Source organism: Triticum aestivum, chromosome 1A, assembly GCF_018294505.1.
Source record: "Triticum aestivum cultivar Chinese Spring chromosome 1A, IWGSC CS RefSeq v2.1, whole genome shotgun sequence".
NCBI classification, from domain to species: Eukaryota; Viridiplantae; Streptophyta; class Magnoliopsida; order Poales; family Poaceae; genus Triticum; species Triticum aestivum.
Window position 1 is genome coordinate 183,872,817 of NC_057794.1, and position 72,089 is coordinate 183,944,905.

The 72,089-nt window shown below is 45.2% G+C and overlaps 1 protein-coding gene across 6 annotated transcripts; it reads left to right on the plus strand.

Moving 5' to 3' along the window:
- Nucleotides 1–5,262: 5,262 nt before the first annotated feature.
- On the plus strand, nt 5,263–30,037 carry LOC123042727 (phospholipid-transporting ATPase 3). 6 transcript variants are annotated; one of them, XM_044465118.1, is made up of 27 exons: nt 5,263–5,802; nt 7,079–7,144; nt 11,063–11,124; nt 11,289–11,370; nt 11,468–11,578; nt 11,732–11,809; nt 11,925–12,021; nt 12,176–12,282; nt 20,756–20,821; nt 20,910–21,031; nt 22,696–22,780; nt 22,858–22,935; nt 23,010–23,126; nt 23,563–23,718; nt 23,823–23,927; nt 24,150–24,295; nt 24,552–24,653; nt 24,801–24,864; nt 24,948–25,160; nt 26,465–26,630; nt 26,777–26,856; nt 27,586–27,825; nt 28,208–28,429; nt 28,511–28,678; nt 28,758–29,120; nt 29,225–29,331; nt 29,451–30,037. In XM_044465118.1, exons 1-27 carry the CDS (start codon nt 5,578–5,580, stop codon nt 29,761–29,763), a joined length of 3,741 nt encoding a protein of 1,246 aa, XP_044321053.1. In that variant the 5' UTR covers nt 5,263–5,577; the 3' UTR covers nt 29,764–30,037. The 6 variants fall into 6 exon arrangements, with proteins under 6 accessions (XP_044321053.1, XP_044321059.1, XP_044321066.1 ...); XM_044465124.1 differs by having other exon boundaries at nt 5,585–5,802; nt 11,068–11,124; XM_044465131.1 differs by lacking the exon at nt 5,263–5,802 and having other exon boundaries at nt 7,077–7,144; nt 11,727–11,809.
- Nucleotides 30,038–72,089: the final 42,052 nt, after the last annotated feature.

Genomic DNA, 72,089 nt, shown 5'->3' on the forward strand with positions numbered 1-72,089 from the left:
CTAAGTCAATGACAGGTGGAGCCCACCAGTCAGATTTGACTTTGGTCAGCATTGACGTCCCCCTGACTTAGTGCTGACGCTGTAAAGGTTTTTTGGAATTTAAAATAAATCAGAAATGATTTATGAATTTCAGAAAATAACCTAAACTTAAAAAAATCATAGAAATTAAACCGTAACTCCAAATGAAATAATTTACATATGAAAAATTATCAGCAAAATATGAAGAATCTGTGTATGGCACTTTCATGCATGTTTGAACAAGTTAACCTCACTGGATAGGATAAATCATGATTAGGGCAATTTATGAACTAGCATTTGGAGTTGGAGTTTAACCTTGTTTGAATTCCACTTCAATTAACTTGGCTAGATATTGCATTAGGTGAATTGAGTACCTTAACATGACATGTCATTCATGTGAATGTGCATTGCATTGATTGCGTTCTTTCTCTGTTTGTCGGTGTTGTCCCTTCTCAGTGGATGTTGTTCCGACGTTGAGTTCGATGACACCGATGAAGAGCTATACTATCTTCAGAAGTGCCAGGCAAGCAAAACCCCCTTGTTCATTCTGATACAATCCCACTCTCTCGCCCCTGCTCTCTTTTACTGCATTAGGACAACAACGATTCAACTGTTACATGCTGCGGTAGTTGAACCCCTTTCCTCTGCATGACCTGTCATTGCCACAGTAAATAGATGAAACCCACTAGCATGAGTAGGAGTTATTTGAGCCCTGATGTGCCTACTCATTCATGCTTGTTTGTCATGCCTGCTATTGCTTAGAGTTGTGTCAGGTCTGATTCATCGGGGATGAATTGGAAAGTTGTGAACATGTCCTACTATTGAGAGTTAAGGGTGTGAACACGATTTGGTAAAGGTAGCGGTGAGAGGCCATGTAGGAGTACATGGTGGGTTGTCTGATTGAAACTGTCCTCGGGAACTGAGTTCTGTGTTTGTGATCCATGAACAGTTATTACCACACATTGGGCTCCGGGCACTCCAAGCTCTCTCGACTTATTAATCAACCTGATATTTGTCCAGGAGTTGCAACTAGTTTCTGGTGTTTGTAGGTAGTGTTAGTAGTCTACCAAGTGGCGCCTGGTACAGGTGGGCTTGGGACAAACTAGGCACCTTGGTCGGGTATACCAAGCGTCGCCCATTTGGTGGGCTTGGAACCCTGTACACATCATTTGGGGCCGTGAGCGACACCCCGACCCGATCTCCTTGCAGATGGAACCCGAATAGGCGATAAACCTGGACTAGAGACTTGTGTGGTTAGTCAGGTCGTGGCCGACTCCCTCGCCAGGCTTCCGCTTGAAGGTTGCCGAGATACATGACGTGTACATGGTGATGTGTACATGGTGGTAAAAGGCGAGAGTGTGTGTGAAGAAGTACACCCCTGCAAGGTTAACATCATCTATTCGAATAGCCGTGTCCGCGATAAAGGACTTCTGGTTTGCCTCTATAGTTCATAGACAAGTGAAAGTGGATACTCTAAAATGTGCAAGATAAGCGTGAGTGCTATGAATGACGTTCTCGTAGGGAGACGGGAGTGGATCCATAGTGGTGTATTGATATAGTGAATATGTGGACTCGTGTGCGCCACCTCAAAAGAGTTACTTGCAGTCGTAGTTCAGGATAGCCACCGAGTCAAAGCTGGCTTGCTGCAGTTAAACTCCACCCCCCCCTTGTTGATACCGATGCATATGTAGCTAGTTCTGATGTAAGTCTTGCTGGGTACATTTGTACTCACGTTTGCTTAATTTATGTTTTTGTAGAGAGACTTCAATCTCGCTAGTAGTTCTGCGTGGACTTCGACGTTTAGCTTGTTACCTCAGCTACGATCTTGTGCCCTCGACAGGGTCTTGTAGATAGTTAGGCTTCTCAACTTTTTTTCTTTTATAGTTGTTTGTACTCGGACAAGTTAAGCTTTCGCTTGTGCTTGTTGCTTGTATGCTCTATATGTTGGCTCATGAGACACATGTTTGTAATACTTGCCCCCCGAAGCCTAATGATAAATACTTTGAGTTGTAGAGTTTTGTTGTGATGCCATGTTGTATTTACACATATCGGGCATATTGTGTGTATGATTGAAATGCTTGGTATGTGTGGGATCCGACAACCTAGTTGTTTATCCTTGGTAGCCTCTCTTATGGGGAAATGTAGTCTAGTGCTTCCACTGAGCCATGGTAGTCTGCTACATCCCAGTTTACCGGAGTCCTGCTAGCCTAGTTACTACTGCTCCGGAACACTTAGACTGGCCGACATGTGATCCACTTCGTTTCTGTGTCTGTCCCTTCGGGAAAATGTCACGCGGTGTCTTCCGGAGTCCTGCTAGCCTGCTACAGCCCGGGTTCCCGGAGTCCTGTTAGCCCAGTTGCTATAGCCCGGATTCACACGCTGATAACCGACACGTTCGATGCTGGTTCATGTATGCATGTCCCCGTAAGTTAGCGCCACTTTGGGTTCACGACTAGTCATGTCGGCCCAGGTTCTTTATCATATGGATACTAGCGACACTATCATATACGTGAGCCAAAAGGCACAAATAGTCCCGGGCCAGGTAAGGTGGCACCCGTGGGAATACCGTGCGTGAGGTCACAAAGTGATATGATGTGTTACATGCTAGATCAGTGTGACTTAGAATCGGGGTCCTGACATGCGAGTTCAAGAAAAGCGCTACTGCTATGGAGCATAGCAGTAGCACTGGATACCGATACGCGCTGCTGCTAAGTGGGGCTAGCCATGTGCGCCCAGTTCAAGTTTAGCAGCAACACGTTTCGCTAGTAAGCGCTACTGCTAAAGTGATACTAGTAGCACTGTTTACTTACACGCGCTACTCTAAGTAGCAGTAGCGCCTCATTTTGTCCAGCGCTACTGCTAAGATGCTGTGTATAAGGTTTTCCCTAGTAGTGATTGCTTGGATATCATCATGATTATTTGAAATTCTATCAATTGCCCAACAATAATTTATTTACCCATCGTATGCTATTTTTCTCGAGAGAAGCCACTAGTGAAATCTACGGCCCCCGGGTCTCTTCTTTATTATATTTGCCTTTGCGATCTATTTTTATTTGCTTTTATTTTCAGATCTATTAATCCAAAAATACAAAAATACCTTGCTGCAATTTATAGTTATTTATTTTATTTCGCATTCCCGCGAGATCTAGTTATCCAATCTACTATAATTTTACCTATCTTTTTACCCGTGAGGGATTGATAACCCCTCTCTTACGTCGGGTTGCAAGTATTTGTTTTTTGTGTGCAGGAGCTGTTTACGTGGTGTTGCGTGGTTCTCCTACTGGTTCGATAAGCTTGGTCTCATCACTGAGGGAAATACCTACCGTAGCTCTACTTCATCATCTCTTCCTCTTTGGGGAAATACTGACGTAGTTCTAGTCGCATCACAAGTCGGTGTTCCTCTTTTTCGTGGTGGTCCTGGGAAGGTCGAGCTTGACGTCCTACTTCGTAATCAATGACGACCACCTCACCTCGAACTTCTCCTCCCTCTTGGTGGCGTGGCTCTTGGCGTCGGTGATGCACTGCTTTATCGACGACTACAACCGTTCGACAGCGGGCGCCGAGTCCCTTGTTGCCTTGGCTTTCTTGTTGCCATCAGGACAACCTTCTGCCGCCGTCGAGGCAGGCGCGTTCGGGTTGCAGACACCGTCCTTGGTCTTGGCGAGAGCGAGCTGACACTCTGTCCATTTTTCGCATGACTCGATCCTGGTGAAGACGTGAAGGAACTTGAACTCCTGGTCGTTGTTGTCCTGGCGAAACATGTCGAACATTCGGACCATCCGCACAGATGACAAACAAGTGTCGGCGAAGTACACACCAAAGAGCTGGGCCGGCGAGCCATGGACATACCCGACACTCGATGTTGGCGCCACTTTCCGGGCGAGTAATGACCTCCTCCAGAATCCCATGCCACCTGTTGCAGGCCTGCTGGATGGTCGCCCAATGGTTGCCCATGGCCTTCTCGCCGCGATCCATGTGGATGTTGGCGAACTCGGGGTCGACCATCTTGCGCTCGTCGAACACCTTCTTGACCATTCTCCAGTAGGTGTCGACGTTCTGACTCGCACCGGTGACCGGGTCGATGCTGACAGTCTTTCATGCTTCGGCGAGGCACTCGTCTTCCATTGGCATCCACTTGACGCGAGGCTCGGCCGGCCTGGCGTTGGACGACCGCCTCTTCCTTCTCCCTTTGGCCGTTGGCTCCGCCGGTTCTTCCTCTTCCACCTCATCCTCGACATCGTCCTGCTCGACATCCTCCATGTCGACAACGGTGTCCAACGTTTCGTCTTGCGTGCGGAACCCGGGGCACGAAGCGATGGCGGCCAAGCCGTTCGTGATGAGCTCGTCCATCTCGGGGTCGGTGCTGCTGAACTGCGGCGCCAAGCTTGGTGCGAAGGGCAGGGGTCCACGGCGCAGAGTCGGCGCAGGCGAGCTTGAGTACGTCGGCGAGTAGCCGAACTAGGTGTTGAGGCCGGTGGTGAACGCGGGGGACGACGTGCGCGGGTCGGGATTGATGAAAACGGAGGGGGCGCGAGCGGCGTAGAGCAATGCAGGAAGGTGATGTTGGGGTTGAAGCCACCGAGCGCGTCACCGTCGGCGTAGTCAAGCGAGGGCGCGTACCCCTACACTGGCAGCGAGAAGTTGGCCGGCGATGCGACGCTCTGCTGGCTACCCCACACACCTTGTGGGTACTGGCCTGCCTGTTAAGGCGAAAGGAGCTGGCGCTCGTTTGCCATGCCCGCGCGAGACACCTCCTCCTGCTCCTCCGCCGCATCCCTGGCCTTCTTCATGTTGAGCCTGTTTCGCCGATCATTGGTGATTGCCGCCCGACGATCAACGTCGGCCTTCTACTGGGCGTCCGTCAAGCCTGGGGCCTTGGCATCGGAGCCCTCGGCTTCCTCGACTTTGGCTAGGCGAGGGGACACATACTTCTTCGGTGGCATGGCAAGCAGATCTGGTAAAGAATAGCGGGAGCTGCAGGGGAGATGGGGGATTGGGGGTGGTGGGAAGGAAAAGGAAGGAAAAAGCGGAAAACGGCAGAAAAATCGTCCGGTGTCGCTGACAGTGCGGGTTCACGCACATTTTTATTTTCACTGGTGCCTCAACGCGGCCCTTGATGTGTTGGGTTCCGCTTGGCTTTATCGGTTGTAATTTCGGCCCAAACTAATGAAAAAGATCTGAGAGCACTCGGGCGGCGATTTTTTCCGCGCCGGCTGGAGACGCTTTTATGCACAAGTCTCAGAAGCTCAAACGACCCTCCTTGCGACCTCGTCTCCTCCTCTCCCGTCGTCTCTTCTATCCGGAGGTCGGAGGGAGGGAGGGAGGAAGAGAACAAGGCCAAAAAAAAGGGAAGAGAGATACAGAGGAAAAAAGCGCGCACATACGGGAACGCGCGATCCAAATCGAATCCCCTCCTTACGGAGAAACCCAAAATCCAGAGAAAAGACCGCGCAAATCCGGCCAGATTTGGCCCTCGATCTCGCCCGTGGTCCACCGGGAGGTTTCCCGAGATCTCCCGCGGGTTCCTCCAGCTCCTGGTCTGGCGCCGCAGAGGGCAGGATGAGCTCGCGGATAAAGGAGATGGTGCGGGTGGCCACTGCACGGCTGGGCGGCGAGCCTTCGCCGCGGGCGGGGCCTTCTCAGCCCGGACGCGCGGAGTCGTCCAGGACGGCTCGGCTCGGCGGCGGAGGCGCCAGCCTCCGGCGGCAGCCCCAACCGCAGGCGCCCACCGTGCGCACCATCTACTGCAACGACCGCGAGGCCAACGCGCCCGTCGCATACAAGGTACATGCCCGACTTTCCCCCTCTAATTCGGTTGATTCGTCTCGAAGCGTAGGGCTCTATGTGCCTAGATCTCGTTACCACCTGTGTGTTCCGTGTTCGGTCGGTTGGGTTGGAGATATCCATTTGGTACAGTGAGCTAGTAGAGCAGTGCAGTTTGTTTCGGTTTACAGTCATTAATACTGATTATTCCATGAGAAAGTCACTTAGGGTCTGTTTGTCCTCGAGTGCTGCATTTCTAGTCAACTGTGAGGCAATTGGGTGGATCAGAGCCTGTCTGATTGTTTGAATTACTAGTCACTTAGATTGCTATGGCAGCAATACAAACGTACTAGATGCTACTGGCGTTTAGGCTTGAAGAGCTCAGATGAATAGGCTGGACTATTCTATACATCCATCCACTTAACCGCACCTCTGCGTGATGCTTGCTGTGTCGATTGCTGAACTTGTTTCCAGTCAGGGGCTCAGGGCAGCCAACTCACCTCTTGATGGCTGCAAGCTGAAGCAACCTATTTACTTGTAAGGGGAATGGTCGCTCTCCACGTCATTCATTGCCATGTTAGCTTTCCATGATAATGCTGTTGGTCTAATTGTAATACTCCATTTTATGCCACAAAATAATGGGAAACACTGTTACTTGCCACTTGCCACTTGCCATTATTTTATTATCTTAACCGTAATTTATCTGATCCCCGCAAAACTGCCCCAGTATTGTAAGTAGATGCATTCATAAATTTTCACTGACACTCCACCTTTCCCGTAATATGCTAGTGTAAACAAATGAATATATTCTGGATCGATACTGTGAAGGTCAAGCTATATCACTTATCATTTTATCAACAGCTTCTAGTTTGTTTGACCATGCAATCAACTCTTTCTGTTTAGTTTGACAGTCTGCCGCGTGTAGCATATCAAATCATCACTTTTCTAATTCTAATGCCAGAGCCCCACCTTGGTTTTTCTAATAATCCGTATCTTATATTTCTTTAACATTCTCGTGCATTCTCGTAAATTTTCACTGACATCCCACCTTTCCCGTACATGCTAGTGGAAACAAATGAATATATTCGGGATCGATACTGTGAAGATCAAGCTATATCACTTCTCATTTTACATCTTCTAGTTTGTTTGACCATGACTCTTTTTGTTTAGTTTCACAGTCTGCCGTGTGTAGCGTATCAAATCATCAGTATTGTAATTCTAATGCCAGAGTCCCACCTTGTTCTTTTTCTAATAATTCATACCTTATTTCTTCAACATTCTTGTTCATCATTTCCAGGGAAATTCTGTATCGACTACAAAGTACAGCGTATTGACATTTCTACCTAAAGGATTGTTTGAACAGGTATTGATACGTTGTTTTTTGTTTGTTACATATTCTGTGGGCAAACCCTATAAACTTGTCATCTTTTAAAGTGAATTTGGCCTTTGTTTTTTTGCCTTGAAGCAACACGAAACTATTATCTTGTTTTTTTGAGAAAAAGCAAAAGCTTTGTGTCCCGATGTATTGAATAGGTAGGAGTAAAGGTTATTTACAAACGTGAGTCGGCACAGCAAAATCGGAATAGAAATGCAGAAGAGAGACCGCACGGGGAAATAAATGAACACCCCAACCCTCATTCCTGCAGGCAACTTGCCTGATGGTGCCCGATGGTGCCCGTTCGAACCCGTGCATGACCCTCATCAAGGATCATGTTGCGAATGGCGTGAGAGTCTGGTTGCGTGCTGTCGAAGGTGCAGGCGTTCCTGTGCGCTTCTAGATCATTTAGGACGTGAGAGGCGTGGTGCTTGCGAGGCCCTTGCACTGCTTTGGAGGAGTTCTCTGCTTGGTCGGCAGCCACCTGACGACGAGTGACTTGCCAGTGACGGGGCCACTGATGGTGGCATAGATCCAGGGGAGACCTCACGCCAAACGACCCTGGCAAACGGGCAGTCAAGCAGAAGGTGCTGCATGGTCAACAAGGTTTGGCCACATAACATGCAGGGGGGTTGCGTGGCAGCTCACGATAAGCTAGGCGCTGCGCTGTTCAAGAACGATCCAGACCAGCCAGCTAGAAGAAAAACTTCACCTTACACGGAGCCAAGTCTTCCAGGTGAGCTTCCAGGCATGGCAGTTGACTAAATCAAGGAAGGTCGCCCTGTAGCCTGAACGGGCAAAGTAGACCTGGACACCATCCATTTCCAGACAAGGCAGCCAGGTTCATCAGAAAGTTTGGCTGCAGCCACTGCCCACCAGAGCAGCACGAACTGCTGAAGGTTCGGCAACGAAAGGCTGCCGAGGATGTTGCCGATCCAGGCCCCATTCTCAAGCCCTTGGGCAACGTGTGTACTTTCTGTCGACGCTTAGGGGCGCTGGTGAGGATGCAGGCGCAATTTCAACCACAACACAATCGCTGAGCAAAAGATCAGACCGAAAGCATCAGGATTGCCCATTGCCAAGCTTAGTGAAAGTGAAGGTGTGGAATAGGGCATGCTCAGGGGTCAAGGCTTGGAGGTCGAGCCCAAACTAGGGCTTGGATGGGTCGGTTTTGCTGTACCAAAGCCACCAAAGACGCAGCGCCATGCCCGTGCGCCCAGGTGGAGGAGTCCAAGGCCGTCAAGCTCAAGTGGATGACAGGCGTGACTCTGATTCACCACACAATTGCCACCATTGGCGTCCTTGCGCATGACGATTCTTTTCGCACTGCTTGATGATCTTTCTTGGAGGGGTGAGAGCCAACACAGACTGAACAAGCGTGGCAGCCTGTTGGCGGTGCGTTCGATGGGAGGCTGCAAGCCTGCAACTGTCTATAAGTTGTGCATATGACCGTCAGGCAGGGTTTTTGAGTCGCCGAGTCAAGCCAAGTCGCCGAGGTTGCGACTAGTGGCTTGCTGGCTTGACTCAGTGACTCGGCTTGAATAGTCGCCCCAAGTCGCCATATACTAATATAGAGCACGAGAGCACACAGCAGCAGCCTATACTGATATACATCTAACAGCAGACCACATATAGAGCCCACCCCGTGCTCTCTGCCTCTCTTTCCTTCGGTCCTTCTCCTTCCCCAGTCCCCACAGCAGCAGCAGAGCACACAGCAGCAGAGCAGAGAGAGGCAGAGGGGGCGACGAGCCATACGGCCATACCTGCTAGGGTTTGCTGGCGCAGGAGAAGATGGAGGCCGAGGCGGAGGAGGCTGGTGGGGGCGCGCGTCACCGGTAGAGGAGGCTGGTGGGGGCGCGCGTCACCGGCGGATCTGGAGGGGCGCGTGGCCGGCGGTCGCCGATCTGGAGTGGCCCGCGCGGTTCCCTCCCTTTCCCTCTCTCTGTCTCTCTGTAACCCGTGCGGTCCTCTCTCTCTATTTATCCCCCCCACAAAAATTCTGGCAGGTGGCCTGCGCGCGAAGCAAGCCGCGCGACCGGCGGCTAGTAGCCGCTGACTAATCGCGCCAAGTCGCCGGCGAGCCAGCGAGTCGCGCGACTCACTCCCTGAGTCAAGTCGCCTGCGCGAGCCAGCCACGCCGCGACCACTCGGCGATTAGTCGGCGACTCAAAAACCTTGCCGTCAGGGCCCATATACGTCAGCGGGAGTTTAGCAATCTGGTAACCGAACCGGGAAATTTCCTCAGTGTGCTCATGAACGCGATTGAGGGCTGTGGCGGAGCTCTTGCGGAGGTTTGCTATCTGCTCGGAGGGATTGCCAAACACTGTTAGAAGCAGGCTGAAGTAGAGAAGCAAAGATGAGCTGGGGCTGAGCACAGAATAATATTATTTCTGAAGCTGCTGCTTGTATTTGCTGTGCTGAGGTCTATATATGGTTTATGGCAAGTCTGTTGTTAAACCAAACAGACAATGTAGCTCTTGTAGATGCAGTAGAGGCGAAATTCAAATTGACTAATGGTAGGCTTGAGCCCAAATTCACCCTACCAAATGTATTTACTAGCCAATATTTTGGTCAAGTTTTTGCTTGGCCATGAATTGGCCAACAATTGCTAAAAAGTCGAACTAGAGTTGCCAAATAGTCATGGGCAATCCAATATATCGGCAACCATCCAAACAAGCATCAAAACTTTGGTCATGTCCAAATAACTGGTAGGGTGGGTATTGGCAACCATCCAAACACACCCTAGATGTCTGCCTGCATACACCTTACTAAGGAAGCTTAGTCGACCTATACTAATACTAGTTAATAAAGACAAATGGCACAAGGATTACAACAGCAGTCCCTCCTAAACCTCGTGTGTCTACTTGGCACTGATCTTGACCATTCCAATCCTTGTGCTGAACTTATGGAAATGAACTCGCCCTAATGCCTTTGTTAGGATGTCTGCGAGCTGGTCCTTGGTGGCAACGGAATCAGCAGAGATGCTTCCAAGCATTCAAAGATGAAATGATACCGGGCATCAATATCCTTTCCTTGCCCTGCTCGTGGAAAACTGGGCTCTGCTGAGTGCCAGCGCAGACTTGCTGTCTATCTTCAGCTTGACAGTGTCATCTCTCTTCCTGTTTGGGTTGCCGAGCAACTGTGCCAGCCAGATGGCTTGGAGTGTTAAGTGGCACGGTTCAAGCAATTTGAAGTTCTAGATATGTAGAAGTTGGAAGTGAACCAAATTGAACTCAAATGCTATACAAGGGATCACAAAAGTAAGGATGGGGAGGTAAAAAGAGAAACCCACACACAAAGATATTGGGGCTTGTGCAACCAAGAAAGTACAAAATTGGCCTAACAAAGACGAAGCTCGTGTTGCACAAACTCAAGAAGAGATGCAACTTGGCACTTGTAGGGCAAGATTCGCAAAGCTTGGCAGCAACCTACGTTTGCAAGCAAACGATTCTTATACAATGTATCTTTTGCACAAGCATCTTTTTCTTGAACTCTCTTTGCTTATAAGCTACTCCCTCTAGTACCGCTGTCACGACCCGATGTAAAATCCGTCGACATCGTTGCATGGACTGTTAGATCATATGAGTTTGGTATTTGACAATGCATTGAGGTCCATCATCTTGTCACACATAGTAAGCTGTATTTTGACAACATAATTCTGACAGTCTGATAGTTCGTCATTAGGTAAGGGGTATTGTAATATTGCACTATTGCAATGAGCTTTATACGCTATCATTATTGTATCAAGTAATGCTTGTTATAAATACAATGCGTGTTTCCATACTGAACAAAACAGCTTTGCAGTGACAGCTGCAACGTCGATTTAAGTGTTATTGTATTATTCGATAGCAATATGACCTAGGAACCTTTTGTAATTCATTTTTCTTTTCTTTTCTGCTTTGACAGTTCAGGCGGGTGGCAAATCTTTACTTCCTCATGATTTCAATCTTGTCGACTACACCAATTAGGTATCTGTGTTTGTGTGTGTGTGTGTGTGTACCTATGGAATCGGAATTATGTAGTTGCAACTTCAAACTTCTGAGCATAACAAGCCCATGATTCAATCACCCTTTACTTCCCTTTAGCTTTACTTCTAACAATCTTAAGATCATACTTGCTTGTACTTTTGCAGTCCAGTCCACCCTGTCACCAACGTGGTTCCCCTTAGTCTAGTACTTTTGGTGTCACTCATCAAGGAAGCTTTTGAGGACTGGGTTAGTATATTGCCAGCTGCTACACTATTTTATTGTGCTATCGTAATGAGGATATCTGATGCCTTTCCCTTTTGTTTGTTTCCTGTCCTTAATACAGAAACGTTTCCAGAATGATATGTCAATTAATAATGCACATGTCGATGTATTGCAAGGTCAAAAATGGGAAAGTAGTCCATGGAAAAGACTGCAGGTTGGAGATATTGTGAGGGTAATGTCTCAAATCTTTCTTATTGCATATTGATCAATTGGTCTGTTGCTTTCTAAAATTAATACCCTTGATCTTTTGTCGTGTCTTTAGTTCAATCTTGAGCTTGAAATGCATAAAGAAAAAACTAATAGTGATGGGCACTTTTTAGAGCAGATCAAGCAAGACAGTTATTTCCCTGCTGATTTGCTCTTCCTATCGAGTACGAATGCTGATGGTGTCTGCTACATAGAGGTTAATAATTCATTCTTACATGTTCCATTTTTTTGCTCAAATTGGAAGTATTAATTGAACTTCAGAGATAACTTTATTCTAATTGATGTGTTTTATATATTTTTATTTATTTTAGACAGCAAATCTTGATGGGGAAACCAACCTGAAAATAAGGAAGGCTTCGGAGAAAACTTGGGACTATGTTCTTCCTGAAAAGGCTTTGGAATTCAAAGGTTATTCATGTATTTCTTTTGTTTCATTTCGAGGACATTCTGTTCCATAGTTGGTTGAATTAAGGAAGCTTTGTACTTCCTCTGAACTTCGCATAATCATTCTACCTTCTCTGAACTTCACATTCACATTCTCTGTTTTGCTTATGACTTACAGGTGAAATACAGTGTGAACAGCCAAACAATTCGCTTTACACATTTACCGGGAATCTTATTGTGGACAAGCAAACTATACCAATTTCACCAAACCAAATACTTCTAAGGGTAAGTTCTGTTCATGCTGTGTTTTCTTTTCTCGTTTCTTATTGAGAAAATTGGAACCATTCCACTGTGAAGTTGGCATCATGAAAAATGCGACTAACTGTTAGAATAACATGTGGGTCCTGTTGCTCGAGAAAAAGAGAGGTAGGTCCAGGTCTTACCAACGTTTACGAGTCGAAGAGTCGTCGAGTCGTTCCAAGGTTGAGACTCATAGACTAGTCGTGACTAGTCGACATGGTACTGTAGCACTGAACTTACAGTACATAACTACTAATACCTAGTAGTAGTATGTAGTATTACACTATATAAGTATACAAGTACAGTATACAATACAAATGAATGCATGGGAAGTGGATGAAGAACCTGAGGCTGTGCCAAATTGCAATATCCAATGGCCAGGGCCTCTGCTTCTCCACAAACCAGCAACAACAGTCTACAAAAGATAAAACCAATCAAATATGCACTATCAAACAACAGTCCAGCACAGCAGCACTAGCATAAAAAGCAAGTTCAGAACTCCATAAGCCATATGCAATTGCAAACATAGCAGAACACCTTAGTGTGACAACTTCACAAGACCAACATAAGGTTCAACATGTAGTCCAACATCAAGGTGTGAATTACAAAAGAAAGGTTCAACAACACCACAAGCAACAAGTCCAGTCCAGCAAAAGAAATCTTGTAGCCTTAGCCCTCAAATCAATCCAGATCTACATCCAGCTGAAAATCAGGGTCTATATCATTCACTCGTGTAGGGCCATCATTGTCTTCACCATTGGTCTCCATGTCACTATCAATATCTTCAGCTTCCAATTCAGCCCGCAAGTCTTCATCATGGACAACCACACTTGTCCTTCGAGTGTAAAAGATATTAGAGCCAGCGGGAGGACTAGACTCACTTAAATCACCACGAGCCCTCCTTGGAAGATGGCGTCCACTTAGACCATCGGTCGCACCAACGGCCTGATCAACATGGTACCAAAGTAGTGGATTGTCATCGTCCATAGCGTCATTTTGATGAACCAATTCAGCAGTAACATCAACCCATTCATTATCTCCCATTGAAATTCTTCTAGGATAAGTGCATTAGCCCTCTTTCCTTTGGAACCTTGCTCGCGTAACTTTTCAAACCTAGTTGTCATTTGCCGGTTGTATGAGACATATACTAGCTTGTTCAATCTCTTATACTCCAAACGGTTTCTTCCTTTGGTATGGACTAGCAAAAGAGCCCGTGCGTTGCAACGGTAACATGCATGTTGAACTCTATATCGGAATGCATTGTCTACTCTTTTTTATAGTTATAACTTTTCTTCTTCTTAAATACGCTCTTGCTATAAGGACAAACCTCATCCATCATGTATGGTGTTGCGAAACCCAACTAATAGTAGTTATTAATTGTTATACTTAATAAGAAAAATCATCCCTTTTAGGTAAAAAAGGGGACACAAAATCAAAGAACAAGCAAACTAATATTGATCTACACGGTCAGTAAGGGCAGTTCTAGATCATCTCTTCTTCTTATTTGCGAAAGAGTTCTAGATCATCTCAATACGATATCTCTAAGTTTACATAGATAGATGTCCAACAAATAGTTCACATATATGGATTAACCTCCAGTGTATGCAAAAATCTATTGGATCACAAAATTGCAAATTGACATCAAGATTAATATTGCATCCGTGTTAAAAAGAATAAGTTCACATCCATATTGGAAAATCATACATCTTTATTTTTTTCATGAGACAAACCAGACAATGTATGTTTACAGATTAACAAATATATATTCTATATACTTTCAGTTTCATGGTTCAAAACCTGAAGGCTCAAATCAAAGCACACGTAGTGCTTTGCTCAACTTGTGCTGTGGTTTGCTCGCTCGATTGCTGGGCCCTCCCGCAGAAGTGACGCTCTCTCATTATATCGCACAATTTTATGCTTTTTACAACTAATCAGCAACTACTGTACAATTACGGACCACAGACTATTGTATGCTTTTGAAACTGAATAGCACGAAAGTAATCACGCTTGTGCCTACAGAAGCACTTCGACGAACATAATGCAGGCATCCGCGTTGTATTCCAGGAGATATTGCATACAGAACCTGATGGTTTGATTGTTAATTATGGACTTAACTATAATACAGAAAAAAGAAGAATCACTGCCGCTAGCACGAAAGTGTTCGTGAGCAGGGGAGACACCATGACACTGATTGTGCTTCATTGCCTCTGCCACTCATCGCGGGATTACGGAGATATTGCATACAGAACCTGATGGTTTGATTGTTAATTATGGACTTAACTATAATACAGAAAAAAGAAGAATCACCGCCACTAGCACGAAAGTGTACGTGAGCAGGGGAGACACCATGACACTGGTTGTGCTTCGTTGCCTCTGCCACTCATCGCGGGATGGCGCTAGGTGCCGAGAGCCAGACCTGAGGGCATTGCTGTAGTGGCGAATGAACCTGGCGCCGTTTTGCCGTGTTGTTGGTGTGAGACCTCTGTGTGGCACATCAGGCTACGTTGGGAGGAGCGGCGACCAGGCGCCTCTTCCTAGGGGGGTTGGCACGAAAGTGTTCGTGAGCAGGGGAGACACCATGACACTGGTTGTGCTCCGTCGCCTCCGCCACTCATCGCGGGATGGCGCTAGGTGCCGAGAACCAGACCTGAGGGCATTGCCGTAGTGGCGAATGAACCTGGTGCCGTTTTTCCGTGTTGTCGTTGGTGTGAGGCCTCCGTGTGGCATAGCATGCTACGTTGGGAGGAGTGGCGACCAGGCGCCTCTTCCTAAGGAGGTTCCTGACACCCGCGCTGTGGTTGGGTTGGATCATGTCGTGCAGTGAGGCGAAAAGTCAAAGGCGTCGTATCACGGACGCCGTACACCGGCCCGAAGTTCAACACCCTCGTTACCCACTTCATCGCCAGCCTCGAATTGTAAGGTTCAGGCATATTACCGAGAGCTACTTGGACTTTGCAGCGGCTATGCTCATGGATTGTGTCGGTCGCGGATCGAGTTTGCTGGGTTGTTGGATCCTTGGCTGGGAGTGGCCCGTGCTTGTCATCGACTCAACGGAGCTCCGGGGTGCTAGTCCGCCGGCAGCCACCATGTTAGCCCAAACTGTGCCGTCGAGAAATTTCCGACGATGGGCAATGAACGACGACAAAGCGAAGCGACACTGGCTGCTTGGTTCCTGCCGGAAGCCGGCTCGATCTCTCTTGGTTGACTATGTAGTACGTACGAAGCTTGCGCGGTATATCAGGCAGATGTGTATGCAGAGAACCTAGCTAACCAACTTGATCGGTGCACAGCAGCCAATTTTTTTGGCTGGAAAGACGCACGCACGCACAACACAAGGATCGATCGATAGCCACAGAAATCTGACGTTCCTCTTGATTTTCTTTATTGCTCACGATTCCAGTTACAGCTGGCTGGGGTACATACGTATATATATTAGCTAGCTAGCCAATGCTAATTCTACTCAGTAACAACTAAGATACGAACACGGACAAACGCCTATACGTGCACGGCAAGGTCACAGATGTATACGTCGTCGTAGTTGAAAAAACACCATGCTGCTGCGTTTTGGTAGTCAAGGAATTGGACCGGGGAACTGAGAAAACTACGACGGGCAAGAATTTTTTTTCTCCTACTAATGGATGGCATTGGTGAGTAATTTTTATCAAATCTATACTTTAAATCTTAGCCGTCAATCTTTATAGTTAACATAAAACCAATAGATATAAAAGGATGACGTATGGAGAACTATGAAAGCTTCCCTCCTTTAATATTAGGTAAAGATCTGCAAGCAAATCCTTTTGTGAGAAGCTGCTATAGCCTGCAATTATCTATCAAACCATCCAATTGCTAGTTACTTGCATGAGAAAATGCACTCCAATTGCGCTCACAGCGAGACGATGAACAACATAGACTAATGATCCGATTTGCAAAAGATTGGAGGTCATAAGCAAGGCCACCATATGCATTCCACCAAAGTACTACAAAAGTTAGCAAGTAGGAGTTGAAACAAGCAAGTAGAAGTTGAAACATAGAGTCAAGAAGATAAGCTCCAAGCTGCAACAACATAGATACTTACGAGGACTCTTTTTCTTGCAGTCTTTAATTGCCATTTGCTTGGTGAAACATTCACCCTCCGTTCGCTCATAATCATCAGCCAATTTACTTATCTTGGATTGTAGTTCATCATCGGTCACCATCTTCCATAGCACATCATTGAACATTGAACGCAGCCGTGCAGCTAGTCTTTTGTTAGTCTCCTTCATTTTAAAGAACTTGCTGGGGTTCAAAAACATTGCAGCCCCATGTAGCTTTTGCTCCATCTGGTTATCCCACCTCTTGTCAACAATTGCTAGCACTTGACTTTGTAGGCCTGGCCTTTGTGACAATGCATCCGTTATGTGTCTTTGCAACATCCATGGCTGCCCGAATTTCGGGCATTGCTGGACTGTCATCACCATCAACAATCCTCAAAGCAACAAGAATGGGTTGCCAAGCTCTCATGCAGTTCTCCACCGATTGCCAAAACGTCACAGAGAGCACGGTATTTTCAGCCATCTTCCCTGGTGGGGTGAGCTTCAACTTGTTTGCATGCCATTTTGTGCTAACAAACATAGTTTAAAAAGGCGCGCCTAAGCGAGCGCTTAAGCACGCCTAGGCTCTAGGCGTTGGCAAAACGCATTACGCATAACTACGCTTAATCTGCGCATAATTGCGCATAAGCATACGCTTTGGTCAGTAAAGCGCAAGGCGGTGGCAAAACGCACAATTTACGCCTAGCGCTTTTTTGAACTATGCTAACAAATAGTGCTTTCAAATGTTGGCGTTGTTTCCACATGCTGGCCAATGTGAGGAAGGAGGTTGCAAAACGAGTTGCTCCATGCCTTACAAGATCTCTCTTGCCATTCAAGGTTCTCATTTGATCGAGAATCCTACCATGGGCATAAATAAATCTGGTTGTTTTCTTTGCTTTAACAATGCAATCACTGAACTCTCTTATCTTCCCAATGTCCTCTAGCATAACATCCAAACAGTGAGCAGCACAAGGTGTCCAATACAAAGATCGATACTTATCCATTAGAAATCTCCCGGCTGCCTTGTAGTTGGAGCCATTGTCGCTAACGACCTGGATTACCAATTCAGGCCCAATTGCCTCAATCTGTTCACTCAATAATTTTGCTACCAATTCAGCAGTAACAGACTCAGAAGAAACATTGGCTGTCCCTAAGAAGAATGTACCTTCAGGACTATTGGCGAGAAAATTGATCAAGTGTGCCCACTCATGTCTGTCCAACCGTCGGACATGAGAGTGCAACCATACTCCTTCCATGCCAACTGATGCTTGGCCTTCAAAGTGTCAGTCCTGAGCTTTGCCTTCTCAAGTAATGGTACCCTCACATCATGGTAAGAAGGTGTGATATAATCTGATCCATACTGTCCTATAGACTCCAATAGGATCTCCCAACTTCTCGAATTGATAATAGAGTGGAAGGCAATTCTCATAGAGAAAGTCAGCTACATGACCATCTACAACATCTTTTTGTTCCTTTGTCTTTGTTCCATAGTCTTTGATTTTTAACTGAGTGCTTCTTTGTCACACCTACTGATCATGTTCAGAGTACTGAACCTGAAGCAGTGTGACGAGTAGTGCAGTAGCTGCATTTGAGCCTTGGGCTGTGGGCTTTGAGCCGTGTAATCCAGGAGGGCCCGTGGGGCGTGTGTACTTAAACATATGTAAGCTACTGTTGGCTGTAGGCTCGGAAAGAAAGTTGATCTGGCTCCTCACCCTCTTGGTCTGTCCCTCACCTCTCTCTGTGCTCCTCTCACCTACCTCTCTTCTCTGATCCCCTTTGCCGCCGGTGTGTGACATTCTTGTGTTATGCCTCTCAGCAGCCATGTCCTCTGGTGTCTTCCTAACCTCATCTGCAATTGACTTGCTTTTCCTCTTTGCCGCCACCGGCGCTGTCACAATAAAAGAAGACTTCCTTTTCGCGGAGGCTGCGGTGCTGTTCGACGCCCTTGAACTTGCTTCTACCTCCTCCTCTCCCCCATCTCCATCAGTTGCTTCAACTTCATCCCCATCAAGTTGCATGGCTTTGAACTTGGTTGAGTTGGTCTTCATGTACAAATGCATCTCTTTCCTGATCTCATCGGTTGCTTTTAGACACATTCTCACCTCTGTGTAACCCCCACCAAGGTGCTTCTTCATCCTTAGCACTCCAGAAGTGATGTTTTTGCCACACAAAACACACTGGAGTGTCAATTTGTCCTGCAGATCAGGCCAAAAGGCATATTTCCATGCTGGGTCCTTGCTCCTATGTGGCTTCCTTGCAGGATCCTTCGATGGATCGTAATGCTCATCTGCTTGAGCTGCAGCTGCTGCCGAACACACTGCTTGAGATATCTCTGGTGTTGTAGACTATCTCAGACCTCAGGACCTGGAAATTGAAACAAGCAAAGTGGAGTCTAGACTAGTCAATAACAACACCCGGTCTAGCTACGAGCAGAGCAGCACCAGCAACCAGCAGCAAGCAGAGCAGCACCAGCAACCAGCTGCGAGCAGAGCAGCACCAGCAGTCCAGCAGCGAGGCAGAGCAACACCAGCAGCAAGCCAAGAAGAAAGAGGAGAAGGGAGACACTGAGGCTCACCTGCCTGAAGAGGAGAAAGAGCATGAGGGGCCGGCGGTGCGAGGAGGGGCGCGAGACGAAGGAGCAGGAGGAGCGTGCCTCCAGCAGCCGGCGGCATGTCCAGGTGAGGAGCCGGCGACGGTGGAGCTTCAGATCTGCGGCGCGCGTCCAGCGGCCGGCGGCATGAGGAGGGCTCGACGGGCGCGTCTAGCAGCCGGTGGCGCGTCCAGGTGAGGAGCGGAAAGAAATTAGGTCTCCCGCGGGATGAGCCAACTTATTTATACTGCTGCAGTTTTTTGAGTCGCTCGACTCGAACACGTCGACTAGTCCAGACTAGTCGTCGACTAGTCGATCCATAGCTCGACTTGTATTTTGAGTCTATACAAGCAAATGAGTCGGCAGCCACTTTGCGACTCGTAGACTAGTCGAGCGACTAGTCTCAACTAGTCGTTCGACTCATAATCGTTGGGTCTTACATGTCAGTTAGACATGATGGCATTTTTCAAACTTACCAACTTTTGAGTAGCATGATTCAGAATTTCCCTCTTGGGTTTGTTTGGATGAGATTTTTAACTTGGAAAGTTTATAGGTATTTAGTTACCAAAGCCTTCCAATTGAAGGCCCCTTATCCAAATGGACCTTCTATATTTGTTTACAAGATTATACACTTGCCAAGTTGTTTACAAGTTATAAATATCGTCAAAAACAATGTCACTATCAATGCCTTCACTCACATCCTTCTCACTTTAACCACAAGCATGAAACATCTTTTGTTGGGCATATTTGGATGACATCATCAGTAAAAAAATAATTCTTTAACGTTATTATAGCTTTCGCAAACGAGAATAGCGACGAGCCGATGATACAAGTATTTAGTTAGATAAGTTCAAAAATTTCAACCATCTCACAGAAAACTTCCCACTTCTTCGCCAGTCTCAAATGTTGGACAAGCAGCTACTGGTTTAGGGCTCATTCGGTTTGGAGGAAATCAAAACGTAGGAATCAGGAGTAGTATAGGAATATGATAGGATGGCACTTGCCATCCTAAGGAATTGACTTGCCTCGTTCCTACGCGTAAAATGAGCTTTGAGTGGATGTGTAGTTTCCTCCAAAAACACGGGAAATGAGTAGTATTCCTACGAAATTCCTGCATGCATTTCCTACAAACCGAATGCATACATAGGAAATTTTCCTCTGGAATCCTTATTCCTATGTTTTTCCTACGAAAATCCTCCAAACCGAATGAGGCCTTAACCAATTTCCAGAAATTGTACAAGAAATAAGCTAGTGTTTGTTACAAGTATATAGAAATCTTATGGCCAAATGTTATATTTCCAACACTTTGAGAAGTTTTTTTTTTGAATTTTGAGTTACGAGCAGAGATAGTAGACCTGCGATGCTCCAAGGTGGAAGCTGCTTAGATGTATGGGCTTTTGCGAGTTTTTTAGCACCCATGTGAAGGTGCTTGCACTGAAGGGCTAGACTACATTGGATGCTTGGTGACATGAATTCTCCCTTCTAACCAACTTTTATGCACCTCCTGGCATGGATTTTGAGTCGCGCGACTAGTCGTCGACTAGTCGATGAGTTGCAAAATAATGTCGACTCAACTTAGTGTCGACTCGAGTCACGACTAGTCGCAACTGCAGGCTTGACTTTTTCCGAGTCGCTACCCCAGAGCGACTCGGATGAGTCCGAGTCGCGACTCGAAAACCATGCCTCCTGGGTTAGGAGATGCTTTGATATTTTTCTTTTTTTCAGTGTTTACTTTCATCAGACTGAATGTTTGTGCCTTTGCAATAGACCATAACTTCACACTACCTTTTTTCTGCAGGGATGCAGCCTTCGTAATACCGAGTACATTGTTGCGGTTGTTATATTCACGGGCCACGAGACGAAAGTATGGGCTATTTTGTGTTTCCTATGTATTCAACTTGTTGTGATTTGTTTCTGGTTTTCTTATTTACTGCAGCGGAACACTATTGCAGGTTATGATGAACTCAATGAATGTTCCTTCTAAAAGAAGCACATTGGAGAAAAAGCTAGACAAGCTTATTCTAGCTCTATTTGCGACCCTCTTTACGATGTGTGTCATTGGTGCTATTGGAAGGTAAGCTTTTTCTCGATTCACTTAATTTTTTTGACATGTCTATTCTGTACAATTTGTTTACATGTACTCCCTCTGTTCCTAAATATAAGTCTTTCTAGAGATTCCACTACAGACTACATACGGAGCAAAATGAGTGAATCTACACTCTAAAGTATGTCTATATACATCCGTATGTAGTCCGCATTGAAATCTCTAAAAAGACTTATATTTAGGAACGGAGGGAGTACATTCTTAAATTAGCAATACCGCTTAGGTATATGTTCTGCAGGCTTGCACTTGCATTTTTTTTTTTTGAGCTTCTTAGTTGGCCATAGAGAACAATTTCTAAATATGGTTTCAAAAATTATGACAGAGTCTGTTGGAGTCTGTGTGCGTACGTGTTGGAGTCTGTTAGTTGTTTTAGTTCTTTTTTGTGGTTTTGTGTGGCATAGAGGGTTACAGATAATAAACACATGACTTCATTTTATTGAAAGGGATTGTCTGCAAGCCCTCTTACCCGCCCCACAACTCTTGCGGCAGTTGCTATCATCTTGCAAACTGTAGCGGCCTTTCGTGGTCAACCTGCTTGATCTGCAGCAAGGCCACATAATAACAAAAGAGACACACGGTCATATCCTCCATGCATGCGGTGTTGGCCTCAGACTTCTGGTTGCAACTTGCCACTGCACAAGCTCACAGTCAATCTAACCATCTATGATCTATTTCTCACTAGTTACTGCATGTAGTCTGGAGCAATACCAGAACTGGATCGTTCAGGGGAATCGACCAACTTTGTACAGGGCGCTCACGGCAACAAGTGTTGGCCAGAGAAAATAACCGATCAGTCGACGCCCCATGTTTAGCTAGCTTCGTATATCAAGTTGCCCTCGTCGGAAAGCAATCGGCAAGTCAAGTCTTCATGTGCTGTGGTGAGGCAGGGCATCACCTCAGTCGCAAACTAAGTTAATTGAAATTCAGAGCATATGCGGGCTTTCGGCTCCCACGGGCCCGCATAAAAGCTTGGTAATCTGCCATGTTGGCCATATAACCTTTCCGGGTAAGAGCCAGTGACCGTGAGCAGTCCACAACACGTCCCACTTGCATCCTGATTTTGGGGTGGACAAACAGAATGAACTCTTTTTTTTAATGGACAGAATGGGAAAAGCTCTTTTCAGCATATAGATTTCTTTGAAGGTTAGCAGGTTAACAATCAAAGTTATAATCATCACATGGTAAAATTGTAAAAGAATTGTAATGACTTGGCCGAATCCACGGGTTCCTGCTACCATCTAGGATCTAGACTGGCCCCACAGACCAACACTAGTCTTTCATGTGCACTTTGTCCTCACTCGTGTGCACCCAGGATCAACTTCCTAGTCGTTCACCTGTCCTCAAATTGCTCCAAGCCAAACACGCTTAACTTTGAGGTTCCTTTCGGATGGGCTCCCGGGAAAGAAGGTGCACCTTGTTGATATGAGTAGTCTATCATTCCTATTAAGCCGGGATGTCACAAGAATAATGCAGATGTACAGTTTATTTATGGATTACCAATCATTGCTTTTGGTTACCTTGTAACTATGACTGGTTTATCTTAGTGCAATGATGTGCATGTTCTGTTTGCATTTTGTCTAAAAAATAAGTATATTACTCTACTGATAGACCTTATATTTGGCTTTTATCAACAGTGGTGTGTTCATTAATGAGAAATACTTCTATCTTGGATTGCGTGGGCGTGTTGAGGACCAGTTTAATCCCAAGAACAGACTTGTGGTATGTACTATTTTGTTATGTTTTCAAATAGTTTGCCCCAAGCATGATTATATCATACAATTGCACTTCTACTGCAGGTGACCATTTTAACCATGTTTACTCTAATAACTCTATACTCAACGATCATCCCTATATCTCTTTACGTGTCCATTGAGGTATATTGTCCTCGATCTCATGTAGTGCATCCTGTTATCGGACGTTCAGACCTTATATTACCTTTGATATGCAGATGATCAAATTCATTCAGTGCGCACAGTTTATTAACAATGATCTGAATATGTATCATGCTGAGAGCAACACCCCAGCTTTGGCCCGTACTTCTAATCTGAATGAGGAGCTTGGGCAGGTAATATCCCCTTACCAAAAATGTTTCAATGGTTTCATTTTGTCCAAGATGAATTTATTCTTTCTAGATTGGCTATTCACTACTGGAATCAGGGAATTTGCCATCAGCCAGTTCTTTGCCGTCAGCTATCAGAAAGCAGACGGCAAAGAACCAGCTGATGGCAAACATATACTTTGCCATGCGCCAGTTCTTTGCCGTCCGCAGCGGACGGCAAAGGTCACGGCAAAGGTCCCAAAGGCAGACGGCAAAGAGCCCAGCTGGGCCCCACTGGACCCTGGGGCTGGTTAGGTCAGACGGACGGGTTCTTTGCTGTCTGATAACTCAACATGGTTGAACTAAATGCTTAGTGGTATTTCAGTAGATTTAGCACTTGCAAATAAATTTTACATTTCTGACATTTCTTCCCACCTTGTCTCTTTCACCATTAATGGTTCAGGTTGAGTATATATTTTCTGACAAAACTGGAACGCTTACAAGAAACTTGATGGAATTCTTTAAATGTTCAATTGGTGGGGAAATATATGGAACTGGCATTACAGAGATTGAGAAGGGAGGAGCTGAGCGAGCCGGAGTCAGAATTGATGATGATGAGGTCTCGAGTATCTTCCTTGCTACTTAAGCTGTTAAAGTGTGGTATTTGTGATGAAAAAATTGATGCACAGCTGCCCTTATGTTTGGCCTACTTACTTTTATTAGGATAAAAGATCAGCCACTGCAGTTCATGAGAAAGGATTCAACTTCGACGACACTAGAATAATGCGTGGTGCATGGAGAAATGAACCTAATCCAGAGGCCTGCATGGTAGATACATTGGACTACCTGCGAATTAGTTTTTACTCTTTTCTTCCATCAGTAACTTTGGTTTCATTTCGGTCATAATCTTCTTTAATCTGATTGACATACCGTGAGCTATTTCTGTAATATAAAAATTATTTAAAACATATGTTCCCTTTTTAATGATTTCCCTTTTTATTGTGTGAATTGCTAAACAGCCATTCCTTATTTTCTCTTATGTCTCTTTAGGAATTCTTCAGATGCCTGGCAATCTGTCATACAGTTCTTCCTGAGGGCGAGGAGGAGACACCGGAAAAGATCACTTATCAAGCTGCCTCTCCTGATGAGGCCGCACTTGTGGCTGCAGCAAAGAATTTTGGTTTCTTTTTTTATAGGCAAGTCTTACCTTAAATGTAGTTTTAGATTGCTCTTGTGGTTTTGTTCCAAACAGGATATATAGGAAGACTCTGTACTCTGTTATTCCCTCCGTTCACAAATATAAGATGTTTTGGATATTTTAATATGGACTGAAATGAGTGAACAAACGCACTAAAACGTGTATCTACCATTTCGCACCAAAATGTTGAGCTAAAATACTTTTGTTTGTGAATGGCAATGCCTGGATGGTGACCTTTTATGCCTCTTTTGCAGACGTACGCCGACCACAGTAATGGTTCGTGAATCACATGTTGATAGGATGGGTAGTATGCAAGACGTTGCCTATGAAATTCTGAATGTTTTGGAATTTAACAGGTCTGCTTTATTTGTTTCCGGCTGAAATTTGATAGATTAAATCATTATTCTGCACTTCACACTTTTTTTCTCGAGAAAACGCAAAGGATTTGCGCTTCACACTTTGCTGCCCTTTTCTTTTGATCTGACACTTTGCTGCACTTACAGTACAAGGAAGCGCCAATCTGTGGTTTGCCGCTTTCCAAATGGAAAACTTGTTCTCTACTGCAAGGTAATATAAGAAACAAACACTTGATATAGCTTACATTTTTCAGATCGTTGCACTAACCTTGTACCACAACTTTTGTGTCATAGGGTGCTGATAATGTCATCTATGAACGTTTAGCTGATGGAAATTATGACATTAAAAAGACAAGCAGAGAACATCTAGAGCAATTTGGATCTGCTGGCTTGCGTACACTTTGCCTTGCTTATCGAGATCTCAGCATGGACCAATACAAAAGCTGGAATGAGAAGTTCGTGCAAGCTAAATCTTCTTTACGTGACCGTGATAAGAAGCTTGATGAGGCATGCATCACTATCTTTCTGAATATTTTACTAGTATTGATATTATATCTTCTTTTATTGAGTATATGTGCTGAATTGCGGTCCTTGTGATTTGAAGTTCTGTTACTGCCTCTCCAATCCCTTCTGTCGCTTGCCTGACTTCTTGGTTTACTGTCATCCATTCCCGGACTTGAGTCTTGTATGCGCTGCTGGGCATGTGATTAATTTCCTGTGATCACTTAGCAGTTTATGTATAAAAAATGTAATGTGGTTTAGAAATAATTGTTATATAGGAACATTCTCTGTAGCTCTGCATTTTGTCATATATTGGAAGCCTCATTTCGGATTTATTAGATCTGGGCATTTCGTATAATCAAAAGTTAAATTTCTTTTGCGATCAGTTTAATTATTGAATTTACTTGACAAATAGGTCATTTTTGAATTTTCATTTTCGAATGCAAAACTCTTTCTGTGATTTCTAGTGTAGTAGCAGAAGATGTTTTTAAACAGATTGTTTTAAAACCAAATCAGTGCCATTGTTGCACGTCTCTCTACTCCTATAAAAGACCCAGTTGGGGATGATGGTGTGCCTGCCATCCATCGTCATTTCTGACCATTCGATATACATCTAAAGCATGCAAGGTACTCCACATTTGCAGAAAACCCCTTAGTCTCTCTAGGCTAGCCCCATCTGTCCCCCATGTCATCCAAACAGATAAGAGGAACAGACATTGGGTGATTTCTTTTCAAGCCTGCAAACATGTAGCTGTCTCTTTTGGGTCCGTTGTAACACACAGGCACTTTGCTAGTCCTATTTCAATATACTAACCTATATATTGATGGTCAATGTTTTAAACGGTGGACTGCATGAATCCGAGTATGCCATGACAACCTTTACTTAAGGGACAGAAGGAGTGATTTTTTTAATGGGTGTTTCTTTTCTCTCCAAAAGACAAAAACTAGACGAGTCTTATTGCCTGTGTAGTGAGTAGTTGTTTAATAATTTTTGTTGCTAATTTGTAATCTTACCTTGCCATTGAATATTAGTACTTTATACATATTTATACATAATTTAGAAAAAAATATCTGTATCCAGTTAATTCGATGTATATGTACCAAGGTAGGAAAGAGGATCATGAACAAAATAGACTGGTCCTTCTCTCTAAAACATTAAGTGTTTATTGAAAATCATCACAAGAATGCCACTGTCTGTGTATTCTGTCATATTATTAAGGACAGTGAGTTGTAAAAAGCATTTGAAGTTAATCTTTTCTGCTTTTGCTGGGCCATAATGTGATATAATTTTCTTCTCATTTTTCTTCCAGGTGGCTGAATTGATTGAGAAGGACCTTATATTGATAGGTTGCACTGCTATTGAAGACAAACTGCAAGAAGGGGTGCCAGCCTGCATCGAAACTCTTTCTGCAGCTGGCATAAAAATTTGGGTGCTAACTGGAGATAAAATGGAAACAGCAATTAATATAGCATACGGTGAGGTTTTAATTGTGTAGTATTGTTTTGCTTGTTTCTTCCTTGAAGGGTAAAAGCTCCCCCCCCCCCCCCCCCCCACACCACACACCCACCTGATATAGAGAAGCTGCTGAAGTTTTTCAGTTGGTTATTTATTTGCTCCGCAGCATGCAGCCTGGTGAACAACGACACAAAACAGTTCATCATCAGTTCAGAGACAGACACAATTAGAGAGGCTGAGGACAGGGTAAGATAACCATATAGAATTGCACTGTGAAATGATATTCTGTCAGAGGCAATCAAGCCTTAACACACACTACCTCTGTTTCTAAATATAAGACGTTTTGGCAGTTGAAATTGAAGTGCATAAACGTATTATATTTAGGAACAGAAGGTGTATTATCTTCTATATGATTTAAATGGATATACGAGTGAAGACTGCTAAAATCATACTCCGTCCGTCCCAAAATAAGTGTCGCTGATTTCGTAAGTTGTACTAAATCAATGACAGTTATTGAGGGAGTATCATTTAGATCAGGGAATAGCTCAATTGGGTTCTTGTGAGTAGAACTCACATTTTCCTTAGTATTTTGATTGGTGGGGGTATTAAGGGATTTATTTTGGCTGAGATTTAGTCTTTATTCTTATATACTCCCTCTGTCCCATAATATAAGATCTTATTACATCCAGTATGCTCACATATTGGATGTAATAATGTCTTATATTATGGGACGGAGGGAGTATCTAACAGCATAAAATATTTTTAATTGTCTTACCTCTTATGTGGGTTGTGTTGCTTTAGCCTCTCTGCCATGTTTATATGCGCCTTGGTATGTCTTTTTTGTTCTTTGTACTTTGGTTAAAGCATAATCAGCAATACAATTGTATCTGATTGTATTAAACCAACTTTTTGACTTGTGGCGTAATCTTTGTTATGGACCTTCCTTTCCATATATAATGTTCCGGCCATTTTCAGGGTGACCCTGTGGAAATTGCGCGAGTTATCAAAGAGTCGGTAAAACAGAGTCTAAGAAGTTACCTCGAGGAAGCCCACCGTTCCCTAAGTAACACACCGGAACGAAAGTTGGCTTTCATTATTGATGGAAGATGCTTGATGTATGCTCTAGACCCAGCTCTGCGTGTGAATCTTCTTGGTTTGAGTTTAATTTGTCACTCAGTTGTATGTTGTCGAGTTTCTCCACTGCAAAAGGCACAGGTAAATTTCATTTCTTGATGTTAGTGTTTATGCATGCCTTGCGTTTTACCCAGGGAAGTAGTAACAGCATGCCATCCTTGATTTGTGGATATGTGAGTTTTTTAGTCTAGGACTCATGGGGAGATTATTACATTGTAAAGGCAATAACCAATATTGTACCTTCACAATAAGAGTTTGTGCATGTGATTCGTTATTAATCAGTGTACATTGGTTGCATTTGCTATTCCAGTTTTGATCTCAGAAACCAATTCTTATATGTGCGTACTTGTCGTTACCCATTCCAAGTAATATCAAAATCTCTGGTTTGTGCGTTTTTTTCCTTGCGTGACCTGTTTGGTCAAAATGATGCCAAAATACCAATGTTGACGCACATATTTTGTAGGTTACTAGCTTAGTTAGGAAGGGTGCTCGTAAGATAACTCTCAGCATTGGCGATGGTGCTAATGATGTAAGCATGATTCAAGCCGCTCATGTTGGGATTGGCATTAGTGGACAAGAAGGAATGCAAGCAGTTATGGCTAGTGATTTTGCCATCGCTCAATTTCGTTATCTTACTGATTTACTTCTTGTACATGGACGGTGGTCATACTTGAGATTGTGCAAGGTATGCTTATGGTTTCGTTAGCTTGTAGCTTTCCATATATTTATAGTTTACGAAACCTAATGTGGTCACTTGCTGTTTCAGGTTATCACATACTTCTTCTACAAGAATCTGACATTTACACTAACTCAGTTCTGGTTCACTTTCCAAACTGGCTTTTCTGGTCAGCGGTTTTATGATGACTGGTTCCAGTCGCTGTATAATGTCATTTTCACAGCGCTGCCCGTAATTATGGTTGGATTATTTGATAAGGTATAGCTGCCTGTATTCATTTTACATTAAGTTCTTGAATGATGCTGTTTGCGGCATTCACGTAATTGAAACCTTTCAGGATGTGAGTGCATCTCTATCAAAGAAATACCCACAACTTTACCAGGAAGGAATCAGGAATACATTCTTCAAGTGGAAAGTGATAGCGGTGTGGGGTTTCTTTGCTTTCTACCAGTCAATAGTGTTTTATTACTTCACTGCAGCTGCAAGTCAGCATGGTCATGGCTCATCTGGCAAGATTCTTGGTCAATGGGATGTTAGCACGATGGCCTTTACTTGTGTTGTGGTTACTGTGAACCTCCGCCTGCTCATGTCATGCAACTCTATTACGAGATGGCATTATTTCAGTGTAGCCGGCAGTATAGCGGCCTGGTTTCTGTTTATCTTTATATACTCGGCCATAATGACATCATTTGACAGACAGGTTGGTGAATTATGCACTAATCTATCTCTCTGCTGATGACCATTAGGGCCTAATAATCATTTCTTTCTACAAATGCATAACTTCATGCTGTGTTCCTTCTGCAGGAAAATGTATACTTTGTGATTTATGTTCTGATGAGTACTTTTTTCTTCTACTTGACACTAATTCTTGTTCCGGTCATTGCTCTCTTTGGTGACTTCCTATATCTATCGTAAGATACCACCTTTTCCTTTTGCACAATTATATGTTATTGTCATCTGGTTTTGATTCCTTTCAGTTTACATACTGAATCAACCGTCTGCTGTCTCTGATACTCTGTTGGTTTTCCAGGCTTCAGCGATGGCTATTCCCCTATGACTACCAAGTTGTTCAAGAGATGCACAAGGATGACCCCCATGAATACAGCATGATACGTCTTCCAGAGAGGAGCCATTTGAGCCCTGAAGAAGCAAGAAGCTATGCGATTTCCATGCTCCCCCGAGAGAACTCCAAGCACACTGGTTTTGCTTTCGACTCCCCAGGCTATGAGTCATTTTTTGCATCACAGCAAGGTGTCTGTGTGCCTCACAAGCCATGGGATGTCGCAAGGAGAGCCAGCATGAAGCAGCAGCGGCAGCAGCCACAACGAACAGGAAGATCCTAATCCTGGATTCGTGTAAAAAGTTTTGTACATCATGTTCTTTTGCCGCAGACCACATGGTTGTGTATAAGTAGCCTTGTAGCCTTTTATATTGTTTGTCACCCAATATGCTATGCTGGCGATGTTAGTAGGTGGCCATTGATCCTGTTGGCTGAAGAATCAGGTAGGCATGCACTTGGTTAAACAAAGTGGAAACTGGGAAATGCAGTTAGCAAAATTCTTTGTGACTTTTACAGAATTGGATGTTACTGAAATTTGTCTTGTCTTTGTAATGAAATCTTGCTTTGTTACAGAATGAATGAAGTGCCGTTGTGTTCTCAACGTGCAAACGCTCTTTTGTCGAGCAACGTCGTAGTGATAAGTGATATGTGCCACACATCAGGATTTTAGGATTCGGGCAGATCGTGTCGGTTGACGTCAAATCATTTGCGTGGATCTTGAAGCACATCGGGTTGCGAAGTCATGTTTTTTGATCGTTTGGTGTAGGACGAGTCTGAACGAAAGCACCTTCATGACAAGTCAACCGTTTCGCCTTATCCACACCATCGCTGTGGCATTTCTTTCCCCTCGTCGTCCTCATAGAGAGGGAGACGAGCTGCTCGCCAACAGGTTTCTCCTCATCTCCACGCCCAACAGAGAGGGGTGTCAGGATCCAACTGAAGAATGCACAACGATTTCAATTATATTTGAATCGCCCGTACCGCTTCGTTGTGAAGGAAGGCCCTGGATCACGTCCATCCTGCATCGGACGGCTACCCCTGACGTGCGAGTCGTTGTTCACTTTCCGCCAAGGAATACAATGATCCCCTGCCTCCACTTTACTTTCTTACTTTCTTCCAACTTGTAAGGCTATAAAGCCAAGGTTCCAACTCGATATATAGGGTTTCCCCCTCCGCCGCTGATGTTCCTGGCCGGCCCTAGGTTCCTTTGGTTTTGTACTAAAACTCCCAGATTTGATCCATAAAGCGAGCTAGTTCGAGTGAAATTCATCCCCTGATTTTTGAATATTATTCTTCAGACTCCTTTGGGTCTGACAAGTGGTAATCAAAGCTCGGTTCTTCTCCTTGGCGGCGAGATCCGGTGCCGAGGTGGAGTTGGAGGAGCCGTAAAATCCTCCACTTCTCACCTGTGACGTTGGGGCGACGGTGGATCCCCGACGGCGAGTGGCGGCGGTGAGAAATTCGGTACAGGTTTGGGCGTGGGAAGTGGTTTCAGATTCGGTGTATTCTCTCACCCTCCCTCCCAGATTCGCTGTACTCTCGGTGGCGCGGCGTTGGCAACGGTGCAGGCTGCGGCAGGATCGAAGGCCAAGGTCAGGTTGCAGCCCTGACTGTGGTAAAATTCCTTCCTTCGCTGGCAGATCACCTACAGAGAGGTTACTTAGCATCCTGCTAGTTGTAACCCCCCCGCTCTTCCTTTGTCCAAGCATGACTGGCCCTACTGATTCTTCTTCTACTGAGATCCTAGAAATGCAATATTTGTAATTGGATGTCAGAACCCTGCAGCAACACAGAGAGAGTGACATGCAAGACTTTGAAGATCTCACAGAGCATGTCACCAACAACTTTCAATCCTTGCAGAAAACCTTGGAGAACTACAAGGCACACCGAACAACTTCATCTCTGGGTTTCCCAAACCTAGAGAAACCCCTCCAAGTCTCCAAGATGTTGCACAGGGCAGTGGCTAACATCAAACTCCTCAAGGCCCACTCCACAAACCAGATGTGGTCCCCCAAACACCTCCAACTGCTGGATTTGCAGTACTAGTCGACAAGAATACTGGCAAAGAGCTTAACTTGGATGACAGCAACAAAATCCCATATAGACACCCACACTTTGCTGAAAACAGAAACCCTGTTCCTCAAGCAAGAGCTCCTACTGCTGGTAACCAAGCACTGAATGCACAACAGCTAATGCAGCTGGACTAGGGGCAGGCTGATCAAGCCCCGCAACAAGAAGCAAGAGTGGGAAATGTGTGTAGAGATCAGGTGCAAGATAACAGAAGACCTCTTGCAATAATCAAGCGAGCAAAATACAACATCCCTGAATTTGATGGCAATGGAACTGATTCCTGGACACAAACTATTGAGCTGTATTTTGAGGCTGCTAGAACACCACTTGAGCAGAAAACTGAAATTGCAGTAACATACCTTAAAGGCCCTGCAATTGAATGGTGGAGGGGAACTAAAATTGTTGCCAATACACTGCACTGGTATAGGTTTTGTAGGCACCTTGGTGACAGGTTTGCAGAGACCTCTGCTTGTGATAATGTGAGATCATTTCATGCCCTTACTCAAACAGGATAAGTCAATGAGTATGTACTCAAGTTTGAGCAGGCTATTAATTTGATGAGAAGGGACAATCCTGCTCTACCTCAGGATTAATACAAAACCAGTTTTATCTCTGGCCTAAATGACAATATACAACACCATGTCCAACGCCATGAGCCTGCTGACTTACAAAAATCAATTTGGCTAGCCAGAAGAATGGAACAGGCATAGCCACAAAGAAGAACTGCTATACCAAGCACTAGTTTCCCTCAAGTAAGGAAACAAGTGCAATTTGACCCAGGAAAACCTGGACTCACCAACACTGCTACAATAATACAACAAGCTAGAATAAAAGGTATCTGCTACAAATGTAAGGAACCTTGGTCCCCTGGGCATAAAAAGGCGTGTAAATTAGCAAATCAAGCTCAAATACAAGCACTTCAAGATGCTTGCCCCGATGATGATGAGTTGGTCTATTACACTGAAGTTATGGATGAAACTAATGTCCCACGCCTATGTAAAATGATGATACCCCCCTCCAAATATCTATGGATGCTCTCAGGGGCATCAAATCATCTGAAAAACTTAGTATTACAGTCACAGTTATGTCGGGGAACACTCCAGCCACTACACTTATTCATAGTGGCAGTACTGCTACATTTATAACACCTAAAATTGCTAAGTTAGCCGGGTGTTCTCTCACTCCCACAAGAAAGAGAAAAGTGATTGCAACAAATGGAAACACTCTCTAGTATGAGTTTATTGCACTACAATGTCCCTTTTCCCTGCAAGGAACACAATTCTCCACTGATCTTAGAGTCCTACAGTTACAAGGTTATGATGTAATCTTGGGTGCAGATTGGATGGCATCCTTTAGCCCAGTGGAATTGGATTTTGATGAGATGCATGTGCGGAGCACTTTGAAAAATGGTGAAAAGAAGATCTTCAAGGATGAAAGTTTACCTACTGTAGCTGTACAAGAAATGGACACTACAGAAACCTTCTCAGATGAACCTATTTGTGGAGTCGTCCTACTCCTAAACGAATTGCTGTCCAAGAACCAGTGGGCACTATGGTACCAGCTCCAGTCCAACAGTTTTTGGACAAGTACTCCCCAATTTTTAGTACTCCAACTAATCTCCCTCCAAAAAGAACTATGGGTCATGCAATACCTTTCACTCCTGAGGCAAAAATAATTAACCAAAGACCTTACAGACTACCTCACCACCAGAAGGATGCTATGGAAACTATCATCAATGACATGATGAAGACTAAAGTAATTAGGGACAACTCTAGCCCTTACTCCTCCCCTGCACTTCTTGTTAAAAAGAAGGACATGACTTGGAGGTTGGTTAATGATTTCATAAAGATTAACCAGCAAACAGTTAAGAACAAATATCCAATTCCTGTCATAGAAGATCTCCTAGATGAATTAAAAGGAGCCACTGTGTTTACCAAGCCGGATTTAAGAAGTGGCTACCACCAAATCAGAATGCAAGAAGATATTGGAAAAACTGCTTTCAGCACCCATTGTGGCCACTATGAGTATTTAGTAATGCCATTTGGATTAACTAATGCTCTAGCTACATTCCAGCAATTAATGAATACAATTCTAGCACTCTACATGAGAAAATTTGTGTTGGTCTTCTTTGATGACATCTTAGTATATAACAAAAATATGAAAGATCATTTGGTACATCTCCAACAGGTCGTAGAAGTGTTGTAGTCCAAACAACTTTATGCCAACTAAGCAAATGTACCTTTGCACAACCACAAGTGGAATACTTGGGACATATTATCAGGGGAGATGGAGTAGCAACTGACCCTACAAAAATTGGGCAATAGTCCAGTGGCCCACTCCTGAAAATGTAACTCAACTGAGAAGCTTCCTTGGTCTCACTGGTTATTACAGGAGATTCATACAAAACTATGGTTGCATCTACAAACCTCTGTTTCAATCCTTGAAAAAGGACAATTTCAAGTGGGAAAGTGAGCAAATGGAAGCCTTCAACATCTTGAAACATAAGATGACCCAAGCACCTGTCCTGGCCTTGCCTGAATTTTCTCAACCTTTTATCTTGGAGACAGATGCTTGTGCTTATGGGATTAGTGTTGTACTCATGCAGGAGGGCATGCCAATATCTTATTTTAGCAAGACCATTGGCCCAAAAGCTGCTGCCCTGTCTACATATGATAAGGAGGTCATGGCCATCATTGAAGCATTGAAACATTGGAAGCACTATTTTGCTGCCTCTTCATTGATTATAAGAACTGATCAGCAGAGTTTGAAATATATACAAGAGCAAAAACTAACTGAAGGCATTCAACACAAGTTACTAGTGAAACTCTTGGGCTGCAATTTTAAGATTGAGTACAAGCAAGGTAAAACAACAAGGTTATTGATGCTCTATCTAGAGTCAGTACAGGCTACAATCAATTGTTGCTAGTCAAGATAGACCTGTCTGGATATCTGAAGTCATTTCCAGCTATGCCCAGGACCAAAGATGCAAGGACCTTATCTCTCAATTAGCAACTTCTGCAGCTGCTGTCCCTAACTATGCTCTGCAACAAGGAATTCTAAGATATAAGAACAGAATTGTCATTGGCAAGGACACTAATCTCAAAAATTAGTTAGTATCTGCTCTCCACAATCTTGAACTTGGAGGCCACTCTGGACATAGAGCTACTTATCAGAGAGTAAAACTCCTCTTTCATTGGCCTGGCATGAAGCAGTTCATTGTTAATTATATCAAACGGTGCCCACATGTCAAACCAACAAACTTGAGCACTACAAATACCCTGGGTTGCTACAACCACTTCCTGTTCCTGATTTTAAATGGTGTCATATTAGCATAGATTTTGTTGAAGGACTACCCACATCTCAAAACAAAAAACATGATATTGGCGGTAGTGGACAGATTCACCAAGTATGGGCATTTTATTGCAATGCAACGCCCCATCACTGTCAATTCTGTGGCCAAAGCTTTCACTAATCATATATTCAAGTTACATGTGTTGCCTTCAGTTATAGTTACTGAGAGAGATCCAATCCTCACTAGCCATATTTGGCAAGAACTTTTCAAGAAACGAGCATTAAACTGCACATGAGCACTTTTTATCACCCTCAATCTGATGGCCAAACAGAGAGGGTCAATCAATGTTTGAAAAATTACCTGAGGTGCATGGCTTTCTTACAACCTAACAAATGGATGAACTGGCTCTCTCTAGCTGAATGGTGGTATAACACCAGTTACCATACATCTATGAAAATCACACCTTTCCAAGCACTGTATAACCGACCTCCCAACATGATATCTGAAGCTGCCCTTTACCCAACTAAACATGTTCAGGAGTTTTCCTCTGTCCTCAATGCTGAACAAACTACATCACAGATCAACGCAAATCTGTTGAAGGCACAAGACAGAATGAAGCACTATGTTAAAAAGAGATCCGAAAGAACCCTGGAAGTAGGCGACATGGTTTACCTCAAATTACAACCTTACAAACACTACCTTGAGTGTCCATCGATTTCTGAAGCTGCACTCTAAATATTATGCCCCCTTTAGAATAATTCAGAAAGTTGGTTAGTGGTTTACAAACTGCTCTTACCCGATCACTGCAAATTGCATCCCACATTCCATGCCAGTCAATTGAAGAAGACTCTGGGGCCACAAGCCATCCCAAACCCCAACTTACTACTCCTCAATGCAGATGGCACTATTCTCCTTGAACCCGAGAAGCTTTTGGAGAGAAAGCTCATTCCCAGAGCGCAAGGCGATATCCAAATACTAGTGGTGTGTTGGCTCATCAAATGGAGTAACATGGATGAGAAAGATGCTACTTGGGAAGATGCAACATTGATACAAAAAGTTTTTTCGGCTTTTCAGCCATGAGGACTGGTCTGAAGTCGATCGGGGGCGTTGTCAGGACCCAACTGATGAATGCACAACGATTTCAGTTATATTTAAATCCTCAGCCATAGGCGCGAAGCAACGCAAACCATCCATCGCCCATCGGATGCTTTTCCATCGCCCGTACCGCTTCGCTGTGAAGGAAGGCCCTGGATCGCATCCATCTCGCATCAGACGGCTACCCCCGACACGCGAGTTGCTATTCACTTTCCGGCAAGGACTACAGTGACCCCCTGCCTCCATTTTACTTTCTTACTTTCTCCCAACTTGTACGACTATAAAGCCAAGGTCCCAACTCGATAGAGAGGCATCTGACTGTATTAGGGTTTCCCCCTCCGCCGCCGGTGTTCCTAGCCGGCCCTAGGTTCCTCTGGTTTTGAATTAAAATTCTCAGATTTGATCCATAATGTGATCTAGTTCGAGTGGAATTCATCCCCTGATTTCTGAATATTATTCTTCAGACTCCTCTGGGTCTAACAAGGGGAGAATCAGTTCAAGGAGGGCACTCGATTCCTGTCGTTGTCGCAGTGGCGCAGTGCCTCCTCTTTTTTTCTTATCCTCCTTCCACATGCCCTCTCACCTTCCCTCTCTCTCGTGCAGGCCACCATGTGCGCCGCCTTGGAACTCCGGTCCGGCGGTTCCAGCCACCGTCCATCGCTGGGGACACTACTTCCGGCTGAGGGAATCCTGGATTAGGGGGTCCTCGAGTGTCTGGACTATTTGATATGGGCCGAACTGATGGGCCATGAAGAATACTTTCCCCCATGACTGGGTAGGACTCCTATATGCGTGGAAGGCAAGCTTGGTGTCCGGATATGTCATTTCCTTCCCCCACAAACCGACTCTGTACAACCCTAGATCCCTCTGGTGTATATATAGACCGGAGGGTTTAATCCGTAGAGGCTATCAGAATTCTCATAGGCTAGACAACTAGGGTTTAGCCATTACGTTCTCGAGGTAGATCAACTCTTGTAACCCCTATACTCATCGAATACAATCAAGCAGGACGTAGGGTTTTACCTCCATTAAGAGGGCCCGAACCTGGGTAAACATTGTGTCCCACTTGTCCCTTGTTACCATCAATCCTCAGGCGCACAGTTTGGGACCCCCTACCCGAGATCTGCCGGTTTTGACACCAACATTGGTGCTTTCATTGAGATTTCCACTATGTCGTTGACAGAAGGATCGATGGCTCAACCTGTCATCAGTGACGATGCTGTTTCCGGGGAGACTTTCCTCCCTGGTCAACTCTTTGTGTTTGGCGGCTTTGCTCTGCGTGCCAATTCAACTGGCCACCTCGAGAAAATCGATAGCTACTCCCCTGGTCACCAGATCAGGTTTGGGAGCTTGAATTACATCACCGATATCCGAGGAGACTTGATCTTCGAAGGGTTCTCGGCCTCGGCCGCCGCTTCTCATCTACATGAAGGGAGCCCGTCGGATTCGTCATCAGATTCCATTTAAGGATCAACTCTCATGCCTGACCTGGCCTTAAATCCAGAGCGGACCACTCTGTCCGAAGACGGGAGGATAAGCCCCGCCGGACTCTCTCCCATTACAGAGCTCCTTGCCAAAGACCCAGAGGTGACCATGTCGTCAGCAGGCCCGGAGTCAAACATGACTCTCCCTGTCATCGGGAAGCCAGACTCATCTCTGGATGTCAACTCCGAGCTCTCAAAATCTGCGTCCATTGAGCATGGTCAAGTGGTGATTACCAGACCCAGCTCCGCAGATCCTCAGTCACATGTCCAGCTTTCGCTTCTAAACGAGGCTCTGGACCTAATGCGATCTCTCGCCATCACGGAAGCGCCAATTCCGAACTACGCCCAGCTTGAACTGGGGGCTGAGAGCGGGGAATTTTACGTCGAACCAGGCCAAAACCCACCCATCACCGGGCGTTAGACGACCACTTCTACTTACAACGTATACATGGTGGATACACCCGAGAAGAAGGACGGCGATGGCACTCAAGGTCCGAATGAGGACAAAGCCCGTCGAAGCACCACCAAAGCACCGACATCAGCGGCGCCGCTCACGATTGCGTCGGGAGAAGGAAAGCAATATCGACACCGGAGACAATGATACTCCGGAGAATGCCGAAGACGCCGACCAACCCGTTGAGCCTGAGTTCGAGCAAGATGAAAGGGAAGAAGGCCAATACAGCCCCGAACATGCCGATCACGAAGATTCGGAAGACAGTAATTACCTGCCTCCAAAGAGGATGTCAGCCTTGGCAACGAAGATTTCATCATGCCAGAGGAACCCCTCGAACAAGAACGCTTCAAACAACAACTAATCACTACTACAAGGAGCCTGAAAAAGAAACAACAACAGCTCCAAGCCGAACAGGACACACTCAACGACAGATGGACCAAGGTCCTGGCTGCCAAGGAATACAGCCTCGAGCACCCGACAAAGAGCTACCCAAAACACAGACTACTACTACAATTCGACGACGAGGTCCTTGAGCCAATACCGTCAAGATACAATCATGTTGAAGAGCCGGACCGACCACCACGTGGACGAGACCTAACGGCCAATTATGCCGAACACCAGCCCGCGCCACCTCGCCGTAGAGGCAAAGAGGCAGCGGCTCCGGGATACACGTACAACTTACTCAGGACCTGGACAATAGAGCCGACCAGACCAGATCAATCTACGGATCAAGGGGACGTGCTCCAACACGAGACAACGACCATTAAGCCTGGCGCGATAGGCATAACCAAGTTCGGGCTAAGAACCGAACACGGATGTCATCCGAACTCCGTCGTGATGTTGCCCGATATGGAGGCACCTGTAACGCCCAATATGCGACTATACTCCATACGTGTCGAGGCATGACTTGGGGTATAAGTGCATATTGGTATGGTTGCAAGAGTGGTTGTATCTTTGCTCATCTCATGTACCGAATAGATAGAATACGAGCTTTGGCTTACAATCGCCAGAATGTCACACAATAACATCAAGTTATACAATCATTCAAGATGAACACAAAGTCCGGCTATGGATGGAATCAAACGAATAAAAGACAACCACCCATTTTGAGTCCCGATCGACCCTACTGGGCACCACTATTGATCATCCAAAAAGGAAACATAGTAACGGCCACGGTCCTCGTCGAACTCCCACTTGAGTTCAGTGGCATCACCTGCATCAGTCTCGTCGGTACCTGCAATTGTGTTTGTAGTATCTGGTAAGTCACAAGGACTCAGCAATCTCAAAACCCGCAATAGCAAGACTATTTAAGCTTAAAGGTAAGGTATGGGTATATGGTGGAGCTATAGCAAGCACTAAGCAATTATGGTGGCTAACATACGAGTACAAGAGTAAGATGAGAAACTACGCAACAGACACAGAGCTAGAAGTGATCAACAAGTGATCCTGAACTACTTACGTTCAAACATAACCCAACCGTGTTCACTTCCCGAACCTCATTGGAAATAGACCATCACGGTTACACACGCGGTTGGCACATTTTAATTAAGTCAAGTGTCAAGTTCTCTACAACCGAATATTAAAAACTCCCGTCTACCACATAACCGGGCACGGCTCTCGAAAGATTAAACCCTGCAGGGGGTGTCCCAACTTAGCCCATGACAAGCTTATGATCTGAGAGACAATCCTCCATCGCGGGACCCTTCGATCAGACTTGGAATCCCGATGCACAAGACATTTCGATAATGGTAAAATAAAACCAGCAAGACCGCCCGAATGTGCCGACAAATCCTGATAAGAGCCGTGTGTATCTCATTCTCAGGGCACACTGGATGAGACATCCTACGAGTAAAACCAGTCCTCGAGTTTCCCCATGGTGGCCCCGCAGTCTGCTCGGTTCGGACCAACACTCAGAGGAGCACTGGCCGGGGGGGGGGGGGGGGGGGTTGATTAAGAATCCTCGGGTTAATTACTCCCTATGCAAATTTTAGTTGTTATTAGACAAATGGTAAAACCAATGTTGGGCCTTGCTGGAAGAGTTTTATTCAAAGCAAACTATTAAGAGGGGCCCATAAACCCTCACCGTGTTAGGGACGCAAAATTTAAGGAACATAACACCAGTATGACGAAAACTAAGGCGACAAGAGTGGAACAAACACCGAGCAAAAGGCCAAGCCTTCCACCCTCTACCAAGTATGTAGATGCATTAATTAAATAAGAGATATTGTGATATCCCAACATATCCATGTTCCAACATGAAACAACCCGCACTGCACCTGCAACTAGCAACGCTATAAGAGGGGCTGAGCAAAAGCGGTAACATAGCCAAACAACAATTTGCTAGGAAGGTGGGTTAGAGGCTTGACCTGGCAGTATGGGAGGCTTGATAACGGATGCACGGTTTAGAAATGACGAGCAAAACAAGATGCAATGCAATATGTCGAAAACAGTAACAAGGCAACTAATATGCAAGGTTTAAATATGCTACATCAACCAAACATGACAACACAATACATGGCAGTGAAGTACAGGTGAAGCTCTACAAATCATGAACACTGAGCTACTTCTAGAAGCCCCTAGAACAAGTCTAAAACAGCATGGCAAAAATGCAAAAGTTAACAGTTTATCAGACTTAGCAGAAATTCATTGATCATGACAGAACAACATCAAGTTGCAATGTTTATGCCTAGTAAACTATATGCTACAGGAACATATTACATTACACAAGATCATGGCATGATAGTACTAAATGCACTTAATAGAACTCCCTTACTGAACTTGTCCCAAAGATCTATAGAATTGATGATAGCACCAATGCAAACATGGCAAATGACATGAACAGATCTCAGACTTAGAAGAAAATCATGGCATGGCATAAATAGATTCATGATAACAACTTTTCAAGCTTGTGGCACTCATCATAGTGCACTAAAAGGCATGAAATAAAATCTAGCATGAAGTAGACATGAAAATGAAACTATCTATGTGCAAAACAAACACATAGCATGTTTGAATTTAATCACACAAAAATGACAAAATAGTAACATGATGTAAAATTACATGGTCATGAACTTGCTCAAGTGCAAAAACTAATGCCACCACTGGATTGGTGTAATTTTTCTACCCCAAAAACATATATAAAATGTCTAGGTTACTGTAGAAAAATCATCACAAATATGCAAAACATAACCTACCTAAAATGGAATATACAGAAATGGCAATTTCCAAATTTGGAAACGTCCAAAAATAGACTTGCCTGAAATGGATAGATTCCATATGCAAGAAATGGAATATTCACTGGGAATAAAATAAAAGAAAAAGGAGAAAAGAGGAGAGGGGATGACAGGTGGGGTCCTGACCCCTGTGAGGCTGACTAGTGGGTCCGGCTTGGGGCCCACATGGCGGATGACGCAGTCATGCTTGAATAGGGGAAAAACAGAGGAGGCGTCAGCAGGCGACAGAGCGCGGCGGAGGCCTCGTCGGAGTGACTCCGGTGGCCCAGGGACGCGACGGAGGTGCGCAACAAGACCGGCAGGAGTTTCCACACACCCGCGTGCAACGTGCGGCACCAGACGTTGATGGAGGCGACGCCGCCGACGACGAACAGAGGCGGCGGCGACGAGCTCAAACACGACAAACTACAGGCCCTATCAGAGTGGCGAGGACACATAGCCTACTCTATTGGACACGGCGGGGACGATGGACACACTCAGAGGCGCTACGATGGTCGGAGCACTCGCCGGAGGCGAGGTCCAACGACGATGGGTTCGGGCACGCACGACTAGTGTGACTAGAGCATGCAAAAGAGAGGGAGAAGGAGACGGGGAGGTTCGCATGCTCACCACAAGCATGGTGGTGCGCTTGGTTGCTCGAGAGGAGGTCGGAGATGGCGGGATTTGGCCAGAGACGAATGGTGACCAAAGCGGAGGAAGAAAATGAGGAAGGAGTCGGACTTGGCGTCCCTCGAGGCCGTAGGGGAAGTAGTCGACGGAGTCAACGACGGCGGACTTGACGAACACGCTTGGAGAGGCGGAGTTCAAGGGAGGGCACCCTGGCGACGAGCACATGCTCCTAGATGCGCTCGGGCATGACGGATAGCGACGTATCCGGTGGTTCGGTGGCCCGACAGCGGTGGTGAGGGGAAGAGGGAACCCTAGTGGGTAGGTAGGGCAAGGAGGGAGGCCTTATAGAGGGCCAGGGCGAGCGGGGCGAGCCCGCATGCACTCGGCCATGCCATGTGCGTGAGCTACGAGGGGGGACCGAGGAAGGGGAAAAGTGGGTGCGGGCGCGGGTGGAGCCGCTGACGGCTGGGCCTCACCAAGCCACGTGGAGGCGAGGCAGAGGGGGTGAGCAGTGCGCGAGTGAGAAAGGGAAAGAGGGAGAGGGTGCGGGAGGCCGAGCGGGCTGCAGCCATGTGCTGCTGGGCCGGCCTGGAGGCCGAGGCCCAGGTAGGTTGCTGCTGTTGCTGCCCCTCTCTCTTCTCTTTTCTTTAAACATTTCTTCAGACAGAAAAGTCAGAAAAGGCCAGAGAGTTAGGCAATGAAGTAGTAAGAGATAGAAATATATCTGAGACCCTGGAATTACGTAGTATTTGAATAAATTGCTTTGGATATTTTATGATGCAGAGCATCCCAAGGCCATCCCCATGGACCTACCATCATCTCATCAAGTGCCTAGTGGACCCATGACTCGATCACGTGCAAGAGCTCTCAAGACCGAGGTGGCATCTCTCCTCTCACAATTCCACTTCGATGACCATGAGACATGGCTACTACCTCAAACGGAGACATTGTGCATACTCAGGTATCAAGGAGTTAGCCATGGAGATGCCAAGGAGCGAGGAGAATCCGAAGAGGAAGATGGACGTGAAGACGGAGAAGAAAAAGGGCTAAGTTAGCAGAAGCCCGGACGATCCGGACCGCCGTCCGGATGATCCGACCTCAGCCCGGATGAGCCGGACCCCGGCCCGGATGATCCGGATAATGTGCCCAACGACACCCGAGACGTCATCTTGGAGCTAGGTCATCTGGACCCAGGCCCGGATCATCCGGCCACGCCCGGACGTCCGGACCAGGTCCCGGACATCCGGGCCTCCCGCAGCTGCTCCAACACAACCGAATCATCCGGACGCCGACCCGGATCATCCGGACCCCCGAAGCCTGGATCATCTGGACCAACTCTCGGATCATCCGGCCACCGCCTGTGTGCGTGACTTGGGCCGAGGCCCGTGTACCCATTTCGTCCCGCCACTTACCCTTTCGCCCCTTGGGCCATAAATAGACCTTCTACTCCCCATTTTTAGGGTTAGCAAATGTTTAGCTCATGTTTGTGAGAGAGCTTTGCTCATCCACTTGGTAGACTTCTCTACGGAGATTCGAGCCTCCACCGGAGAAGATCCCCCAAGCGGATTCAAGACCCCTTTTAGGGAAGAACTCAAGACCTCCTCACGGAGAAGACCGGCTACCCTTGTATCGTCCCTAGTTGTCCATGGATCGTGTATCTTTCCTTATGTACGCAAGGATCTAGCCCATGTGTGACTTATTCGTGTCGGTTTAGTGATTCCTCTCGTGTTTCTTATTGTGTTCTCTCTCCGTTCTTCCCCGTGTTCTTCGTGATTGCCACGGGATCCGCTCCTTTCGTGAAAGATCGGGCGATTAGGGTCTCTACCCTACATCATCTTGGTATCATGAGCAAGGTTGATCACGATTTCGGAGCCTCCCCTCTTCGTTTTCTAGCTTGATTTTGTTGTTTTTTGTCCTAATCCGAAAATACCCACAAAAATAGCCCCAAAATTTTTCTTGTGATTTGTGAGTTTTGATGATGTTTTGTTGGTTTTGATCCGTGAGTTTGTTGTGTTGCAAGTGGATCTAGCCTTCCCCTACCATCTCCACCTCGAAATCCCTCCAAAATGCGCGAAATCCCTGAATTTGTGGCTGTTTTCGAGTTCATCCCGAGCCATCCCCGAGCGAGTTAACCCGCCCGGATCATCCGACTGGTCGCCCGGATCATCCGGATCCGCCCGGATCATCCGGCTCCTGGCCCGGATCATCCGACTTCCACTATCCAAACTGCATTTCCTGCAGCTTTTAACCACCGCCGCCTACGCCTCTGCATACCCACTTCGACCACCACCTCCTAACTTCCGCAAACCCCTACGCAAACCTTTCCAATATCCCAACCCACACCACCACTTGACCGCTACCTACCCCGACACTTTTTGTCGCACTTTGTTTCGAGAATTTGAGTTGTGGCTCACCGTTTCCTTTCGTGTTTCGGCTACCTAGGGACGGTTCGACATCAACATCACCACCGCTCATTTTCGCCAAGGACTACTACGAACGACTACACCCTTGTGGTATCAATTTCCCATTGGTATCATCTTGGTATTATGATATCATCATACTCTTTTCCATTTGGATTGATAACCCCATAGCCTTACTTTTGCGTAGCTTACACATCGAGACTAGCATTTGAGTATTGCCGGCAACGTGACTTGTGCACATTAGTGATCATACATCCCATAGCATACATACTATCATCGTGTTGCATATATTGGAATCATCTCTTGTGTCACAAAATTGTCATCGCATACACAATTGCCATCTTGGTCCGTGAAGCATCGCATGAGAAAAGAGCTCAAACATCAAAGAGCCAAACAAGCTTTTAAGCAAAGAGAAAAGATAAGCAAAGAGCTTATAAGCAAGAACCATAGCATCATACAACATTAAGATTGTCATACTCGATCATCTTGGATCATATCTCCGGAACATCATACTTGGGATAGAAGTTGTTGCATTTTTGCTTAGTAGGTTGTGCACAAGTTCGTATCCGCCTATTGTGCAATCGTGCTAGCGTCTCTCTAGTGTTGTGCAACAAGAGCATTTTCGTGGATTCCACATTTTGGCTCACCCTTAGTTGCACGACCCCATTTATCTTTCCGTGTGTTGTGTTTCCGTGTACCACATCTTGCTATTGGTCTACTTGTTGCATTTACTAGTCGTGAATATTCTCTAACATTATTGAATCTTGCTTACATTCACATCAAAAATTGTGCCACCATCCTAACCAAGCTCCACCATAAGCTTTTACTTGTGTAGGTGTGAGAAACCGACAAGAATTCGTACCAATTGGGCTATTCCTTGTCCTACATTGGAGTGATCATCGATCCACTTTCAACTTCGGTGAAGGTACATTTGGTATTTGTTCTTCTCTTTCTACCACTCACATTTGTCTTGGAATGATGGATAGGCCAAGTACTTCTACAAACCCACTCTTCATGGAGCAAGACGATCACATGAACTCCTTCGTCACCAAAAGCCACCTCTTTGGTGCACAATGTTCTTTGCATCAAGAACAACAAGCCATGAGTGACCGCATTGACAACCTCGCCACCGACTTGCGACTCTCCGAGCAACGTACAAGGGACTACTTAGAACACAAGCTCGACGATCACAAGCAAGAGAATGATGCAAGGATGGACGAGATTCGCGCTTTGTTGCTCAACCGCTCTTCTTCCACTTCAAGAAGGAGCCGTTCAAGTCGCCACTCCGACTTTACCCTCTCCGGCTCAAGTACACCGTCATCAAACACTCTTGGACGTGCCGCACGCAATGAGCCTCAAGCAAGCCTCAATCCTCTACGCGACACCAACTCGCAAGAGCACCGACGACGTCAAACCCAAGAGGCCTTTGCACTAGCACGAGAACGACAACGACAACGCCAACATGAAGAGGAAGAACGCGCACGTCTACACCAAAATGCACAAGATGCCGAGGCACAACGTCAAGAACAACAACTCCGTGACGCTCAAGCACTTGAGGCACAATGAGCTCTAAGCGATTCAAGTCGAGCCGTAGCCGATCGAGGCCGACAAGCTCGTGACCATGCCGAAGCACTTCGCGAAGAAGTCCGCGAGAGGATTTATCAAGCTTGCGTGCACCGTCAAGTTCCTCCTCGAGCTCGAGAAGCTCATCCACAAGCTCGCCAAGACCATCAAGTTCATCAAGAGCATGAAGACAATGGGAATCCTCCGCGACAAGAGCAACACGAGGTTGACAACCCTCCGCGCCAAGAGCACCATGAGTTGAACAATCATCTACAACATAGGCGTCATCATCCCCGACCCCAACACAATGAAGAGCAACGCTACGGCAAGCTCAAGTTCACCATGCCCAAGTTCAACGGAAGCAATGATCCCGAAGAGTACCTTTCATGGGCATTGAAAGTTGACAAGATCTTCTGTTTGCACAATTATGAAGAAGAGAATAAGATCGCAATGGCATCCCTTGAGTTCCAAGACTATGTGCTCATTTAGTGGGAACAAGTCATTGAGCGCCGCGCGGCAAGAGGTGAACCACCCATCACTACTTGGGCGCAAATGAAGGATGTCGTGAGAGCACGCTTCATACCTACCTACTACAACCGCGACCTCTTCAAGAAACTCCAACAACTCAAGCAAGGAACCAAGAGCGTTGAAGAATACTACAAGGAGATGGAGATTGCAATGATAAGAGCCAATGTCACGGAAGATGATGAGCAAACAATGGCACGCTTCTTGAATGGACTCAATCATCCCATCAAGAAGATCGCCAACTTCCAACCATACCCAAATCTCATCGAGCTAGTGCACCAAGCTACCAAAGCGGAACGCCAAGTGCAAGATGATTTCAAGTATGCCAAGTTCTCATCCAAGTCCTACGGTTTCACCAACAACCAAGCTTCAACGACTCCAACACCGACTACAAAGCCTTCTTCTACCAACATCAACAAATCGACTTCCAAGAAAGCTTCGTCAACTACAAGCCATCCTACTACGAGCAACTTCAAGCCGAGAGCTTCATCATCATCAACCCCAACCGATGAGACCGTAAAGACGAGTTCCTTCAAGTGTTTCACTTGCGGAGGCCGAGGCCACAGGTCCTATGAGTGCACCAACAAGCGAACCATGGTATTCAACGATGATGGCACTTATGACTCCATGAGTGAGGGCGAAATGGAAGCCCTTGAGCAAGTCGCCATGCACCGCCAAGTGAACAATGAAGAAGAACAAGTCTTTTGCGATGAAGACTCAAGTCCCGCACTTGTTGTCTCCAAAGTCTTGACCCTCCAACATCACCAAGAAGAAGACCAAAGATGCAACATATTCCACACCAAGGCCGGCATCAATGGACGATCCGTCAAGGTCATCATCGATGGAGGAAGTTGTCATAATCTCACAAGTGAAGAACTTTGCTCCAAGCTCCAATTGCCCAAAACGAAGCATCCACATCCATACAAAGTGCAATGGCTTAGTGTCTCCGGCACCATCCAAGTCGAGCACCGAGTACAAGTCTCCTTCAAAATCGGCACCTACGAAGACACCTTGGAGTGCGACGTCGTTGCAATGTCCGTTTGTCATCTTCTCCTTGGACGGCCATGGCAATTCGTGAAGGAAATATGCCCTAGAGGCAATAATAAAGTTATTATTTATTTCCTTATATCATGATAAATGTTTATTATTCATGCTAGAATTGTATTAATCGGAAACATAATACATGTGTGAATACATAGACAAACAGAGTGTCACTAGTATGCCTCTACTTGACTAGCTCGTTAATCAAAGATGGTTATGTTTCCTAACCATGAACAAAGAGTTGTTATTTGATTAACAGGATCACATCATTAGGTGAATGATCTGATTGACATGACCCATTCCATTAGCTTAGCACCCGATCGTTTAGTATGTTGCTATTGCTTTCTTCATGACTTATACATGTTCCTATGACTATAAGATTATGCAACTCCCGTTTGCCGGAGGAACACTTTGTGTGCTACCAAATGTCACAACGTAAATGGGTGATTATAAAGGTGCTCTACAGGTGTCTCCAAAGGTACATGTTGGGTTGGCGTATTTCGAGATTAGGATTTGTCACTCCGATTGTCGGAGAGGTATCTCTGGGCCCTCTCGGTAATGCACATCACATAAGCCTTGCAAGCATTGCAACTAATGAGTTAGTTGCGAGATGATGTATTACAAAACGAGTAAAGAGACTTGCTGGTAACAAGATTGAACTAGGTATTGAGATACCGACAATCGAATCTCGGGCAAGTAACATACCGATGACAAAGGGAACAACGTATGTTGTTATGCGGTCTGACCGATAAAGATCTTCGTAGAATATGTAGGAGCCAATATGAGCATCCAGGTTCTGCTATTGGTTATTGACCGGAGACGTGTCTCGGTCATGTCTACATTGTTCTCGAACCCGTTGGGTCCGCACGCTTAAGGTTTCGATGATAGTTATATTATGAGTTTATGAGTTTTGATGTACCGAAGTTAGTTCGGAGTCCCGGATGTGATCACGGACATGACGAGGAGTCTTGAAATGGTCGAGACATAAAGATTGATATATTGGACGGCTATATTCGGACACCGGAAGTGTTCCGGGTGATTTCGGAGAAAATCGAAGAGCCGGAGGGTTACCGGAACCCTACCGGGAGAAGTAATGGGCCTTATGGGCCTTAGTGGAGAGAGAGAGGGGCAGCCAGGGTGGGCCACGCACCTCCTCCCCCCTGGTCCGAATTGGACTAGGAGAGGGGGGGGGGGGCGGCGCCCCCTTTCCCTCTCCCTCCCCACTTCCTTCCCCCTCCTAGTAGGAGTCCTACTCCTACTAGGAGGAGGACTCCTCCTGGCGCGCCTATAGGGGCCGGCCGACCTCCTCCCCTTGCTCCTTTATATACGGGGGCAAGGGGGCACCCCTAGACACAAGTTGATCCACGTGATCATATTCTTAGCCGTGTGCGGTGCCCCCTTCCACCATAGTCCTCGATAATATTGTAGCGGTGCTTAGGCGAAGCCCTGCGACGGTAGTACATCAAGATCGTCACCACGTCGTCGTGCTGACGGAACTCTTCCCCGACACTTTGCTGGATCGGAGTCCGGGGATCGTCATCGAGCTGAACGTGTGCTAGAACTCGGAGGTGCCATAGTTTCGGTGCTTGATCGGTCGGGCCGTGGAGACGTATGACTACGTCAACCAAACGCTTCCGTTGTCGATCTACAAGGGTACGTAGATCACACTCTCCCCTCTCGTTGCTATGCATCACCATGATCTTGCGTGTGCGTAGGAATTTTTTTGAAATTACTACGTTCCCCTACAGTGGCATCCGAGCCTAGGTTTTATATGTTGATGTTATATGCACGAGTAGAACACAAGTGAGTTGTGGGCGATATAAGTCATACTGCTTACCATCATGTCATACTTTGGTTCGGCGGTATTGTTGGATGAAGCGGCCCGGACCGACATTACGCGTACGCTTACGCGAGACCGGTTCTCCCGACGTGCTTTGCACATAGGTGGCTTGCGGGTGACAGTTTCTCCAACTTTAGTTGAACCGAGTGTGGCTACGCCCGGTCCTTGCGAAGGTTAAAATAGCACCAACTTGACAAACTATCGTTGTGGTTTTGATGCGTAGGTAAGATTGGTTCTTGCTTAAGCCCGTAGCAGCCACGTAAAACTTGCAACAACAAAGTAGAGGACGTCTAACTTGTTTTTGCAGGGCATGTTGTGATGTGATATGGTCAAGACATGATGCTGAATTTTATTGTATGAGATGATCATGTTTTGTAACCGAGTTATCGGCAACTGGCAGGAGCCATATGGTTGTCGCTTTATTGTATGCAATGCAATCGCGCTGTAATGCTTTACTTTATCACTAAGCGGTAGCGATAGTCGTGGAAGCATAAGATTGGTGAGACGACAACGATGCTATGATGGAGATCAAGGTGTCGCGCCGGTGACAATGGTGATCACGACGGTGCTTCGAAGATGGAGATCACAAGCACAAGATGATGATGGCCATATCATATCACTTATATTGATTGCATGTGATGTTTATCTTTTATGCATCTTATCTTGCTTTGATTGACGATAGCATTATAAGATGATCTCTCACTAATTATCAAGAAGTGTTCTCCCTGAGTATGCACCGTTGCGAAAGTTCTTCGTGCTGAGACACCACGTGATGATCGGGTGTGATAGGCTCTACGTTCAAATACAACGGGTGCAAAACAGTTGCACACGCGGAATACTCAGGTTATACTTGACGAGCCAAGCATATACAGATATGGCCTCGGAACACGGAGACCGAAAGGTCGAGCATGAATCATGTAGTAGATATGATCAACATAGTGATGTTCACCAATGAAACTACTCCATCTCACGTGATGATCGGACATGGTTTAGTTGATTTGGATCACGTAATCACTTAGAGGATTAGAGGGATATCTATCTAAGTGGGAGTTCTTTAAATAAATTAATTGAACCTAAATTTATCAAGAAACTTAGTACTTGATAGTATCTTGCTTGTTTATGCTTGATTGTAGATAGATGGCTCGTGCTGTTGTTCCGTTGAATTTTAATGCATTCCTTGAGAAAGCAAAGTTGAAAGATGATGGTAGCAATTACACGGACTGGGTCCGTAACTTGAGGATTATCCTCATTGCTACACAGAAGAATTACGTCCTGGAAGCACCGCTGGGTGCCAGGCCTGCTGCTGGAGCAACACCAGATGTTATGAACGTCTGGCAGAGCAAAGCTGATGACTACTCGATAGTTCAGTGTGCCATGCTTTACGGCTTAGAATCGGGACTTCAACGACGTTTTGAACGTCATGGAGCATATGAGATGTTCCAGGAGTTGAAGTTAATATTTCAAGCAAATGCCCGGATTGAGAGATATGAAGTCTCCAATAAGTTCTATAGCTGCAAGATGGAGGAGAACAGTTCTGTCAGTGAGCATATACTCAAAATGTCTGGGTATAATAATCACTTGATTCAATTGGGAGTTAATCTTCCAGATGATTGCGTCATTGACAGAATCCTCCAATCACTGCCACCAAGCTACAAGAGCTTCGTGATGAACTATAATATGCAAGGGATGAATAAGACTATTCCCGAGCTCTTCGCAATGCTGAAAGCTGCGGAGGTAGAAATCAAGAAGGAGCATCAAGTATTGATGGTCAACAAGACCACTAGTTTCAAGAAAAAGGGCAAAGGGAAGAAGAAGGGGAACTTCAAAAAGAACGGCAATATAGTTGCTACTCAAGAGAAGAAACCCAAACCTGGACCTAAGCCTGAAACTGAGTGCTTCTTCTGCAAGCAGACTAGTCAATGGAAGCGGAACTGCCCCAAGTATTTGGCGGATAAGAAGGATGGCAAGGTGAACAAAGGTATATGTGATATACATGTTATTGATGTGTACCTTACTAATGCTCGCAGTAGCACCAGGGTATTTGATACTGGTTCTGTTGCTAATATTTGCAACTCGAAACAGGGACTACGGATTAAGCAAAGATTGGCTAAGGACGAGGTGACGATGCGCGTGGGAAACGGTTCCAAAGTCGATGTGATCGCAGTTGGCACGCTACCTCTACATCTACCTCCGGGATTAATATTAGACCTAAATAATTGTTATTTGGTGCCAGCGTTAAGCATGAACATTATATCTGGATCTTGTTTGATGCGAGACGGTTATTCATTTAAATATGAGAATAATGGTTGTTCTATTTATATTAGTAATATCTTTTATGGTCATGCACCCTTAAAGAGTGGTCTATTTTTATTGAATCTCGATAGTAGTGACACACATATTCATAGTGTTGAAGCCAAAAGATGCAGAGTTGATAATGATAGTGCAACTTATTTGTGGCACTGCCGTTTAGGTCATATCGGTGTAAAGCGCATGAAGAAACTCCATACTGATGGACTTTTGGAACCACTTGATTATGAATCACTTGGTACTTGCGAACCATGCCTCATGGGCAAGATGACTAAAACACCGTTCTCCGGTACTATGGAGAGAGCAACAGATTTGTTGGAAATCATACATACAGATGTATGTGGCCAGATGAATATTGAGGCTCGTGGCGGATATCGTTATTTTCTCACCTTCACAGATGACTTAAGCAGATATGGGTATATCTACTTAATGAAACATAAGTCTGAAACGTTTGAAAAGTTCAAAGAATTTCAGAATGAAGTTGAAAATCATCGTAACAAGAAAATAAAGTTTCTACAATCTGATCGTGGAGGAGAATATTTGAGTTACGAGTTTGGTGTACATTTGAAACAATGCGGAATAGTTTCGCAACTCACGCCACCCGGAACACCACAGCGCAATGGTGTGTCCGAACGTCGTAATCATACTTTACTAGATATGGTGCGATCTATGATGTCTCTTACTGATTTACCGCTATCGTTTTGGGGATATGCTCTAAAGACAGCCGCATTCACGTTAAATAGGGCACCATCAAAATCCGTTGAGACGACGCCTTATGAACTATGGTTTGGCAAGAAACCAAAGTTGTCGTTTCTGAAAGTTTGGGGCTGCGATGCTTATGTGAAAAAGCTTCAACCTGATAAGCTCGAACCCAAATCAGAGAAATGTGTCTTCATCGGATATCCAAAGGAGACTATTGGATACACCTTCTATCACAGATCCGAAGGCAAGACTTTTGTTGCTAAGTTCGGAAACTTTCTGGAGAAGGAGTTTCTCTCGAAAGAAGTGAGTGGGACGAAAGTAGAACTTGACGAGGTAACTGTACCTGCTCCCTTATTGGAAAGTAGTGCATCACAGAAAACTGTTTCAGTGACACCTACACCAGTTAGTGAGGAAGCTAATGATGATGATCATGAAAGTTCAGAACAAGATACTACTGAACCTCGTAGATCAACTAGAGTGAGATCCGCGCCAGAGTGGTACGGTAATCCTGTTCTGGAAGTCATGCTACTAGATCATGATGAACCTACGAACTATGAAGAAGCGATGGTGAGCCCAGATTCCGCAAAATGGCTTGAAGCCATGAAATCTGAGATGGGATCCATGTATGAGAACAAAGTATGGACTTTGGTTGACTTGCCCGATGATCGGCAAGCAATTGAGAATAAATGGATCTTCAAGAAGAAGACTGACGCTGACGGTAATATTACTGTCTACAAAGCTCGACTTGTCGCAAAAGGTTTTCGGCAAGTTCAAGGGATTGACTACGATGAGACCTTCTCACCCGTAGCGATGCTTAAGTCTATCCGAATCATGTTAGCAATTGCCGCATTTTATGATTATGAAATTTGGCAGATGGATGTCAAAACTGCATTCCTGAATGGATTTCTGGAAGAAGAGTTGTATATGATGCAACCAGAAGGTTTTGTCGATCCAAAGGGAGCTAACAAAGTGTGCAAGCTCCAGCGATCCATTTATGGACTGGTGCAAGCCTCTCGGAGTTGGAATAAATGCTTTGATAGTGTGATCAAAGCATTTGGTTTTATACAGACTTTTGGAGAAGCCTGTATTTACAAGAAAGTGAGTGGGAGCTCTGTAGCATTTCTGATATTATATGTGGATGACATATTACTAATTGGAAATGATATAGAATTTCTGGATAGCATAAAGGGATACTTGAATAAGAGTTTTTCAATGAAAGACCTCGGTGAAGCTGCTTACATATTAGGCATTAAGATCTATAGAGATAGATCAAGACGCTTAATTGGACTTTCACAAACCACATACCTTGACAAAGTTTTGAAGAAGTTCAAAATGGATCAAGCAAAGAAAGGGTTCTTGTCTGTGTTACAAGGTGTGAAGTTGAGTAAGACTCAATGCCCGGCCACTGCAGAAGATAGAGAGAAAATGAAAGATGTTCCCTATGCTTCAGCCATAGGCTCTATCATGTATGCAATGCTGTGTACCAGACCTGATGTGTGCCTTGCTATAAGTCTAGCAGGGAGGTACCAAAGTAATCCAGGAGTGGATCACTGGACAGCGGTCAAGAACATCCTGAAATACCTGAAAAGGACTAAGGATATGTTTCTCATATATGGAGGTGACAAAGAGCTCATCGTAAAAGGTTACGTTGATGCAAGCTTTGACACTGATCCGGACGATTCTAAATCGCAAACCGGATACGTGTTTACATTAAACGGTGGAGCTGTCAGTTGGTGCAGTTCTAAACAAAGCATTGTAGCGGGATCTACATGTGAAGCGGAGTACATAGCTGCTTCGGAAGCAGCAAATGAAGGAGTCTGGATGAAGGAGTTCATATCCGATCTAGGTGTCATACCTAGTGCATCGGGTCCAATGAAAATCTTTTGTGACAATACTGGTGCAATTGCCTTGGCAAAGGAATCTAGATTTCACAAGAGAACCAAGCACATCAAGAGACGCTTCAATTCCATCCGGGATCTAGTCCAGGTGGGAGACATAGAGATTTTCAAGATACATACGGATCTGAATGTTGCAGACCCGTTGACTAAGCCTCTTCCACGAGCAAAACATGATCAACACCAAGGCTCCATGGGTGTTAGGATCATTACTGTGTAATCTAGATTATTGACTCTAGTGCAAGTGGGAGACTGAAGGAAATATGCCCTAGAGGCAATAATAAAGTTATTGTTTATTTCCTTATATCATGATAAACATTTATTATTCATGCTAGAATTGTATTAACCGGAAACATAATACATGTGTGAATACATAGACAAACAGAGTGTCACTAGTATGCCTCTACTTGACTAGCTCGTTAATCAAAGATGGTTATGTTTCCTAACCATGAACAAAGAGTTGTTATTTGATTAACGGGATCACATCATTTGGTGAATGATCTGATTGACATGACCCATTCCATTAGCTTAGCACCCGATCGTTTAGTATGTTGCTATTGCTTTCTTCATGACTTATACATGTTCCTATGACTATAAGATTATGCAACTCCTGTTTGCCGGAGGAACACTTTGTGTGCTACCAAACGTCACAACATAAATGGGTGATTATAAAGGTGCTCTACAGGTGTCTCCAAAGGTACATGTTGGGTTGGCGTATTTAGAGATTAGGATTTGTCACTCCGATTGTCGGAGAGGTATCTCTGGGCCCTCTCGGTAATGCACATCACATAAGCCTTGCAAGTTAGTTGCGAGATGATGTATTACGGAACGAGTAAAGAGACTTGCCGGTAACGAGATTGAACTAGGTATTGAGATACCGACGATCGAATCTCGGGCAAGTAACATACCGATGACAAAGGGAACAACGTATGTTGTTATGCGGTCTGACCGATAAAGATCTTCGTAGAATATGTAGGAGCCAATATGAGCATCTAGGTTCTGCTATTGGTTATTGACCGGAGACGTGTCTCGGTCATGTCTACGTTGTTCTCGAACCCGTAGGGTCCGCACGCTTAAGGTTTCGATGACAGTTATATTATGAGTTTATGAGTTTTGATGTACCGAAGTTAGTTCGGAGTCCCGGATGTGATCACGGACATGACGAGGAGTCTCGAAATGGTCGAGACATAAAGATTGATATATTGGACGGCTATATTCGGACACCGGAAGTGTTCTGGGTGATTTCGGAGAAAACCGGAGAGTCGGAGGGTTACCGGAACCCTACCGGGAGAAGTAATGGACCTTATGGGCCTTAGTGGAGAGAGAGAGGGGCAGCCAGGGTGGGCCGCGCGCCTCCTCCCCCCTGGTCTGAATTGGACTAGGAGAGGGGGGGGGGGGCGGCACCCCCCTTTCCCTCTCCCTCCCCACTTCCTTCCCCCTCCTAGTAGGAGTCCTACTCCTACTAGGTGGAGGACTCCTCCTGGCGCGCCTATAGGGGCCGGCCGGCCTCCTCCCCTTGCTCCTTTATATACGGGGGCAAGGGGGCACCCCTAGACACGAGTTGATCCACGTGATCATATTCTTAGCCATGTGCGGTGCCCCCTTCCACCATAGTCCTCGATAATATTGTAGCGGTGCTTAGGCGAAGCCCTGCGACGGTAGTACATCAAGATCGTCACCACGACATCGTGCTGACGGAACTCTTCCCCGACACTTTGCTGGATCGGAGTCCGGGGATCGTCATCGAGCTAAATGTGTGCTAGAACTCGGAGGTGCCGTAGTTTCGGTGCTTGATCGGTCGGGCCGTGGAGACGTACGACTACATCAACCAAACGCTTCCGTTGTCGATCTACAAGGGTACGTAGATCACACTCTCCCCTCTCGTTTCTATGCATCACCATGATCTCGCGTGTGCGTAGGAATTTTTTTGAAATTACTACGTTCCCCTACAATTCGATAGAGGAGTCGTCCACAATGGGCTTACAAACCACTATAGCTTCAAGATGAAAGGAAAGGAGTTTGTGCTACGACCTATGTCTCCAAGCCAAGTGCTCGCCGACAAGCAAAACACCCATCATGGATAGAATAGCGAGAGAGCGAACAACCACAAAGAGAGTGAGCGCCACAAGCCCAAATTGAACACCTCCATGATGAGCGAAAAGAAGAACTTAGTCCTATTTGCCACCAAAAGTGAGATAAGAGGAGTGTGTGAGAACCCATCTAGTGTCCTCCACTACGTCCTTGTGTGCAAGGACAATGCACCACAAGCTAACACTTCTCACACTCTTCCTCTAGTGTTGTCTTCTCTTTTGCAGGAATTTAACAACGTTTTCCTCGACAAGCTACCTCTGGGACTACCTCCACTCTGAGGCATTGAGCACCGCATCGACCTCATCCCCGGAGCACCGCTTCCGAACAAAGCTCCCTACCATGTCAACCCCGAAGAAACCAAAGAAATACAAAGGCAAGTAAAGCATCTCATAGACCATGGACATGTGCGTCAAAGTTTCAGCCCTTGTGCCGTACCGGTCATTCTTGTGCCAAAACGCGATGGTAGCTTTCGCATGTGCTTCGATTGTAGACCTATCAATGCTATCATCCTTCGCTATAGATATCCCATTCCATGCCTAGATGATATGCTAGATGAACTTAGTGGTGCCACTATATTTTCCAAAATTGATCTTAAGAGTGGTTACTATCAAATCCGCATACAAGAAGGTGATGAATGGAAAACCGCATTCAAAACCAAGTTTGGTTTGTATGAGTGGTTAGTCATGCCTATGGGTCTCTCGGAAGGACCAGACACTTTTATGCGCCTTATGAATCATGTCTTTCGTCCTTACATTGGTATATTTTTCATGGTTTTGTTTGATGACATTCTTGTGTTTAGCAAATCTATCAAAGAACATGTCACCCATGTCCGCACCGTTTTGCAAACTCTTAGAAAAGAGCGCCTCTATGCTAATATGGAGAAATGCCTTTTTGGTGTTGATAAGCTCGTTTTCTTGGGTTTTATTGTTTCTTCTAAGGGTGTTCATGTTGATGAGTCCAAGATCAATGCTATTAAGACTTGGCCGCAACCAACAAACTTGCATCAAGTGCGTAGTTTCCTTGGCCTTGCAGGTTTCTATCGTTGCTTTGTGAAGGATTTTACTCAACTCTCTCTCATAGGATTTGGATCTGGTGGAAAGAAGATTTGAGTGGAAAGCAACTTGGGGAAGGCTAGAGATCAAGATTCATATGGTAGGAATGGAATATCTTGGTCTCAACACATGAGTAGGTGGTTCTCTCTCAGAACATATGAGTTGGAATTGTGTATGTGTTCTAATGGCTCTCTCCACGAATGAAGAGGAGGTGGAGGGGTATACATAGCCTCCACACAAAATCCAACCGTTACACACAGTTTTCCAATCTCGGTGGGACCGAATCAAAAAAACTCGGTCGGACCGAAAAGGTAAACCTAGTGACCGTTAGAGATTTTTGGTGGGACTGACATGCAACTCGGTAGGACCGATATGGTTAGGGTTTGGGCATAACGTAATCTCGGTGAGACCGATTACACAAACTCGGTGAGACCGATTTTGGTAATTAGCTAACCAGAGAGTTGGTCAGGCAAACTCGGTGGGACCGATTTGCTCTTTCGGTGAGACCGAAAAGTTACAAAAAGGAAACACTGAATATACATTGCAATCTCGGTGGGACCGATTCGCTCTTTCGGTGAGATCAAAAAGTTACAAAAGGGAAACAGAGAGTTTGCAATCCCATCTCGGTGAGACCGAGATCCCAATCGGTAGAACTAAATTGCTAGGGTTTGGCAATGGCTTATGACAAATGAAACTGGTGGCGCTGGATAGAAAGAATCGGTAGGACCGAGTTTGGCTTAGGGTTTAGGTCATATGTGGATATGGGAAAGTAGTTGAGGGTTTTGGAGCATATCACTAAGCACATGAAGCAAGAGGCTCATTAAGCAACACCTCATCCCTCCTTGATAGTATTGGATTTTCCTAAAGACTCAATGTGATCTTGGATCACTAAAATATAAAATGAAGAGTCCTGAGCTTTTGAGCTTGAGCCAATCCTTTGTCCTTAGCATTTTGAGGGTTCCACTTTCACATCCATGCCATGCCAATCATTGAGCTTTCCTGAAATAATCATCTTGGAATAGCATTAGCTCAATGAGCTATATGTTGTTATGAATTACCAAAACCACCTAGGTATAGTTGCACTTTCACGATGTTACCAAGCAGGTGATGCAACCAAGCTCAAGGAGGAACTTGATGAAGATCCTATCCTTTGCGTTGTTTCGTTCTAGTTGATCAGTAGTGGAGCCCAGTCGGGACGATCGGGGATCTGTGTAGCATTTGGGGTAGTCTTCTTCTATTTTCGGTTCCGTAGTCGGACCTTGATTGTATCTGGATGATGTAATGCTTTATTCATGTATTGTGTGAAGTGGCGATTGTAAGCCAACTATGTTTCTCTGTCCCTTATGTATTACATGGGTTGTGTGAAGATTACCTCACTTGCGACATTGCTTTCAATGTGGTTATGCCTCTAAGTCGTGCTTTGACACGTGGGAGATATAGCCGCATCGAGGGCGTTACAAGTTGGTAATCATAGCCTTCTCGGACCTTAGGAGCCCCCTGCTTGATTGAATCGCTGGTGTTTTTGAGTCTAGAAATGTTTTGAGTTATTTAGGATTATATATATCAGAGAGTTAGGAATTCTTTTTTACTCCCCAGTCCCTTCATCGCTCTGGTGAGGCATCCTGACGTAGAGTTTTGACTCTTCTCTTCTCAAATTTCACTATATTTTTTTAGGATCACGCGGGTATCTTGGAATCGTTCTGATGGTTTTGTGACAAGAACATTGTTCTTGGTGCCTCCTGACATTTAGGGGTTGTGGCAGTGTCCCGGGGAGTTAAGCTCCGAGGTGTTGTCGTCACAATTTTATCATTGCAGTTCTAGAATACCTGAGTTTCGCCAACATCGAAAATCTCTTTTATGCAGTTGTTGGTGAGATAACCTCGACGCCACCCAGTACTGGGGCGGGAGTTCGGGAGTATTGCCATAACTCGTATAACGGATGCTTTTCGAAGGTTGAGGTAAATGATTTCCGAAGGTTTCTTGGTTATGTGTTGAAGGATGGATACAGCTGGATGTAGGATTTGCTAGTTTTGGGTGAGATATTATGCTTCCCCTGTATCCCCAACACCTGATTGCATAACCGGAAAATTTCGGGAGTTTATAAGTGGGAATTCAAGTAGCTCTTAGGATATCTTTCCGACAGATGTATGATATGAAATTGGGGTTCGACGTCTAGTGGTCCACCTATCCACGGTTGATTTTACAGTGGTCTCGTTGTGTCTTAAAGAGTCCTTGGCTATGCCGACTCGGGGACGCTTCGTATGTCATGTGCACTGCCTTGTACATGATGGTGCTGTACGATTGAGCCCGTGTAGGCCCCACCATGAAAACTTCGGACAAAATTTCTATCATATGTTTGTTCCGGCTTATTCCCCAAGCCAATCCTTTGTTTTGTTTTGAGTTATGGTATTCGAGTTGCTTCGATGTCAAGTGTTTGATTCCATACCTTCCCCAAATGTTGTTCTCATACTCCGATGCGAATACTAATCCTTCTCGATCATCGAGTTTTTCATCTCAATCCTTGTCAGCCGGTGCGATTCTCTTCAAGATGATCCTATCATTTGTCTCATCCGTAAGAGAAACTCTAACTCTTCTCAACGATGTTCGTTTCATCCGTCTCCAAGTTGCCTTTGTTTTTCCTGCACACCCATCCTTGTCTTCTTCAAGAACTTAGGTTTCTCAATCAAGTATCCATCTTATGGATGTGAAGACTTTTCATTCTTGTCTTTCAATGTTCTTATCCGGTGATTCTCATGAAGATTCTAACGGAGCTTCAAGTGTTGTATTCTTCGATCTTTTCTTCTCTGGTGGATTTAATTCAAGGTTTACGGATCTTATCCTTTCCTCGTTTCTAATGCCTTCTCATACCAATGCAATTCTTAATCGTTCACCTCTCGCTATTCATTTGTTCTGGAGTGCTCAAGATATCTCAAAGATTCATGTTTCCACTCTGCTTTCGTTCAAACTCTTTCGAGGATGTTATCTCATTCAAGCCATTTAAATTCAACCGGTGGAATCTCTCTTTTCAAGCGATCATTCAACGATGTTTCTTTTGAGTGGGCCCTAACCCACAGGCCTTTTCCCAGGATCTTACCTGACTCTTATAATTTTTCCTCGAGTTACTCCCAAATTCTTTTCGAAGTTTGACATAAGAATGATTCATCATCAGTCAAATGTCTTTCTCCAAGATCTTTCAATTTTTTTTCACCGTTGGCTCAACCTTTCTATTCGTCATCCCGGAGTACCTCTACAATTTGGTGGTGTTTCTCATCGTCATTCTCAGATTTTGAAGAACAAAGAAGAATTTCTCTTCAATCTTATCCATTCTCTCAGAGATTCGTGATTCTAGATTGTTGCCATCCTCTCATAATTGTTTTCGATTGTCAGAATTCTTTTCACCCATCCGGAGTAATTCAGGAGTCTTTTCAGTTTGATTCTCCGAAGGCCATCATTTCGGGATTATTCATTCTTAGCTTTCAGCTATCATTCTCCAATTTTACCGGTGCTTCGTTCAAGTGATCGCTAATCGGCTCGTAATCTCTTCGTTCTCTTTTATCTAAATTCTCTTAAGTATCCTCGTTCATTTCATAATTCTAACCGGTGTTCCTTTATCTTCCTTTCGGACATTTTAATTCTTACGGTGGGTCGTTCAAGATTTCTATTCCTTCATTATCATATCAATGTGTTCGTTGGTTAAATCCTACCGGTGGTCCATTGAGTTTGTGCTATATGTCTCTTAATCTTTTCTAAGAGAATAAGTAATATGTCAAATCCGTTGGTTGTCATCAATTTAATTGGTGAAGGATAAGCATAATGTAATTCTTATTCTTGTTTCATCCAAATGAGTCAATTCCTTATTCCGGAGTGTTTCATCATACATGTTCTTGGTTTCAAGTGCTCATCTTTCTTTCCCGGAGTTCCAAGCTCTCGAAATTATGTAATCACGGAGATCTATCTAAATCTGTACAAGGTTCCACCTTGCGTTTTCAACTACCCTTTCTTTCCGTTTGATCATTCTTTTGTTACCGTAATTCTTCATGGAGGCTCAACATGGCGGTTCATCAAGGATTTATTTCCTTCTCGAAGCGTTCTTCAAGATTCTTTTCAGAGGACCTCCATCATTATTCATTTGGCATTGTGCAATTCTCTCTTCCGTATCATTGGAGGTGGTATTATGTCATTCTTGATAATATGAGTTCATGTTTCATGATTCACATGTTGTTAAGAATGGGATAGTTTAAATCCATCAATCTCGTCATTGGAGTTATCTTGGCTTATATTCCACCTAAAGCCTTCCCTAAGGTTTGTTGCTATTATGGTTCTTATAAATGATCCAAGTTCTTCATTTATCCTTTCCGGTGCGATATACTTTCTCGTCTCTTTGTTCATATCAATCCATTTCTTTTCCCGTGAGTGGCAGGTTTTCACCTCATAATTTCATTCATTCTTTCCAAATTCTACCGGTGGCTTGTTCAAGACTTTTCTCAAGTTTATGCTATATCTATCTTAATCCTTTCTACGAGAATAGGTAGTATGCCAAATCCTTTGCTTGTCATCAATCTAAATTGATGAAGGATAAGCATAATGTAATTCTTATTCTTGTTTCACCGAGTAAATTCAATTTGTTATTCCGGAGGCTCATCAAGTTCTCGGTTTCAATTGTCTTATCTTTTCTTTTCCCGGAGTTCCAAGCTCTAACAATTATATCGTCGCGAAGATCCATCTAAATCATTACAAGACTTCACCTTGTGTTTCCAACTTCTCTTTATTTTTATCATATTTTTGTTACTGGAGTTCTTCATGGAGGCTCTACATGGTGGTTCGTCAAGGATTATTTTTCATTCTTCAATTGTTCGTCAAGGTTTCTCTCGAAGCGATGATCCGCCAAGCTATAATTCAAGTAGTCTTCATCTAGCATTTCGAAGTGCAATTCTTTCTATCTTATCTTTTGAGGTGGTGTTATGTCATTTTTGACAATTGCTTTGTGTTTATGATTCACAAGTTGTCCGGAATGACGTATTGTAAACCCATCATTTTCAATTCGTTCATGAGATCCCTTGCAACCCATCAATCTCTTCATTGGAATTATCTTGGGTTATATTTCACCTAAAGCTTTCCCTAAGGATTATTGCTATTTATGGTGCTCATAAATGACCCAAGTTCTTCATTTACCCTCCTGGTGAAATAAGTTTCTCGTCTCCTTGTTGATATCAATCCAATCTTTTGTTTCGTTAGTGGCAGATTTTCACCTCAAGATTTCGAGATGTTCTCCATAAGCCCACAACAAGCCTACTATTTTTTTCGTTGGTTTTCCAACAACTCCATTCAACCTTTTCTACGTAAGCATGCTCTTTCAATTTTATTTGCGAGAGTTGCCATTCGTCTTCGCCGTTCTTTTTCTTTCCAACCATCTAGTTTTCCATTCATTTGTTCCGAAGGCATTGTGATGTTGCTCTCTTCGACCCATCATCTTGTTTTATCAAGATCATGTTCAATTCCTTCCATTTACAGTCAAAGTGCTATCCAAATTATATCATTCTTATTCCTTCTCTATCTTGTTTTAACCGGAGTGGTTTCAATATCTATCTTGGCACTTAACCTCAAGGTTTTTTGCAATGTTCCTTGTTCCTCTTTCCTAACGGAGTGTTTTCAACTTCATTCATCTTTGTTGTATTCTTTCATTCAACTTGTTCAACCTCGCAAGGTTCTTTGGTTTCACTTATTTGTCAAAGAAGCAACTTAGTTTTACCTTTTCTATTCCTCGTCTGTTTCTCTCCAGTGCCATCCTAGATCTCGGGACGAGATCCTCTCGTAGTGGTGGAGTGTTGTGACGCCCTGAGACCATTGCGCAAGTGTCTTCCAGTTATTCGTTGTTGTTGCCTTGTCATTCGCTTGCATGTTGTATCTTGTCATGTCATCATGTGCCTTGCATCATCTTGTTTTCAAAACTTGCATTCGTCCGGGTCTCCCAGTTCTCTCTGTTGTTCGTTCTGAGCCCAGACACACTTGCACGCGCCCGTGGCACGTCCGAAATAGTATTTGATAAGTGGCCGGAAAATGTTCTCGGAATGGGTTGAAAGTTGGCATGCGGTGTTGTTGTGTTCTAGGTAGGCCGCCTGTCAAGTTTCATCACATTCGGAGTTCGTTTGACGCCCCAACGGTTAACTATAGCGACAATATAGTCGGTCTATCGTCGGACATTTTCGGTCTCCGAAAACAGTTGCCAGGTCTCTCTCTCTCTCTCTCTCTCTTTTCTCTCCTCTCAGCCCGAGGCCTTCTGCACAGCCCACAAGTTCACACCTACCCCCTCCTCGCATCCAGTGTCGTCTGATTAAGATCAGAGGGTCCAGAAATAACCCCTCGACCCAAACCCTAGCCATTCTGCTATATATGGACACCCTCCTTCCAAATTTGTCATCTTCTAGACTCCACCTACCTACATCCACCTTCCCTCCACAATTTCCGCGCCTGCCCGCTTCCCTCCCCCGCCACTTGGCACGCCGCCATTCGCCAGCCACCGCCAACCACCACCAGCGCCGCCACCCTCGGCCTATCACACCACGCCACCTGTCCCCAGTGCCTTCCCCCACCCCTGCGCCGCTGCACGGCCTGCCAGGACCCAGATCGGGGCCCTGGAAGCCCATCTCCGCCTGAAGCGCGCTGCTACTCCTCCCGTAGCGCTTGATCCAATCTGGATCGAGGCAACGGCCTCCGCCACGAGCGCCACCTCGCATCTACGCCGCACCCCGTCATTGTCGATGGCGGCCACTGGAGATCTCGTCGCCATCAAGCTCCACCGGAGGACCTCCCATGCTGATCCAGCTCCCTCTCCTCTTCTCGTTTTCGTCTCTTCTCCCTCTCCCTCGTGAACTCTCTCTCATCTTCACATGAGGAGCCCCGTCCGCGCCATGGACGGCCTGCCTCATCGGATCCGAGGTGGATCCATCCTTTCCCGTTGTTCCACGCCCGGATCCGCGCCCTAGGTCCTCCTCCGCGCCTCCTCGTCGGCGAGCTACCGTCGTCCACCGCCATGGTTGCCGTTCCCCCTCCTTGCTCGTGCGGGGGCACGAGGACGACAGGCAGGAGCTGCTCGCTCCGCTCGTAGGCCCTGCCGTGGCCCAGAGCTGCCAGACCCATTCGGCCACCCAGCGGCCTGCCTCCTACGCGCCGTGGGCCGCAGGAACAGGCCCAGCTGTGCGCCCCTGCAGGCCTCCCCTCTCCACCAGCTGGACCAAGGCCTGAAGTGAGTATCCCCTCTCCACTCCATCAACTGTACACTACTGGGCCAACCAGATTCGGCCGAGTGTGTTTTTTTCTTTGTCTGCGATTTTAGCAATATTCCAGTGTTTTACCTGTTTTGCAGAAAACCCCCCAAGCTTCATGCATATAATTACTCACAAACGATGCATCATATTAAAACAAACTTTATATGTAAAATGCTTTGAATTTTATGTGAATTAATAATTTGCCACTTTCATGCATGTTTAAAATGTTTAAACTGTTGTTTGCATTAATTTGTTTAAATAACATGCTAAAATGATTTATTTCATAACTCAATAACCGTAGCTCCAAATTTAACAAACTTCATATTTAAATGGGGTAGAAAAATGCCTAGTTTAACATAGTTTACTTCCTTTGCATGTTTAACAACTTGAAAATTTGGTTTAGGGCAGAACAGTACCAAACCTATAATATGCACATGAGGATTCTTCCGGACTTGTTGCTTGTTGTTCCGGCCTCATTTAAACTTGCCTAGATAGGTAGTTTTCATTTGCTTCACCTCTTGCCATGCTAACCAACATTTAATATTATTGAGTACCTAAACGAGAGACAACTAAATAAGTCATGTGGTGTTTTCTTCAATATGCAACTCCGTTGCATATTGATCTCCACTTAATTTGTAGTGTTGTTTGTTGCACTTTGCCATGCCATGCCTCATTAAACCGGACATGCATCATACTTGATTGTGCATCATGCCATGATTCTATGATGGTTGTTTACTATGTTGTTTGCTTCTTTCCGGTGTTGCTTCTTCGGGTTAGTTCCGATAACATCGCGTTTGTGAGGATCCGTTCGACTACGTCCGTTTGTCTTCTTCATGGGCTCGTTCTTCTTCCTTGCGGGATCTTAGGCAAGATGACCATACCCGCAAAATCACTTCTATATTTGCTTGCTAGTTTCTCGCTCTATTGCTATGCCTCGATACCTACCACTTGCTATATCATGCCTCCCATATTGCCATGTCAAGCCTCTAACACACCCTTCCTAGCAAACCATTGTTTGGCTATGTTACCGCTTTTGCTCAGCCCCTCTTATAGCATTGTTAGTTGCGGGTGAAGATGGAGTTTGTTCCATGTTTGGAACATGGATATGTTGGGATATCATAATATATCTTATTTAATTAATGCATCTATATACTTGGTAAAGGGTGGAAGGCTCGACCTTATGCCTTGTGTTTTGTTCCACTCTTGCCGCCCTAGTTTCCTTCATACCGGTGTTATTTTCCTTGATTTTGCTTCCTTACGCGGTTGGGTGTTATGGGAACCCCTTGACAGTTTGCTTTGAATAAAAATCCTCTAGCATGGCCCAACCTTGGTTTTACATTTGCACTAACAACCTATCACCTTCCCTTGGGTTCAGCAGACTCAAGGGTCATCTTTATTTTAGCCCCCTCAGGCCAGTGCTTGTCTAAGTGTTGGTCCGAACTAGAGTCCTTTGCAGCGCCACCTCAGGGAAACTTGAGGTTTGGTTTTAGTTGTACGGAGCGCTCATCTGGTGTGCCCTGAGAACGAGATACGTGCGTCTCCTATCGGGATTTGTCGGCACATCGGGCGGCTTTGCTGGTCTTGTTTTACCATTGTCGAAATCTCTTGTAACCGGGATTCCAAGTCCGATCGGGTCTTCCTGGGAGAAGGAATATCCTTCGTTGACCGTGAGAGCTTGTGATGGGCTAAGTTGGGACACCCCTGCCGGGTTTTGAACTTTCGAAAGCCGTGCCCATGGTTATGGGCAGATGGGAATTTGTTAATGTCCGGTTGTAGAGAACTTGACACTTAACTTAATTAAAATGCATCAACCATGTGTGTAGCTGTGATGGTCTCTTTTCGGCGGAGTCCAGGAAGTGAACACGGTTCTTGTGTTATGCTTGAACGTAAGTAGTTTCAGGATCACTTCTTGATCACTTCTAGTTTCACGACCGTGCATTGCTTCTCTTCTCACTCTTATTTCCGTATGTTAGCCACCGTATATGCTTAATGCTTGCTGCAGCTCCACCTCATTACCCTTTCCTACCCATAAGCTTAAATAGTCTTGATCTCGCGGGTGTGAGATTGCTGAGTCCTCCTGACTCGCAGATACTTCCAAACAGTTGTAGGTGCCGATGATACCAGTGCAGGTGATGCAACCGCGCTCAAGTGGGAGCTCGATGAAGATCTTAGTCGTTGTTATTTTTCTTTTCCGGTTGATCAGTAGTGGACCCCAGTTGGGACGATCGGGGATCTAGCATTTGGGGTTGTCTTCTTTTATTTTGGTTCCGTAGTCGAACCTTGATTGTATTCTGGATGTTGTATGTTTAACTTGTATTGTGTGAAGTGGCGATTGTAAGCCAACTCTCTATCCCTTTCTTATTCAGTACATGGGATGTGTAAAGATTACCCCTCTTGCGACAGACCTACCATGCGGCTATGCCTCTAAGTCGTTCCCCAACATGTGGGAGATATCGCCGCATCGTGGGTGTCACATAAATGGTCAGTGGAACGCCCATGGTTGAAATAATACAAGCGTTTGCGTTAATAACATGGTAGCTATTTTTTCCAAAATGCTTAGAAAACTCAAATAATGTATAAGAAAGGCAAAACGAACCCTGAATAATTTCATATTTTAGCACGATACTCCATAGTTGCATGTTGCCTCTATAAAACAAATCAAGGCTGGAAGAGGCAGTGTATGTCGTTTTGCACCCAAAGGTGATACATTTCCGCTCGGAATGATGGGGCTTCTTCAGTGAATTCATTGTTTGCAAGAAGCTTATACCGAAACTTGTCCCAAAACAGATTTTTTTAACCATCCACGTTGGTGCCATGTCATGACACCATGCCAAGTTTCATGATTTTCAGGCGAGTTTTGGATTTACACGGATTTTAAAAGTAAGTTTCTCAATGTTTCCTATTGGTGCAACAAACCCAAGGTCTGTTGCCCAGACTATGCATAGGCCTAAGGACAAGTTTGCAGTACCTAAGATCAGACCAAGCACTAAGGATCAATACTTAATATAATCAAAGTGCAGATCAAGAATACCAAGTCGAGCCAGAGAAGCAATATATCACTAAGGAAAAAAAACCTCCCTTGTCGGGCAGGCGAGCCTGGCGAGGTCAGGGTCACCTCGGAAGCAAGCCTCCAGACCCTCTCGGCAGGCCTGTCGGGGCTTGCGGAGGCAAACTACTCCATCGCACCACCTCGCAGCTACGCACATCATCGATCGGTGCGGTGTCAAGCCCCTAAGTGGCTAAGTGGCTGCTTCTTGCCACATGGCAGCCACTTCCTACAGAAACACCTCGAAATGACACCCGTCCTGAGACGTGTCAAGCAAGCAGGTGCAAAGCAGGCAAAACAGCCCAGCAAGGCCTACCAGGCACGCTGTGTTGTGACACTGAGCGGCACATTTAATGCGCTCTATCCGCTTGTAGACTTAAGTATGGTAGCACCATTTGCTATCTAATCAGTGTGTAAAAGACTAATTCGCCACGGTGGTGACCCGTTTTATCTCAAAAAGGAGGCCCGTGGCAACTGTAGAGAGGATCCAGACCCTCGCATATTCATACGCGTGTAGCCACTCTCACCCCGAGGCAACCCTGACAGGCAAGAGCGCCGCATTCTCCACCATTATCCACCATCAGTCCACCAAAGCAGGAGTAGGGTTTTATGCCTTGCAGCGGCCCGAACCTGGGTAAAACTGCCCATGTGATCTCTGTCATGCTGTGTTACGCTTCTCCGCTCTTTGTGTAACGTGCCCATCCTCGCGCCGAACCAAAAGGGGCTCATGGCCCCATAGGTGGTCATGGTTTCCCATGACATATTTGGCGCACCAGGTAGGGGGATTCACTTGCGTGTACCCGAGAAAAGTAGGCAGTGTGTCGCACTCATAGCCATTTTTGTCATGAACGTCTCCACCGACTATGGAACCCAAGAAAAAGCCCGGTGCTGCAACTCACCCACCCACCTCGAAGGCCCCGCCGCCCACGACCACCGACGTCGCGGGGACTACGGGGATGCATGGAGGTGTGGACGCTGCGGGGGACGTGGTCGACGCGGGCGGCATTGTAACCGCCTCCCCCACGGCTGGTGTAGGAGCGGGAGGCATCGGAGAAGGACAACACCAACAACAGTAATGTTCACCCGGGGGAGAATCACAATCCTTCGGCTGTGAACGCCGCAGGCGCAGTCGCAGGACATGCACCGCCCCTGGAGCAAACTGGCCCAGCCAATGCTCCGAACGGGGTCATTGGTCCACATGTGCCACCACCTCATCACCACACCATCCAAGTGTTGGGCACCGCCCCCGTATATAAAGGAGAGGGGGAGGAGGTGGCTGGCCTAGGAGGGGTGCGCCAAGGGGGGAGTCCTACTAGGACTCCACTCCTAGTAGGATTCGCCCCCTCCTTCCAACGGAGAGGAGGAAAGGGGAAAGGGGGGGCGCCCCCTCCCCTTGTCCAATTCGGATTGGGAAAGGGGGAGGGGGTGTGCGCCACCTCCCGTGTCCTCCACTATGGCCCATTAGGCCCATTAACTTTCCCGTGGGGTTCCAATAGCCTCCCGGTACTCCGAAAAATCTCCAAACCTCTGCGGAACCATTCCGTTGTCCGTATATAGCCTTCCATTATATAAATATTTACCTCTTGGCCATTTCGAGACTCCTCGTCATGTCTGTGATCTCATCTGGGACTCCGAACAAACTTCGTCACCAAAACACATAACTCATAATACAAAATGTCATCAAACTTTAAGCGTGCGGACCCTACGGGTTTGAGAACTATGTAGACATGACCGAGACACATCGCCGGTCAATAACCAATGGCAAAACCTAGATGCTCATATTGGTTCCTACAAATTCTACGAAGATCTTTATCACTCAAACCGCATAACAACATACGTCATTCCCTTTGTCATCGGTATGTTACTTGCCCGAGATTCGATCATCGGTATCATCATACCTAGTTCAATCTCGTTACCGGCAAGTCTCTTTACTCATTCCATACTACACCATCCCGTAACTAACTCATTAGTCACATTGCTTGCAAGGCTTATAGTGATGTGCATTACCGAGAGGGCCCAGAGATACCTCTCCGATACACAAAGTGACAAATCCTAATCTCGGACTATGCCAACCCAACAAATACCTTCGGAGAGACCTGTAAAGCATCTTTATAATCACCCAGTTACGATCTGACGTTTGATAGCACACAAGGTGTTCCTCCGGTATTCAGAAGTTGCCTAATCTCATGGTCATAGGAATATGTATAAGTCATGAAGAAAGCAATAGCAATAAAACTAAACGATCATAAAGCTAAGCTAACGGATGGGTCTTGTCCATCACATCATTCTCTAATGATGTGATCCCGTTCATCAAATGACAACACATGTCTATGGTTAGGAAACTTAACCATGTTTGATTAATGAGCTACTCAAGTGGAGGCATACTAGGGACACTCTATTTGTCTATGTATTCACACATGTACTAAGTTTCCGGTTAATACAATTCTAGCATGAATAATAAACATTTATCATGATATATGGAAATATAAATAACAACTTTATTATTGCCTCTAGGGCATATTTCCTTCAGTCTCCCACTTGCACTAGAGTCCATAATCTAGATTACATAGTAATGATTCTAACACCCATGGAGTCTTGGTGCTGATCATGTTTTGCTCGTGAAAGAGACTTAGTCAACGGGTCTGTAACATTCAAATATGTATGTATCTTGCAAATCTCTTGATGTGTTTGGTTCTCTTATGAAATCTGGATTCCTTCACCAAGGAAATTGCTCAAGTATTGTCATAAAAGATTTTCATTGGACCCGATGCACTAGGTATTACACCTATATCAGATATGAACTCCTTCATCCAGACTCCTTCATTTGTTGCTTTTGAAGCAACTATTTACTCTGCTTCACACGTAGATCCCGCCACGACGCTCTACTTGGAACTAAACCAACTTACAACTCCACCACTAAATATAAATATGTATCCTTTTTGTGACTTAGAGTCATCCGGATCAGTGTCAAAGCTTGCATCGATGTAACCATTTATGACAAGCTCTTTGTCACCTCCATAAACGAGAACCAGTCCCTTTTCAGGTATTTCAGGATGTTCTTGATCGCTCTCCAGTGATCCACTCCTGGATTACTTTGGTACCTCCCTGCTAAACTTACAGCAGGCACTACTAGGGAAAACCTTATACACAGAATATTACCAGCAGCGCTCTTCAAAATACGACGCTACTGCTATTTAGCAGAAGCGTGTTCCCAAAAAACATGTTGCTGAAAGAAAAATAGCAGTAGCGCGTCATCTCCATACCGTGCTATTGCTCTAATTGCCATGACCTCGCCGTCCAGCTAGTTATAGCAGTAGCGCCTTACGCCATACCGCGCTACTGCTATTATCCTTATCTGTAGCGCTTTTTCTTACCCGTGCTACTACTAACCCTACCTTATCCCTATGCAGCCGATCCTCTCTCTCACTCACTCTCCCTCTCAGTCACTCTCGCCTGCACTGATAACCGTTGTTGTTCGTCGCCGCCGCCACCGTCGTCCGTCTGCCACCGAGGTACTCCCTCCTTCCATCCCTCCTCCTCCCACCGCGCCCTCCTCCCTCCGCCTGCGGCCGCCCCACCTCCCTCCTCCTCCTGCAGCCCTCCTCCCACCGCCCCTCCCTCCGCCTCCTCCGACCACCCCTCCTTCCTCCTCCTCCGGCCGGCCCCTCCCCATCCTCCTCCGGCCGCCCCTCCCCCTCCTCTCTCCTCTATCCCTCCCTTGTCTCTATTTTTGCAAATCGTAGGTAACTAGTTTATTTAGTAAGTGATTAATATAACTAGTTTATTTATATTAAGTGCTTAATAGAACTAGTTTATTTAGTAAGTGCTTAATAGAACTAGTTTATTTAGTAAGTACTCCCTTTGTAAACTAATATAAGAGCGTTTAGATCACTATTTTAGTGATCTAAACACTCTTATATTAGTTTACGGAGGGAGTAGTTAATAAAACTAGTTTATTTAGTAAGTAGTTATAAAACTAGTTTATTTAGTAAGTAGTTATAAAACTAGTTTATTTAGTGTTAGGATTATATATGAGATATTTTCAAATGTTTTTTTTTTCATATTTTGAACCACTGAAATGCAATGACCATCGATAAGCAGCCTATGTTTTGCCGGAGTGTTGATTAATTTCCGTTCCAGCAAATTTCAGGCGCTTGATATGTCCTTTCTTAGAAAAGGTCATGCCGGATTTTTTGGGTTTTTCCGTCGAGTTATAATCTTTGAATTTTGAACACAGGAGATGTCTGATGACGATGGGATCCCGAAGTGTGGGTACTGCTACGATAACCGGGGTGTGTGCGACATGTTTCCTCACCTGCAAAATGATAGGTTTTTCACCGTGAAGCTGGAAGAGACCTTCGATGTTTGTACGGTACGCAACGACAAGCATTTCATCGTAATTAATATCATCACTTGTGCTTCTTTTGTTCAACGTGTAATTTATCGATTTTTTTCAATTCGATTAGTACATCCCATGCCATGCTAGACCATATGTATTGGAGAAGCTTGGTTTTCGTTTAGATGACTTTCAGAATGTGGAGACGAGGAGGGCTCACTTAAGAACTAAACATGGTTATGAGTTTCTGGTTAAGTTCTACAATGAGATCGATCGCTCCCATTTCGGT

Excerpts from the sequence above, each read along its gene's own strand:
- LOC123042727 (XM_044465118.1), top strand. The coding sequence starts at position 5,578 with ATGAGCTCGCGGATAAAGGAGATGGTGCGGGTGGCCACTGCACGGCTG. Across the intron at positions 12,022-12,175 it reads AAAGGCTTTGGAATTCAAAG|GTGAAATACAGTGTGAACAG; the intron begins GTTATTCATGTA and ends TATGACTTACAG. Across the intron at positions 20,822-20,909 it reads TCACGGGCCACGAGACGAAA|GTTATGATGAACTCAATGAA; the intron begins GTATGGGCTATT and ends ACACTATTGCAG.